General features: G+C 37.6%; 1 protein-coding gene and 1 long non-coding RNA gene across 2 annotated transcripts; one reads left to right on the top strand and one right to left on the bottom strand.

Moving 5' to 3' along the window:
- The first annotated feature begins 46,320 nt into the window (after positions 1-46,320).
- On the top strand, positions 46,321-46,938 carry LOC127128721 (uncharacterized). Its single transcript, XM_051058096.1, has 2 exons — positions 46,321-46,410; positions 46,545-46,938. The coding sequence occupies exons 1-2, from the start codon at positions 46,353-46,355 to the stop codon at positions 46,832-46,834; spliced, it is 348 nt and encodes a 115-aa protein (XP_050914053.1). The 5' UTR covers positions 46,321-46,352; the 3' UTR covers positions 46,835-46,938.
- Positions 46,939-48,143: 1,205 nt separating this feature from the next.
- LOC127128720 (uncharacterized) lies at positions 48,144-48,922 on the bottom strand. The gene is made up of 2 exons (XR_007806008.1): positions 48,779-48,922; positions 48,144-48,537 (listed from the first exon to the last, which is right to left on the bottom strand). It is a non-coding gene; the product is annotated as an uncharacterized LOC127128720 (long non-coding RNA).
- Between the last annotated feature and the right edge of the window lie 23,167 nt (positions 48,923-72,089).

Raw genomic sequence — 72,089 nt, 5'->3', positions numbered from 1 at the left:
CTTTGTACTGATTTGTTTGATGTTTCCACAGGTACATAAGTTGCTTTAAGTTCATTTTGAACTTTTCTTTGCTTGGTTGCTTAACCACTTAGGTATAACCTTTAATCTTCATGTAGTTTGGAAGACCTGCCCTGTTATGTGGGCAGGCACCTGTCTGAAGTCCTCCTTAAGAGGCAATGCTTGTGTTTGTTTATCTTTGTGCCAAGCAGGAAAAGTCCTCTTATGAGGCAATTGGCAGATAAAAGAGATGTGTAATCCATCTCCTGCTATTCAGTGTGTCATTCACTTTTCTCACACAATGTGTTGATGCATTGTGAATACTAACCCAAGATCTTATAGAGTCAATCACTTGTGGAGAAGAGTTCCAATTTTCTGAACTCCCACACATTCTATTGCTTAAAGCTCTCCCAGGCCAGGGGTAAGAGCTATGAGGCACACCCCTCATCTCCATTTCATCTGCTTCACCCTAACTCTCAATGTTAGGGTTAAGAGATCAAATTACCCCATTCCAGTTTGTTGTAAAGCCTAACCTTGCTTGAGCCTAATTGCTTGTATATAGTGTGTGCTAATTGACTTGCTTGATTGCTTACTTGATTCATCTGTGCATATCTGCTTATCTGTGCCTTTGTGCATTTTATACCATTAATTGTACATCATTGCATGATCATTGTTCATATCTTTGTGACACTTTGTTTGTCCATTGAGGAATTAATTGTAAGTCCATTTATTGGCCATTGTTCCTATGATCTGGAAGGAGTTGGGACTAAGACCATTTATTGGCATCCTATTTCCTTGGAGGCGAGTGTAAGACCATTTATTGGCAACTTGTTTCCTCTTGCTTTTTGCATTTGTTTTGCTTGTTGTATGTGAGGAGTCAATTGTAAGTCCATTTATTGGCAGTTGTTTCCCATGATCATCCCTTGGAGATTGGTATAAGTCCAGTGATTGGCATCCGGTATCCACTTTTTGTTTGGCTTCAGGAGATTGGTATAAGTCCAGTGATTGGCATCCGGTATCCATATTTTATTTTGTTTTAGGAGATTGGTATAAGTCCAGTGATTGGCATCCGGTATCCATGTTTGTTTTAGGAGATTGGTATAAGTCCAGTGATTGGCATCTGATATCCATGTTTGGTTTTGCTTTGTGAGATTGGTGTAAGTCCATTGAGTGGCATCCGGTATCCATCTGCTTTGTTCATATGTTATTTGCTTATTGCCTATTTCAAAGGAATCACTTGAATCATCTACATATGGTCTCAAGAGGTGAACATCTAAGAAGTTTTACACTCCCTCACCCTCCCACCTTTTGTTCTAAACCTCCATTTGCATGCTAACCCCAAACTTGAAAAATATTGTGCAAACATTTTCATCCCTTTTTTCAAATTAGAAACCTAGGCCTTAAGCCTTAGATTTTCAAACTTCATTTTCATAATACTTCTTTGAATTGAATTCTAATCATACTCTGACACTTTTTGTGAATAAGTCCTAATTGGTTAATCCAACTCATTCAATTGTTTTGTGGCTTTGTCCATTCTTGATAAGTTTTCATACATTAGCCATAAGTTTGATTTATCCTAGTTGGTTGATGTTAATCTCACCTTTTTGTCCTTAGTGATTGAATTGTAAGACTTCCTTGCCTATTATAGGGTTTACCCCTCACTAGCAAGTGGAAGCTTTTCTCACGTGGTGGACTTGTTGTTTGTATAAGGTTGAGTTTTCTCCCGTGGATAACGAAAGACCTTAGGGCTTTTGTTTTAAAATGAACCCACTCATATTTTGGAAATCTTTTAGCCGAACTACGAGGTTTTGATCCTGTAAAGGTACGTAGGCAATGGTTATCCATCCAAACACAAAAATAATAACTTGTATATTCTTTTCTCATCCCTTCATTCATGTTTGCACAATAAATATTTCATAAACAAATAACATTTCATTCAACAAGCGTGAAAAGGGCTCCCTAGGAGTACCTAGGACGTTTTGGGTGCTTAACACCTTCCCATTGCGTAATTTACCCCTTACCCAGATCTCTGATCTTTTCATTGGTTTTCTATGTGTAAAACTTCTTAGGCTTTTGTTCGCTTTTTAGCCATTCCTTTGGATAAATAAAAGTGCGGTGGCGACTCGATTTCTTTGTATACTTTGCTTTTGGTTTAGTCAATAAATCATAAAGTGACGAATACACCGCTACAGAAAAGTGGCGACTCTGCTGGGGACGAACTCCTTGGTGGTATTGCCTACTTTTCACCCTTGTTGTGTGATATTGTTTATATGTTATATGACATATTTTTGTACAATTTGGGATAACTGTATTGATTGTAATGTTTGAATTGCTTGATATACAATTGCTGTTTGCTTGGTGATCTCTGTGAGATGAGTTCTATACCCGAACTCGAGTGCACCTTAGGATAGGAGAATGGCATAGTCTTGTCGACTTGTGTGGAGTATTCCTTAGCAAGTTGACTTGCGAGTCCATTCACTTGGTGGAGGTCATGTTGGATTAATAATGTCACATAAGTTATTTGTGGTTAGGCATTATTCTTTCAATCATGTGCCGTAGAAGCCAAGGACCTTAGTCTACCAAGCCCATCTTGGCCTATTTTTAGGACGTAGTGCGGATGTCGTTCAGATGTCAGATCTGATGCGATTGTTACGCGATACTACACTCATAAGAGTCTCTCTTGAGAATATTTTTGGAATACGAGTATTCGTTCCTCCGATAATATCCGAAAGATGGGATGATGACTATGGGAACCTCTGGTAGAACATGTTCGGCAGGTTTAAACCCTAGTACACTCCCATTGGGTGGTTCTTAACCGAGACTCCATGCTCGTGACTCTCAGCAAACCCGTGATTCATGGTTGAGTCGTTCAGACAACCTTAATATCAATGGAACCTGGGTGTCGATAAGGTGAAAACCCTAATCCACCAAAACGGATGATTGATATTAAGGATGATTGAGCCGGTTCATGTACCGTTAATATCAATGGAACTTGGGTGTTGATAAGGTGTAAACCATAATCCACCAAAATGGATGATTGATATTAAGGATACTATGAGCTTTCCCATGACCTTTGTCTAGTGTGACTTGCTTGATCCTTGAGTGTGATTGTTGCATTCATGCATTCATGCATTCATCTGCATTCATGTCATCAGAAAAAGAAAATTTTCGAGGAACTTAAAGGGTTTATTTGCGAAATTTTCAGACATGGAAAGACCAAAAAGGCATACAAAGAAGTACAACTTTAGACAGCCTGATGTGAAAGAGTTAAGGAATCTGACATCTTATGTACTAGATCCCTTGGGTTTCAAAGCTCGTTATGGGAAGCTTCTGCCTTTGTTGACTACTCAGGTAGATGAGGGACTGATGAGTACTTTGGCGCAGTTCTATGATCCTCTGTATCACTGCTTCTCTTTCCCGGACTTCCATATGTTGCCTACCTTGGAGGAGTATGCTCATCTTGTGGGTATTCCTATTCTGGATCAGGTGCCGTTCAGTGGCTTAGAGAGTATTCCGACTGCTCGAGAGATTGCAAACTTGTTGCACATAGATGAATCCCTGATTAAAGCTCATATGACTACCAAAGGTGGAATTCAGGGTCTTCCTTCTGAGTTCCTCATTGCTCAAGCTACCGTGTATGGGAAGGCCATGAGTGAGGATGCCTTTGAGGCTTTATTTGTGCTGCTCATCTATGGGTTGGTATTGTTCCCCAACATCGACAAATTTGTGGATGTGAACGCTATTAGGATCTTCTCTGTTCTTAATCCCGTTCCGACTCTGTTGGGTGATGCCTATGTCTCCTTGCATCTGAGGAATGCAAAGGGTGGAGGAGTTATTGTGTGCTGTTTGCCTCTGTTGTATAAGTGGTTTATTTCTCACTTACCGCAGACAGTTGCTTTCAAGGAGAACAAGGGATGTCTACGGTGGTCTACGAGACTTATGTCTCTCACTAATGATGATATCTCTTGGTATGATCACGTGTATGATACTGTTCAGATCATTGATTATTGTGGTGAATTCCCTAATGTGCCTCTTCTTGGTACATGTGGTGGGATCAGCTACAATCCTACCTTAGCACGTCGTCAACTTTGGTTCCCCCTAAAGGATAAACCTCATAACATTCTGTTAGAAGGTGTGTTATTTCAGGAGGGTAAAGATCCCCAAGGCCTGAAAGCCAGGATGGTCCGCGCTTGGCGCCATATTCATAAGAAGGGTAGAAATGAGTTGGGTCCGAAGAACTGCATTGCTTTGGAGCCATATACTTCTTGGGTCAGACAGAGAGCTTCTGAGTATCTTATGCCGTACGACTATCCGAGACCTACACCGTTGGATGTGGCTGGGCCTTCAAACCTCCCTAACCAAGGCGTAGAGGAGTTGAGAGAAGAAGACCTTTCACGTGCTCGGATCCATGAAAGAGAAGAGTTACTTCATCAGCTTAAGGAGAAGGATGCTCTGATCGAATTTCTCGAGCACCAGGTGATAGATGATCCGAATGATACTTGGACATCTCTGCTTCCTCAGTCTTCCAAGTTCTGGAAGAGGAAGTATGATCGACTTGCTAAAGAGAAAGCGGATATGGAAGCAGCATATGAGAGAGAGATCAAGAAGCTTCGTGTATCTCGTCTTCCAGCATCTCGAGCTTCTAGGGATCCATAGGATGTTTATTTTCCTTTTCCCTTGTAATAATCAAAAATGCTGTACTTCTTTGTTTCAAATATATTTGATGAGATATTTTCCATATGCGATTAAAATGATTAATATTCAAAAATTGCAAATAATACCCTAAAAGTTCCTTGAAAATAAAACAAAGCATATGCACAAGCATTGCACGCATCATTTTGCATAAGTAGGTTGTTCTGGTCTTCTTGTCTGTGGCCTAACTCTGTGCTCTTCATCTATTTTGAAGACAAGCTGACTCACCGGTACTACACTAGAGCCAATTCTGCAAGAGTGATGGATCAGTTAGAACAAGAGAATCGTGAGCTGAAGGAAGAGGTTGCCAGACTGAGTGCTCTGATGGAACAGTTCTTGGCTGCTCAGAATTAACCTTCTCCACCTCCTGCAACTCCTCCCCAGAGGACGGTTATATCTGAAGTGGTTGCTCCAACTGTGCCAGCTGCCAGTGCCCATTTCATGCCGAATGCCATGCCAGCCGAATTTCCGTGGGGTATGCCTCATGGTTTCATGCCAGATATTCCAGCTCCTACCTTTGCTTCCATGCCGGCATCTAGCCCGGTCCTTGCTGCTCCTCCTCATGTCGTGCATACCATTCCCAGGATAGACGACACCATCTATCATTCTGAGTCGTCTGAGGGCCCAGATGTCAATGAGAAGATGGATGCGATGAATGATCAATTCCTTGAGCTCCGAAAGGAATTGAAGACCCTCCGAGGGAAAGATTTGTTCGGCAAGTCTGCTGCCGAGTTATGCCTGGTTCCCGGTGTGAAGATTCTGGTCAAATTCAAAGTCCCTGACTTTGAAAAATATAAGGGGAACACCTGCCCTCTCGCTCACCTGGTTATGTACGCCAGGAAGATGTCTACGCAGACTGATAATGATCAACTTCTGATTCATTACTTTCAGGATAGTTTGTCCGGTGCGGCTCTTCGTTGGTATATGAACCTTGATAGTGCAAACATTCGATCCTTCAACGATCTTGGCGAAGCCTTCGTCAAGCAGTACAAATATAATGTTGATATGGCTCCTGACCGTGATCAACTCAGGGCCATGTCTCAGAAGGATAAAGAGACATTTAAAGAGTACGCCCAGAGGTGGCGAGAGTTAGCAGCTCAGATTACTCCTCCGTTGGAAGAGAAGGAGATGACTAAGATCTTTTTGAAGACTCTTAGTTCATTTTATTATGAGCGGATGGTTGCGAGTGCTCCCTCTAATTTCACCGAAATGGTGAACATGGGGATGCGTCTGGAGGAAGGAGTCCGTGAAGGACGTCTGTCTAAAGATGAGAGCTCTTCTAAACGATAGGGGGCGTTTAAGAAGAAAGATGGGGAGGCACATGCTGTGCAATCTCATGCTAAACCAAGAAGACCCTCTGCTAAGGGGAAGCCTATGCGTCATGCCAGCGGTCAGCATCAGGTGACTCATATAGCACCTGTTTTTAGAGATAATCATCAGCATCAGCAACAACCTCAGTGTCAACAGCAACATCGTCCACAGCAACAGGCTTACCAGCCTCGTGGCAGCACCAGTAATCAGGCCAATCTGAATTATGATAGGAAGAAGATCTCTTTCGATCTTATTCCTATGTCATATGCTGAATTATATCCCTCTTTGATAGAGCGGAAACTGGTTACTCCCAGGGATCCTCCGGCTGTGCCTGCTAACCCATAGTGGTGGTACAAGCCAAATCAACATTGTGTTTATCATTCCGGTGCTCCGGGTCACAACATTGAGAATTGCTATCCGTTGAAAACCAAGGTACAAGACCTTATGCGATGCGGCATTCTGAGCTTTGAGGACTCAGGCCCGAATGTTACAAAGAACCTATTGCCCGAGCATGGGAAGTCAGTGAACATGGTCCAGGGGTGCCCTGGTAAGTATAAAGTTAAATATGTCAGCCATATTCGACAGTCATTGGTCGAGTTGCATCGTTTGCTGTGTCAATACAATTATATGGAGCATGACCATGACAAATGCCGCATCTGTTCCGTCAACAAATTGGGTTGCCGTCAGGTACGAAGAGAGCTGCAAGAATTGTTGGATAAAGGTACTATAGAGATTCTTCATAACCGAAATGTTGATGAAGATGAACCAGAAGTGAATGTTATTTCTCATGTGTTCAAATTTTCTGAGCCTGTTGTCATCCGTTATGATGGTAGCAAGCCGAAGATCTCTCATTCTCTGATAATCAAGCCTGCAGGCCCTGTGCCCTATTCTTCAGATCGAGCAATTCCTTTCAGATACAGTCCCGTTGCTGTGGAAGATGGGAAAGAAGTGTCGTTGCCTTCAACTTCCGTTGTTAATATTGCTGACGTGAGCGGGTTGACCCGGAGTGGTCGCGTGTTTTCTGCACCCCCGAAGCCTCACGTTGCTTCTGATTCTGCTGAGTGTCCGGTTGGAACTGCTGTGAATGTTTAGAATCCGGCACTTGCTGTCGCCAAACCCTCCTCTGTACAAAAGACTCCTGCTTCTTCTGTTGGCCCGAGTGGCACTGTGAATGAAGAATGTGATGAGATGCTGAGGCTCATCAAGAAGAGTGAGTACAATGTTGTAGACCAGCTTCTACAAACGCCGTCCAAGATCTCCGTACTATCTTTGCTACTGAATTCAGAACCCCACAGGGGGGCTCTGCAGAAAGTTTTGGACCTGGCTTATGTCGATCATGATGTCACCATTGAACAATTTGATAGTATTGTTGCAAACATCACTGCTTGCAACACTTTGAGTTTCAGTGACGCTGATCTCCCTGAGGAGGGAAGAGACCACAACATGGCTCTACATATTTCCATGAACTGCAAGAGCGACGTCATATCCAATGTGTTGGTGGACACTGGGTCATCTTTGAATGTATTTCCAAAAACCACGCTCTCGAGATTGTCATATCAGGGGCCTCCCATGAGGCGGAGTGGTGTTGTTGTGAAAGCTTTTGATGGGTCACGTAAGACCGTGATTAGGGAAGTTGATCTCCCAATCAAGATTGGACCAAGTGATTTCCAAGTTACCTTCCAGGTTATGGATATCCACCCATCTTATAGCTGTCTCCTTGGTAGACCATGGATTCATGAGGCTGGCGCCGTGACATCCACCCTACACCAGAAGCTGAAATTTGTTAAGAATAAGAAACTGGTTGTGGTAGGGGGAGAAAAGTCTCTCCTGGTTAGCCACCTGTCTTCTTTCTCATATATCGATGTTGAGGATGAAATTGGAACTCTTTTCCAAGCTTTATCTATTGCTGAGCCGATTGAGAAGAAGTCTCCTTCATTTGCTTCCTATCGTGATGCGAAACTGGCCATTGAATATGGTGCAGTTGCTGGTTTGGGGAAGATGATCGAGCTTGAAGACAACAAATCCCGGGCTGGCATTGGCTATTCTTCTGGGGCGTTCAACAAGCAAGGGCTGTTCAAGAGTGGAGGTTTCATCCATGCTGATCAATCTGAAGAAGCTGCTGCTATCTTGGAAGAGGATGCAGAGGACTTGAGCAACTTTGTCATACCTGGTGGTGTCTGCCATAATTGGGTCGCTGTGGATGTTCCTACGGTCATTCATAAGTCAGCGTAATTTGTTCACTTTGTTCAAAACCCTTCTCCCATGCCAAAAGGAGAAGTGATGACATTGTTGGCAGCATTTATACAATGATATTTCATTCAATTAATACATTGTTAAACATTTGTTTTTCCATTTGTTTTCACTTTTTGCTTTTGCATGAAATCAGTGATCACAAAAAACCCATAAAAACAAGAATAAAAGCAATCTTTTTCATCTGCATAATGGTTTGCTTGTTTAAATTCTAAAGTTTTTATTATCCAAAATCATTATGCAGGTTGATTCTAAAACCCATTGAACATAATGATCCAACGCCATCTCCCAATTTTGAATTCCCTGTATTCGAGGCAGAGGAAGATGATGTTGAAGATATTCCTGATGAGATTACCCGTCTCCTTGAACACGAGAAGAAGATCATTCAACCGCATCTCGAAGATCTGGAAACAATCAACTTGGGGTCTGAAGATTGTGTTCGTATGGTGAAGATTGGGGCACTCCTTGAAGAGTCTGTCAAGAAGGAGTTGATCAGTATTGTAAGACCCCAATTTTGGGCCCTAAGATCCCTCATGGCCCATATCATTCATATCATAACCTCAAGGATCATTGCATGCCTTTGCTTCCCTCCTAGTGGATAGATTGCCTTGTGGGTTTGTTTCTTGATCACCAAGCATACTTTGCATTTGTATATCTTTGCTTTCATATGTTTATCATTTAAAAAAGTACAAAAATATTGTCAGTCTAACCTTGTTGCTTGCAGTTGAAGCAATCATCAGCAATTAGGTCAAAGTCAGTCATTGATCAGTCAAAGCAATGGTTGGTGGCCATTCTTGCAGAATTTGGGCACCATGATTAATAATCAAAGGTTCAAACAACTTGAGACATCATTTGAAGTCAAGGTCTCAAGGAATTAGGGTTTGGAATTCATCAGAAGAGGATCAATCAGTCCAAAACCCTAGAAAAGTCAACAGACAGTCAACCTTGGTCAACTGTGGATTTAATCAGGATGTGATGGATAGAATTGATCTGAAGGAGTCCATTCATGCTTGTACTAGCCTCATATGTCATGTTCAACCTCATCATGGAAGAAAATCAAGTCAAATCAGAAATTTTCCAGAAATAGAAAGTGGACCTGTAATTTCAACTGCCAAAAATGGAAACTTCTTGATCTTAAACTTACATCATGATACAAGCTTCAAATGAATTTTTGCCCAACATGAAAGTTGAAGATCTTGTTCTCCCATTTTCAAAAAGTCCAAGAACATCAAAATCCCATGTGTGGTTGTCAAGATATGATCAAATCATTTTCACCAATTTTTGAACTTCAACAAGCCATATCTCCCAAACCATAAGGCCAAATTGGGTGGGGTTTTTTCCTACAAACCACATTTTTCATCCTCTTTCCAAAAATATAAATTTCATGACCTAAAACCTTACCATTCAAAATGGCATTTTTGGACCTTTTTCATTTAAATTCAAAGTTTGACCAAACTTTGACTTTTTGAGTTTTTGACTTTTTCTTGATTTGGTCATTTGGGAAAGGTTTAAAATCACATTTGAAACTTGCCTCAAGTCCTAATTCATGGTCATACCACCATCCTACCACTATTTTGGACCAAAATGCAAATATGGTTTTTTTGCAATTACCTCATATGACCAAAGCAAAGTACAGCAGTACATGTACCATTATAAAAACAGCAAAGCATGATGGTCTGTATGCAGCCTGTAGCAGGCCCAAAAACGTGCAAGATACACCCTCCATCACTCACTTATGCATAATTAGCAATATGCAAATGATGCATTTTAAGCAAAACAAAGTTGGCAATTAAAGAGCAGACTTCAAAACAGCATTTGGATGGTCTGTTTACAGCATTTCCAAGCCCAACTCGTGTACAGCTTTGCACCTCCAATTCCACATTCTTCCACTTAGCAAAAATGCATTTGGTCTTCATTAAGCTAAACCAATTTACCACATGATTAAGTGATGATTAACAGATGATATTTAAAGCCATTCTTCTGCATTTCCAACCCTAGTCTTTAGCAGCCACCAACAGAAAAACACATACTCTCTCATTTGCATTTTGGCTCGAGTGAATTTTTCTGCCAAACCCTTGGAAACCCTTGAACCACCTTCATCCCTTCGTCATCCAAACCACATTTTGAAGCTTTCCCAACCTCAATTCCCTTGCTGTAACAGCTTTCCCACTCTGTTTTCTCAAAGCTCAACAAATGGCAAATCGAGCTGTGAGATCTTCCAAGCATTCTTGAGCTTGTCTACACCAAGTATCCTTCATTGCCAAGCACGAGGAGGGACTGTTCGAGCACAACAGCTTCAAAACACCACTGCATCACCATTGTGCTTCAAGTTTGGTAATATTTCGAACTTCATCATTCATTAAGCCATGCCATGTTCCATGTAGGTCTCACTTGGTAGTTTGATTTAAGCTTTGAATCACATTAAACAGATGACTATGCTGTGAGATATCTTGATTTTCATTTTGGTGAACAAATGCATATTCCCTCGATTTGGCTTGGTTATAATGATTTGATGAAAAGCAATGCCATGTTTGTAATACTGAACGTTTGGTGATGCTATTTGTATGCTTGATTGGTGATTCTGGGATTTTTGTTCTTGGTTGAATGCATGATAATTGAATGTTTACATGCTACTGTTAACCTTGCCCTGCCCAGAAAAATTGCATGAATGTGCTTATGCTGTTTTTGATTGATGTTAGTTGACGTTAGTTATTGCATGAGCATTGAGGCTGGTTAGGTTTATTTTGTTCATGGTTGATAAATGTTGCTGAATGATGTTGCTTTACCATTACCATGCTGATGTATGTTTGGTCGAGTCATGTTTGTTTTGATGTTGGTAACTACACAATGAACCATGCTTAAAAATCCATGAAACATGTTGTGTGCTGTTGTTTGTTTTGTTTGAATGTTGATGAACAACCATTGGCCATACTTTTCCTTGTGTCTGTTTGAAGTTGCCTGCATGATGGTGAAGCATGATAAATTGATACTACTGTTGTCCAAATTTATGCCCTGTCCAGAAATTTGCCATACTCGTGTTTATTAGTTGCTGGATGATATTACCTGAACCAATGCCATTTTATTGTGGGATGTTGCTTATGAACTGAACATGTTAGCCATGCTGTTGTTTGTTTGCTTGTTGGTTGGAACTTCAATTAATGATGGATTTTGATGAACACATTATGCTATTGCTGAACCATGGCTGCTGTTTGAACCTTAGAACTTGCCCAGGATTTTTGCATTGAATGTGTAGGGTTTGTGTTGTTTAGGTGCATGAGTATGGTTGCATCATTGCCATATTGTTTTTTTTTCCTGCTGTTGGAATTTTGCTGTTAGTTGAGCAACATAAGCTTGACTTGCTGTTTTGCTGTCTTAAGCTGACCAGAAAATCCACATAATTGATGTTTGATTGTGTTGGTCATGGATGTTTGACTTGTGTGTTGTTACATGTTGCTGTTCAATTGTTGTTGTTTTTTGATCGATTGATTGAAGCTATCAACCATGCTGCAAATTGATGATGAACTTGATACCATGCTCATTGCTGTTATGAAACCTTACTGCAGTTTAGAAAAACCTCATGAATTGCATTTGAATGCTGAATGCTATGCTGCTATGTGCTTTTGCTCATGTGTTGGGTGATTTAAATAATGAACATGATGCTGCATGAATTTCCAGAAAATCTATGTGAATGATGATTACATGATCTTGATTGTTTGCTGCTGTTGTTGCCAATGCCATGTGGTATGCTGTTGATTGCTTGATGAGTAAACATTGCCAAATGCTATGCTGATTGCGTGTTTGCTGTTTGATGCTGTTTGGATGTTGGCTGAATTTGTTTGAAGTTTAACATGAGCCATGCTGTGTTAGAAACCCTAAGGGTTTTATGTGAAAAAAACAGAAAATATGAACATGGATTGGCCGAGCTACTGTTCTATTGATTAGTGGCCAATCAGAACATTTCATCACCTTTGCCTTATGCTGTGTCGTTTCATTTAAGTTGGCAGAAATTACAAGTCTGCCATCGGTTGACTCCTAGTTGACCAATTTGCCATGCTTTCATGTTCAATATTTCATCAATTATTCATCAAACTTCCATAATTCATTTTCAATTCAATTTTTATCCAAAAATCTTGAAATTTTTCCCTCATACTCATGAATGTGTCTAGAATTTTATTATGAATTTTAATCATTTTTCCATTGGCTGGATTTTTAATGATAATTATTTTCTTGACATGTATGCCAAAATGATACATTGTGCCATTTCAATTGTGAAATACTCATGTTATATCCAATGCCTTTGAGATTTTTTGTGGTGAAACTAGACACATTGACCTTCATTTCCATATAAGGTTTGTGCATTTATCATTTGTGGTTTGAGAGTTATGAATTTTTGAAGTTGTGTATTGCATTGGGTGTCATACCATGATCATGTATTTTCACAAATTTTGTTCACACACTTCCCCACATCCAAATCACTTGAAATTTTGCATGAATGTTCTTTCACATGTCTAGTTTGTGTATGAATTTTCTTGGAATTAATCTTGCTGTTTTCCATTTGATTGAGAATTTTCTTCCATATTTGGTCATTTGTTGACTTTTTGTGCTATGCATTGCCAAATCTTTTGTGAAATTCTCACATCATATTGTATGATCATGAAATTTCATATGTGATAACTAGACATCTCAAGCTTTGCATTGGTGTTAATCTCATTCATTTCTCTTCTGTTTTCAAATTGATATGATTTTTTGAAGTTGACCCATGCTTGTTGACTTTCACCATGCTTACTTGAATTTGGTTTGCCTTCATGATTTTATTTGACTGCCTTCCTCTCATCCAAATGCCATGAAATTTTACATGTCTACCATGCTAGATGTTAGGATTGAGTGTGATTTATTTCATAATTTTTGAGATTGTTTGAGTTGACTTTTGAATGAAGTCTTTGCTGTTGACTTTTGTATGCTTCTCTTGCCATGCTTTGCATCCTTTTGCATATGAAATGACCATGATGCATGATATAATTATGAATCCAATTGAGAATGCTTCTTGAATGTTTAGACTTGGTTTGGGTTGACTTTTTCTTGCTGCCTTGACTTTTTCTTTCATCTTTGACCCTAGGCTAGTCCTAGTGGTCTTCTAAGCTTATGTTGAGTTCATCTGTTTCAGGTTAAGCACCAATGCCTTGAGGATCATTCTAATGTGCTTGAGTTTGATTGTTTAAAGTGCTAACCTTTGTTTTGTAGGTGACTCATATGCTTGAGTCTTTGTGCCTTGCACAATTGGTCCCTCTGTGGTTGACTTTTGGTTCATTTCTCTTTGTTATTAATTGTTGAACTGTTTACTAATTGGTTTGACTTTTTCAGGTACTTTAGTTGCCTAAGTTCTTTGAACTTGCTTGCTTGCTTTGCTTTTTAGCATTTGCTTTGAGGTATAAATACTTCTTCTTCATGTAGTCTGGAGACCCGGTCTGTTATTTGACCGGGCAAACTGTCTGAAGTCCTCCTTAAGAGGCAATGCCTGTGTTTGTTTATATTTGTCCCAAGCAGGAAAAGTCCTTCAAGTAAGGCAATTGGTGGAAGGTAGGGATAAGCAATCTATCCCCCACTATTCAGTGTGTCCTCTCTTTGCTCCCATTACATGGTTGAAGCATTGAGATAAATACCCAAGATCTAATCGAGTCAATAATGTGGAGAGAGTTCCTACTTTCTGAACTCCCACACTTTCTTTTATGCTCTCTCTGATCTGGGATAGAAGCAATGAGGCACACCCCTCATCTCCTATTCATCTGCTTCACCTGAGCCCCTCAATGGCCAGGTTAAGAGCGACCTTCACCCATTACAGTGGACTTTCAAAGTCAAACCCTCTTGTGTGAGCCCCCCATTGTTTGGCTATAGAGTGTGCTGTTTGCTATTCATTGATTGATTGATTGCTTCATGTGCACTTGCTTGCTTGTATGCTGTGCATTTATCATCATCATCAATTGCCATTAGTGCATGATCATCTCATTTGTTTTGTGATGTTATCATTATTGTTTGCCCATTGAGGACAATTGTAAGTCCATTACTTTGGCGTTTGCTCCTGTGATATGGAAGGATAGAGTGTAAGACCTCATTGGTCACTCATATCTTCTGTTGCTTGATTTGTATGTGAGGATACAGTTGTAAGTCCCGGTAAGTTGGCATCTGTTATCCTGTGATCATAATTTGATCTGTTTGATTTGTATGTGAGGTTGCAGTTATAAGTCCCTGTAAGTTGGCATCTGCTTTCCTGTTTGTTTATCCGTTTGTGTGAGAGGTTGCAATTATAAGTCCCTGTAAGTTGGCATTTGCATACCTGTGATCATATTGTTGCTTTTGTTCTTATATGTGAGGATCCATTGTAAGTCCCTGTAACGTGGCATTGGATTTCCTAGGACCATACTGTGGAGTTAACCTAAGTCCAGATAGATTGGCAGTTGACTTCCACATCTCATCTTTGTTTTCTTCTGAGGAGATTAGTGTAAGTCCATTGAGTGGCATCTGATATCCTGTTCTGTTTTAGGAGACTGGTGTAAATCCATCTATTGGTATCCGGTATCCGCTTTTTATTTCTTTGCCTGTGGAGATTAGTGTAAGACCATTGAGTGGCTTCTGACATCCCGTTTTGTTTTAGGAGATTGGTATAAGACCATTGATTGGCATCCGATATCCGCCTTTCTTGTTTGTTTGTTATTATCCATTGCTATTCCAAAGGACACACTTGAATCATCTGCTATATGATTTCAAGAAGTGAACCTTTTAAGAAGTTTTACTATCCATTCTCCATCCATTCATCACTCATTGTGTCCTAGACTTTTCACACTTTACCTTTTCAATGTTGACATAAGTGTTGTGCAAACATCTTCATGTTTTCTAACTAAAAAAACCTGGACTCAAGTCCTTGACTTTTTTCAAACTCCATTTCACAATACTTCTTTCAAATCAATCTTAATCATACTTTGACTTCACTTTTCATAATCACAATCAATTAACTTCACCCATTCACTTGTTTTGGCTTTGTCCATTAATCTTTTCCTGCATTAGCCATAGGCTTCAATTATCTTTGTGGTTGATGTAAATCTTGCCTATCCTTAGTGAGTCGACAGTAAGACTTCCGTACTTCAAACAGGGCTAACCCCTCTAGTACGTCGAAGCTATCCTCGCGTGGTGGATGTTGTTTTTGGTCGAGTGTTCTCCCATTGATAATGAAAAGCCTCAGTGCTTGTGTTTAAAACTGAATCCACCAACTTTTGGAAATCTTTTAGCCGAACTACGGCGTTCTGATCCTTACCTTTGATGGAAGGTACGTAGGCAACGGGTTCATCCGTTCGAACCCAATAATAATAAAAATTGTATATTCTTTTCCCATCATCCCAATCATGTTTGCACAATATTTTTGTCATAACAAATAACAATTTAGCATAACAAGTGTGAAAAGGGCTCCCTAGGAGTACCTAGGACGTAGTGGGTGCCTAACACCTTCCCATTGCGTAATTTACCCCTTACCCAGAATCTCTGATCTTTTTATTAGTTTTCTACGTGTAAAACTTCTTAGGCTTTTGTTCGCTTTTTAGCCAATCCTTTGGATAAATAAAAGTGCGGTGGCGACTCGAAATTTTCAATGTATCTCTTAGCTTATGATTTAATCGATAGATCATATAGCGACGAATACACCGCTACAGAAAAGTGGCGACTCTGCTGGGGAGATCAGATCGAATCCCTTGGTGGTATTGCCTACTTTTCACCCTTGTTGTGCTATATTGTTATTCTTTATCTGACATATTTTTGTACAATTTGGGATGAATGTATTGATTGTAATGTGTGAATTGCTTGATATACATTTGCTGTTTGCTTTGGTGATCTGTGAGATGAGTTCTATACCCGAACTCGAGTGCACTCTAGGATAGGAGAATGGCATAGTCTTGTCGATTGGTGTGGAGTAGTCCTTAGCCAATTGACTTGCGAGCCCATTCACTTGGTGGAGGTCATGTTGAACTAATAATGTCACACAAGTTATTTGTGGTTAGGCATTATTCTTTCAATCATGTTCCGCAGAAGCCAAGGACCTTAGTTTACCAAACCCATCTTGGCCTATTTTTAGGACCGTAGTGCGGAGGTCGTTCAGATGTCAGTTCTGATACGATTGTCACGCGATACTACACTCATAAGAGTTTCTCTTGAGAATATTCTTGGAATACGAGTATTCGTTCCTCCGATAATATTCGAAAGATGGAACGATGATTATGGGAACCTCTGATAGAACATGTCTGGCAGGTTTAAACCCTAGTACACTCCCTTTGGGTGGTTCTTAACCGAGACTCCATGCTCGTGACTCTCAGCAAACCCGTGATTCGTGGTTGAGTCGTTCAAACATTGTTAATATCAATGGATCCCGGATCAGGTGTAAAACCTAAAATCCACCAAAGCGGCTGGTTGATATTAAGAATGTCTGAACCGGTTCATGTACCGTTAATATCAATGGAACTTGGGTGTCGATAAGGTGAAAACCTAAATCCACCAAAATGGATGATTGATATTAGGGATACATAGAGCTTTCCCACGACCTTTGTTTGGTGTGCTTTGCTTGATCCTTGAGTGTGTTTGTTGCATTCATACATTCACGCATTCATATACATCCATATCATCAGAAAAAGAAAATTTTCAAGGAACTCAAAGGAGTTTATTTGCAAAAATTTTCAAAACATGAAAAACCGGGAAATTTTTTCACCTGATATATCTGATGAGATATTCTCATGTATGATCAAAATGCTTACAATTTCAAAGTTTGCAAATAAAACCCTCGGGTTCCTTTGATATAAAAACAAGCATATGCACAAACACTTCATGCATCATTTGCATAAACAGGTGTTTTGTTCCGGTCTCCCGTCCTGTGGTCTGACCCTGCGATCTTCATTTATTTTGAAGACGCACTTTGCCGGTACTATACCAGAGTCATCTCTGCCAGAGTGATGGATCAGGCTGAGCAAGAGGATTGTGAACTCAAGGAGGATTTTGCCAGCCTTAGTGCTCTTAATGGATTTATTCCTGTTGATGGATTTATTCCTGGTTAACCAATCCCGGGCTGGCATTGGCTACTGTTCTGGGGCACTTAAGGAGCAAGGTTTGTTCGCAAGTGGAGGTTTCATCCATAATGATCAACCTGAAGAAGAGGCTGCTGTTATCTTTGAAGAATATGCAGAAGATTTGAACAATTTCATCATTCCTGGTGGTGTCTGCCACAATTGGGTCGCTGTGGATGTTCCTATGGTCATTCATAAGTCAGCGTGATTTGTTCCCTTTGTTTGAAGCCCTTCTCCCATGCCAAAAGGAGAAGTGATGACATTGTTGGCAGCATTTAATACAATGATGTTTTCATTCAATTAATGCATTGTCAAACATTTGTTTTTCCATTTGTTTTCACTTTTTGCTTTTTGCATGAAATCAGTGATCACAAAAAACCATGAAAAACAAAAACAACATTTTTCATCTGCATAAATGATTTGCTTGTTTAAATTCAAAAGCTTTTCATTATCCAGAATCATTATGCAGGGATTTCTAAACCCATTGAACATAATGATCCAACGCCATCTCCCAATCTTGAAGTCCTTGTATCTGAGGCAGAGGAAGATGATGTTAAAGGGGATTCCTGATGAGATTGCCCGCCTTCTTGAGCACCAAAGAGAAGCTCATTCAGCTGTATCATGAGAATCAGCAAAACAGTTAAACTGGGGCAGTAAAAAAAAAAAAAAAAAAAAAAAAAAAAAAAAAAAAGAGGGTAAAAAAAAAAAAAAAATAAGAAAAAATCAGGAAAAATTTTCCAAATATTTTTTCCAAAAGAAAAAAGAAAATTATACCCTCAAGTCCCTAGTTGACTGATGCTGAATGGATTCAGAGTCGTTACGACCAGTTGAATTTGATCGAAGAGAAAAGATTAACTGCCATGTGCCATGGTCAGTTATATCAGCAAAGAATGAAGAAAGCATTCGACAAGAAGGTCAAGCCTCGCGTGTTCCGAGAAGGTGACCTTGTGCTCAAGAAAGTTTTGTCTTTCGCGCCCGATTCCAGGGGCAAGTGGACTTCAAACTACGAGGGTCCATATGTTGTTAAGAGAGCCTTTTCAGGCGGTGCTTTGATGCTTACAACAATGGATGGGGAGGATTTCACTCGTCCTGTGAATTCAGATGCAGTTAAGAGATACTTTGCCTAGAAAAAAAAGTATATGCAAATGAAAAAAGAATGAAAAAACAGAATAGCTCGCTAAGTTGAAAACCCGAAAGGGCGGCTTAGGCAAAAATGAGCGTCTCGCTGGAGAACCCGCAAGGGTAATTCAGGCAAAAATTAGAGACTTGAAAAAAAGAGATATATTTGCATACCCGCTAGATTGAGTACCTCACTCTGGGGCAATCTAGGCAAAAATTAGGGATTTGGCAAGTAACTGCATCCTGACAAGACTTTCTGTTCGTCAGTCGTCATTTCGTCAGAAGATTCTCTATTCGTCGTCAACTGAAGCTTCGGATACATCGAGATTCAAATTGGTAGAGAAAGGATCATTATGTTCAATGTAGCCCTCTTCCAATATATATCACTGATTTCAAATTTGTACAGATCTATGGAGTCTTGCCATTTGCAGACTACCATTCCATCAAATCAATTTGAGCTTTTTATCCAATTATTTGCACTCTTATTTGTTTCAATTCAACAAATGTTTTGCATGTTTTCAAATTGATAAAATGTCATTGTTTTAAAAACAAATTTTTCAAAATTTTTGTCTTAAACAAAGAGAACATTCACAACGTGAAAGGATACTCAAGAATATCTCAGTGCTCTCCCGAGGGTGGCATGATTCCCAACAGGTAAGACATTGGTTCATTTTCCTGGTTTGGTGGTATCTTCTTTCTTCAGATCTTTGTTGAGATTGTTCCTCGAACAGAGTTGTTGTTGGGGCTGTTCCCCAGTACAGTCGCAAGTGATGTGTTGTTGAAGACTTCGTTTTCTCCAGCAGCAGTTTCCCCAGCATGGATGTTTTCTTGTAGAAGTTTCGGTGATTGATGGTCTGTCATCTTGGTGCCCGGTCACTTTCTCCAGTGGGTCGTCTGCCCCAGACTTTATCTGTCTCCTCAGCACAGTCATGAGTATAGCCATTGATTGATACTCCCCTTGGAGTCGCGAGTAGAGCTGTCATTAATATCCCCACCAGGGTTGCAAGTGGAGTTGTTACCGCTGTTCCCCATGCAGTGTGCCAGCAGGAGTTGTCTGTTTCCTCAGCATGTTCACTTTCTTTTTGAAGACTCGGTAAGTCAGTGGTTTGATACCCGGTACTTTACCCTTTTCCCCGGCGAAGTCGTCTGTGGAATTGTTGCTATCTCTCCATCAGAGTTTTTCTCTTCAGCAGAGCAGGATTTATTTTCCTACTCAGTGGTTGTTTGGGTTGACATCCCAGTATTGCATCCATCTTTTCCTCAGCGTAGTCTGCAGATTGTTTGTTGTGGCAGCTTTGCCTGTTGAATACTCCTTCAATCCCCGATATGGTCGGATGATGGCTTTTGCCTCCAGTGAACGGATCGATTTCCTGACTGTTTGTGATCCCCAGTAGAGTGGCTTGTATTGCAGAATCTACTTGTTGTGATCAGTTTGCTATGTATATTCTCCCCAAGTGGAGTTGGTTCGTTGCAGAATCTACTTGTTTGATCTGTCCTCCCTCAGTGGCTTGTTCCCAAGAGAGTAGCCGACAGTTTTCCCCAGTAGAGTTGCTCATGCAGTTAGATTCTTTTTGGATGACATCATTCTCCCTCAGTGGGTTTTTCCCCAGTGGAGTTGTGTGGATTTGCTTCTACAGCAGTTCGTGCTTATGCATTTTTTGTTTCTCAGTTAACACTGGGATCCCCTGCAGATATCTTTGAGACTTCTCTTGTTCCCCTACAGATTCGTCTTGGTGGCTGTTTCGCCCGTTGTGACTTCCTGTACCCTGATTGGGTTGTCTCCTGATATCTCTGACTCTCTGCTTCTTCAGCAGTACCTGCAGATCTTTGCCTTTACAGTATGTGGATCTCCGCAGATTGGCTCTCCAGCTGGTTTTTCCCCTGGAAGTATAATACCGGACGTTTGGTTCCTGAACCTGTTTGTGTTAGAATTGTCTGTTTTGTCAGCATTCATCAAACGTAAATCACGCATATTCATGCATATTCATAAACATTCAGATATTCATGTTGCATTTCTTGCCATATATCTTTTGTTTGTCGTGTCTCCTGCTATGGTGATATAGATCTCTTTATAGATCTCCCCAAGCAGATGTCGGGTGTTTTAAATCTCTCCATATAGAATCAACCCCATAAGCAGAAATTGTTGTCTTTCCTTCTGCAGTTCCCCACTGAGATATATCCTCGTGGATGACGGTTTCTTCCGTTTCCTCCCAACACATATATTGGGATGGATTTTCCTATTTGAGTTACATCCTCATTAGGACGTGTCTTGATTCAGTCTGTCTTTTCGGATCGTTCCCGAATTGGCTATTTGTCAAATATCTTGTATTTCCCAGTGGGTTGTTCCCCAGCGGAATGTTTTTGGGCCTCTACCCTCATACCGGTAGTTATAAGTCCTACTTTTCCTGGCTTTCTTGACAGAATTTGTGGGTATACACCTTTTATTCTCCAGCCAGAATTTTGGTTTTCTACCCGTACCCCGGTAGTCGTAAATCCTATTTTCCTGCTCTTCAGCAGTTTGTGGTTTGTTATAACCCTATTTTGGTTTCCCGTGCGGATTTGTGATTTGTTCTGTCCCCACGCGGAGTTGTTGGTCTTCTACCCCGTATTCGGTAGATGTAAACCCTAATTTTGTGGTTATCTTCATTCAATATTTGATGATGATTTTCCTTTGCTTGTATAAGTTGCTCAGATCAGCACTTATATCCTCAGCAAGTCTTTTGTAGATAATTGCCGTATGCTAGCAATTTTATCCCCAGTGGGTCTTTTCACCGTATGCTAGTGATTTGTTCCCCGGATCATTGGTTGTTTACCAGTACATCCCCAGCTAGTCCCTGTCGATAATTGCCGGATGCTTACAATTTATCCTCAGCAGATCGCCTTTCATTTACCCTTTTGTTGGTAATGTCTGTTGCTCCCTTTTGATTGGTTATCATTATATACCTATTCTGGTATCCCGATGCCTTTCTTTTTCGGATTTTTATCCTTAAACAACCCAGTAACCGGTTCAGGATAATTTTCCATGCGAGGTAATTATTCACGTTTTGACGGCTATGAATAATATATCTCATGCGCTCTTTAGTTGGAATCCTTTGTTGATTTTCCCCAACTGAGCAAGATTCGTATTCTTTGTAGAATCGAATATCCATCCTTTAACCAGTTTGTGTTTAGGGTGATGAGTGTTTTGGAACACACACCAATTCACGCCTTTTAGCCATCCTTTAACCAGTTTGTGTTTTGGATGATGAGTGTTTTGGAAGTGGAGTCCAATTCACGCTTCGGTAGATCACCTATTATATACCCAGTAACCGGTATCTCTGGTGTTTCTTACCATGCGAGTTTATTATCTACGTTCTGACGGTAATAGATAATATATCTCATGCGAGTATCTTATCCACGGTCTGCCGGTAATGGATATTATATCTCATGCACTCTTTGGGTTTGTGTCCCCAGTTGAGTAAGATTCGTTTTCCCGTTGTGGATTCGAATGTCCATCCTGTAAGTCGATTTGCTTTTTCAAGCCCTCCTTCCGGATGATGAGTGTTTTGGAAGTGAAAACCAATTCACGATTTCGGATTTTATCCTTAAACAACCCAGTAACCGGTTCAGGATAATCTTCCATGCGAGTATATTATTCACGGTCTGCCGGTAATGAATAATATGTCTCATGCGCTCTTTAGTTGGAATCCTTGTTGATTTTCCCCAACTGAGCAAGATTCGTATTCTTTGTAGAATCGAATAGCCATCCTTTAACCAGTTTGTGTTTTGGATGATGAGTGTTTTGGAAGTGGAATCCAATTCACGCTTCGGTAGATCACCTATTATATACCCAGTAACCGGTATCTCTGGTGTTTCTTACCATGCGAGTTTATTATCTACGTTCTGACGGTAATAGATAATATATCTCATGCGAGTATCTTATCCACGGTCTGCCGGTAATGGATATTATATCTCATGCACTCTTTGGGTTTGTGTCCCCAGTTGAGTAAGATTCGTTTTCCCGTTGTGGATTCGAATGTCCATCCTGTAAGTCGATTTGCTTTTTCAAGCCCTCCTTCCGGATGATGAGTGTTTTGGAAGTGAAAACCAATTCACGATTTCGGATTTTATCCTTAAACAACCCAGTAACCGGTTCAGGATAATCTTCCATGCGAGTATATTGTTCACGGTCTGCCGGTAATGAATAATATGTCTCATGCGCTCTTTAGTTGGAATCCTTGTTGATTTTCCCCAGCTGAGCAAGATTCGCATTCTTTGTAGAATCGAATATCCATCCTTTAACCAGTTTGCGTTTTGGATGATGAGTGTTTTGGAACACACACCAATTCACGTTTTTTGACCATCCTTTAAACAAGTCTGCTGTTCTAGCTTTCTTTCGGATGATGAGTGTCTTGGAACACACACCAATTCACGTTTTTTGCCCATCCTTTAACCAGTTTGCGTTTTGGATGATGAGTGTTTTGGAACACACACCAATTCACGTTTTTTTACCATCCTTTAAACAAGTCTGCTGTTCTAGCTTTCTTTCGGATGATGAGTGTCTTGGAACACACACCAATTCACGTCTTTGGTCGGTCACCTGTTACATACCCACAAACCGGTATCCTTGGTGTTCCTTCCTGTTTTTGTTACCCTTATACCGGTAACATCTCATTTGTTTGTTGCTTCCCTCAGTGGAACTTTTTGTTGCTTCTCCTCAGGAGTCAGCTTGTGTCTCTCCAATGGATTTATTTTCCATTTGGAATTCTTCTCCCAGTATGAGTTCTTCACTCTCCAGTGAGTTCTCCAGTCTGTTTTTCTGTTTTCCTTAATCAGAGTCGTGGCTTGTTCACGTTATGTCAGTTTTGTTTTTTCCCAGTTTAGAGTCGTGTCTTGTCCACGCATTTCTTTTTCTTTTATTATCCCCATAGAGTCTTGTCAGAGTCTCTGTTCCTGGCGAGTGTATTACTCCGATGGATCGTCTTTTTTCTGTGTGAATCATATTCCCCACAGAATTTGTGTCTTTTGCATACATACATTTGCATCATGAGGTCTCTTAGGGACCAAAATTTGTCTCATTACTGTATTTAAGTCCATTCTACCGCGTCGAGATGAAGATTTCTAAAATTCACTTCTCCGGTTAGAATGACCTTAAATAGGGGCATCTGTAAGACCCCAATTTTGGGCCCTAAGATCCCTCATGGCCCATATCATTCATATCATAACCTCAAGGATCATTGCATGCCTTTGCTTCCCTCCTAGTGGATAGATTGCCTTGTGGGTTTGTTTCTTGATCACCAAGCATACTTTGCATTTGTATATCTTTGCTTTCATATGTTTATCATTTAAAAAAGTACAAAAATATTGTCAGTCTAACCTTGTTGCTTGCAGTTGAAGCAATCATCAGCAATTAGGTCAAAGTCAGTCATTGATCAGTCAAAGCAATGGTTGGTGGCCATTCTTGCAGAATTTGGGCACCATGATTAATAATCAAAGGTTCAAACAACTTGAGACATCATTTGAAGTCAAGGTCTCAAGGAATTAGGGTTTGGAATTCATCAGAAGAGGATCAATCAGTCCAAAACCCTAGAAAAGTCAACAGACAGTCAACCTTGGTCAACTGTGGATTTAATCAGGATGTGATGGATAGAATTGATCTGAAGGAGTCCATTCATGCTTGTACTAGCCTCATATGTCATGTTCAACCTCATCATGGAAGAAAATCAAGTCAAATCAGAAATTTTCCAGAAATAGAAAGTGGACCTGTAATTTCAACTGCCAAAAATGGAAACTTCTTGATCTTAAACTTACATCATGATACAAGCTTCAAATGAATTTTTGCCCAACATGAAAGTTGAAGATCTTGTTCTCCCATTTTCAAAAAGTCCAAGAACATCAAAATCCCATGTGTGGTTGTCAAGATATGATCAAATCATTTTCACCAATTTTTGAACTTCAACAAGCCATATCTCCCAAACCATAAGGCCAAATTGGGTGGGGTTTTTTCCTACAAACCACATTTTTCATCCTCTTTCCAAAAATATAAATTTCATGACCTAAAACCTTACCATTCAAAATGGCATTTTTGGACCTTTTTCATTTAAATTCAAAGTTTGACCAAACTTTGACTTTTTGAGTTTTTGACTTTTTCTTGATTTGGTCATTTGGGAAAGGTTTAAAATCACATTTGAAACTTGCCTCAAGTCCTAATTCATGGTCATACCACCATCCTACCACTATTTTGGACCAAAATGCAAATATGGTTTTTTTGCAATTACCTCATATGACCAAAGCAAAGTACAGCAGTACATGTACCATTATAAAAACAGCAAAGCATGATGGTCTGTATGCAGCCTGTAGCAGGCCCAAAAACGTGCAAGATACACCCTCCATCACTCACTTATGCATAATTAGCAATATGCAAATGATGCATTTTAAGCAAAACAAAGTTGGCAATTAAAGAGCAGACTTCAAAACAGCATTTGGATGGTCTGTTTACAGCATTTCCAAGCCCAACTCGTGTACAGCTTTGCACCTCCAATTCCACATTCTTCCACTTAGCAAAAATGCATTTGGTCTTCATTAAGCTAAACCAATTTACCACATGATTAAGTGATGATTAACAGATGATATTTAAAGCCATTCTTCTGCATTTCCAACCCTAGTCTTTAGCAGCCACCAACAGAAAAACACATACTCTCTCATTTGCATTTTGGCTCGAGTGAATTTTTCTGCCAAACCCTTGGAAACCCTTGAACCACCTTCATCCCTTCGTCATCCAAACCACATTTTGAAGCTTTCCCAACCTCAATTCCCTTGCTGTAACAGCTTTCCCACTCTGTTTTCTCAAAGCTCAACAAATGGCAAATCGAGCTGTGAGATCTTCCAAGCATTCTTGAGCTTGTCTACACCAAGTATCCTTCATTGCCAAGCACGAGGAGGGACTGTTCGAGCACAACAGCTTCAAAACACCACTGCATCACCATTGTGCTTCAAGTTTGGTAATATTTCGAACTTCATCATTCATTAAGCCATGCCATGTTCCATGTAGGTCTCACTTGGTAGTTTGATTTAAGCTTTGAATCACATTAAACAGATGACTATGCTGTGAGATATCTTGATTTTCATTTTGGTGAACAAATGCATATTCCCTCGATTTGGCTTGGTTATAATGATTTGATGAAAAGCAATGCCATGTTTGTAATACTGAACGTTTGGTGATGCTATTTGTATGCTTGATTGGTGATTCTGGGATTTTTGTTCTTGGTTGAATGCATGATAATTGAATGTTTACATGCTACTGTTAACCTTGCCCTGCCCAGAAAAATTGCATGAATGTGCTTATGCTGTTTTTGATTGATGTTAGTTGACGTTAGTTATTGCATGAGCATTGAGGCTGGTTAGGTTTATTTTGTTCATGGTTGATAAATGTTGCTGAATGATGTTGCTTTACCATTACCATGCTGATGTATGTTTGGTCGAGTCATGTTTGTTTTGATGTTGGTAACTACACAATGAACCATGCTTAAAAATCCATGAAACATGTTGTGTGCTGTTGTTTGTTTTGTTTGAATGTTGATGAACAACCATTGGCCATACTTTTCCTTGTGTCTGTTTGAAGTTGCCTGCATGATGGTGAAGCATGATAAATTGATACTACTGCTGTCCAAATTTATGCCCTGTCCAGAAATTTGCCATACTCGTGTTTATTAGTTGCTGGATGATATTACCTGAACCAATGCCATTTTATTGTGGGATGTTGCTTATGAACTGAACATGTTAGCCATGCTGTTGTTTGTTTGCTTGTTGGTTGGAACTTCAATTAATGATGGATTTTGATGAACACATTATGCTATTGCTGAACCATGGCTGCTGTTTGAACCTTAGAACTTGCCCAGGATTTTTGCATTGAATGTGTAGGGTTTGTGTTGTTTAGGTGCATGAGTATGGTTGCATCATTGCCATATTGTTTTTTTTTCCTGCTGTTGGAATTTTGCTGTTAGTTGAGCAACATAAGCTTGACTTGCTGTTTTGCTGTCTTAAGCTGACCAGAAAATCCACATAATTGATGTTTGATTGTGTTGGTCATGGATGTTTGACTTGTGTGTTGTTACATGTTGCTGTTCAATTGTTGTTGTTTTTTGATCGATTGATTGAAGCTATCAACCATGCTGCAAATTGATGATGAACTTGATACCATGCTCATTGCTGTTATGAAACCTTACTGCAGTTTAGAAAAACCTCATGAATTGCATTTGAATGCTGAATGCTATGCTGCTATGTGCTTTTGCTCATGTGTTGGGTGATTTAAATAATGAACATGATGCTGCATGAATTTCCAGAAAATCTATGTGAATGATGATTACATGATCTTGATTGTTTGCTGCTGTTGTTGCCAATGCCATGTGGTATGCTGTTGATTGCTTGATGAGTAAACATTGCCAAATGCTATGCTGATTGCGTGTTTGCTGTTTGATGCTGTTTGGATGTTGGCTGAATTTGTTTGAAGTTTAACATGAGCCATGCTGTGTTAGAAACCCTAAGGGTTTTATGTGAAAAAAACAGAAAATATGAACATGGATTGGCCGAGCTACTGTTCTATTGATTAGTGGCCAATCAGAACATTTCATCACCTTTGCCTTATGCTGTGTCGTTTCATTTAAGTTGGCAGAAATTACAAGTCTGCCATCGGTTGACTCCTAGTTGACCAATTTGCCATGCTTTCATGTTCAATATTTCATCAATTATTCATCAAACTTCCATAATTCATTTTCAATTCAATTTTTATCCAAAAATCTTGAAATTTTTCCCTCATACTCATGAATGTGTCTAGAATTTTATTATGAATTTTAATCATTTTTCCATTGGCTGGATTTTTAATGATAATTATTTTCTTGACATGTATGCCAAAATGATACATTGTGCCATTTCAATTGTGAAATACTCATGTTATATCCAATGCCTTTGAGATTTTTTGTGGTGAAACTAGACACATTGACCTTCATTTCCATATAAGGTTTGTGCATTTATCATTTGTGGTTTGAGAGTTATGAATTTTTGAAGTTGTGTATTGCATTGGGTGTCATACCATGATCATGTATTTTCACAAATTTTGTTCACACACTTCCCCACATCCAAATCACTTGAAATTTTGCATGAATGTTCTTTCACATGTCTAGTTTGTGTATGAATTTTCTTGGAATTAATCTTGCTGTTTTCCATTTGATTGAGAATTTTCTTCCATATTTGGTCATTTGTTGACTTTTTGTGCTATGCATTGCCAAATCTTTTGTGAAATTCTCACATCATATTGTATGATCATGAAATTTCATATGTGATAACTAGACATCTCAAGATTTGCATTGGTGTTAATCTCATTCATTTCTCTTCTGTTTTCAAATTGATATGATTTTTTGAAGTTGACCCATGCTTGTTGACTTTCACCATGCTTACTTGAATTTGGTTTGCCTTCATGATTTTATTTGACTGCCTTCCTCTCATCCAAATGCCATGAAATTTTACATGTCTACCATGCTAGATGTTAGGATTGAGTGTGATTTATTTCATAATTTTTGAGATTGTTTGAGTTGACTTTTGAATGAAGTCTTTGCTGTTGACTTTTGTATGCTTCTCTTGCCATGCTTTGCATCCTTTTGCATATGAAATGACCATGATGCATGATATAATTATGAATCCAATTGAGAATGCTTCTTGAATGTTTAGACTTGGTTTGGGTTGACTTTTTCTTGCTGCCTTGACTTTTTCTTTCATCTTTGACCCTAGGCTAGTCCTAGTGGTCTTCTAAGCTTATGTTGAGTTCATCTGTTTCAGGTTAAGCACCAATGCCTTGAGGATCATTCTAATGTGCTTGAGTTTGATTGTTTAAAGTGCTAACCTTTGTTTTGTAGGTGACTCATATGCTTGAGTCTTTGTGCCTTGCACAATTGGTCCCTCTATGGTTGACTTTTGGTTCATTTCTCTTTGTTATTAATTGTTGAACTGTTTACTAATTGGTTTGACTTTTTCAGGTACTTTAGTTGCCTAAGTTCTTTGAACTTGCTTGCTTGCTTTGCTTTTTAGCATTTGCTTTGAGGTATAAATACTTCTTCTTCATGTAGTCTGGAGACCCGGTCTGTTATTTGACCGGGCAAACTGTCTGAAGTCCTCCTTAAGAGGCAATGCCTGTGTTTGTTTATATTTGTCCCAAGCAGGAAAAGTCCTTCAAGTAAGGCAATTGGTGGAAGGTAGGGATAAGCAATCTATCCCCCACTATTCAGTGTGTCCTCTCTTTGCTCCCATTACATGGTTGAAGCATTGAGATAAATACCCAAGATCTAATCGAGTCAATAATGTGGAGAGAGTTCCTACTTTCTGAACTCCCACACTTTCTTTTATGCTCTCTCTGATCTGGGATAGAAGCAATGAGGCACACCCCTCATCTCCTATTCATCTGCTTCACCTGAGCCCCTCAATGGCCAGGTTAAGAGCGACCTTCACCCATTACAGTGGACTTTCAAAGTCAAACCCTCTTGTGTGAGCCCCCCATTGTTTGGCTATAGAGTGTGCTGTTTGCTATTCATTGATTGATTGATTGCTTCATGTGCACTTGCTTGCTTGTATGCTGTGCATTTATCATCATCATCAATTGCCATTAGTGCATGATCATCTCATTTGTTTTGTGATGTTATCATTATTGTTTGCCCATTGAGGACAATTGTAAGTCCATTACTTTGGCGTTTGCTCCTGTGATATGGAAGGATAGAGTGTAAGACCTCATTGGTCACTCATATCTTCTGTTGCTTGATTTGTATGTGAGGATACAGCTGTAAGTCCCGGTAAGTTGGCATCTGTTATCCTGTGATCATAATTTGATCTGTTTGATTTGTATGTGAGGTTGCAGTTATAAGTCCCTGTAAGTTGGCATCTGCTTTCCTGTTTGTTTATCCGTTTGTGTGAGAGGTTGCAATTATAAGTCCCTGTAAGTTGGCATTTGCATACCTGTGATCATATTGTTGCTTTTGTTCTTATATGTGAGGATCCATTGTAAGTCCCTGTAACGTGGCATTGGATTTCCTAGGACCATACTGTGGAGTTAACCTAAGTCCAGATAGATTGGCAGTTGACTTCCACATCTCATCTTTGTTTTCTTCTGAGGAGATTAGTGTAAGTCCATTGAGTGGCATCTGATATCCTGTTCTGTTTTAGGAGACTGGTGTAAATCCATCTATTGGTATCCGGTATCCGCTTTTTATTTCTTTGCCTGTGGAGATTAGTGTAAGACCATTGAGTGGCTTCTGACATCCCGTTTTGTTTTAGGAGATTGGTATAAGACCATTGATTGGCATCCGATATCCGCCTTTCTTGTTTGTTTGTTATTATCCATTGCTATTCCAAAGGACACACTTGAATCATCTGCTATATGATTTCAAGAAGTGAACCTTTTAAGAAGTTTTACTATCCATTCTCCATCCATTCATCACTCATTGTGTCCTAGACTTTTCACACTTTACCTTTTCAATGTTGACATAAGTGTTGTGCAAACATCTTCATGTTTTCTAACTAAAAAAACCTGGACTCAAGTCCTTGACTTTTTTCAAACTCCATTTCACAATACTTCTTTCAAATCAATCTTAATCATACTTTGACTTCACTTTTCATAATCACAATCAATTAACTTCACCCATTCACTTGTTTTGGCTTTGTCCATTAATCTTTTCCTGCATTAGCCATAGGCTTCAATTATCTTTGTGGTTGATGTAAATCTTGCCTATCCTTAGTGAGTCGACAGTAAGACTTCCGTACTTCAAACAGGGCTAACCCCTCTAGTACGTCGAAGCTATCCTCGCGTGGTGGATGTTGTTTTTGGTCGAGTGTTCTCCCATTGATAATGAAAAGCCTCAGTGCTTGTGTTTAAAACTGAATCCACCAACTTTTGGAAATCTTTTAGCCGAACTACGGCGTTCTGATCCTTACCTTTGATGGAAGGTACGTAGGCAACGGGTTCATCCGTTCGAACCCAATAATAATAAAAATTGTATATTCTTTTCCCATCATCCCAATCATGTTTGCACAATATTTTTGTCATAACAAATAACAATTTAGCATAACAAGTGTGAAAAGGGCTCCCTAGGAGTACCTAGGACGTAGTGGGTGCCTAACACCTTCCCATTGCGTAATTTACCCCTTACCCAGAATCTCTGATCTTTTTATTAGTTTTCTACGTGTAAAACTTCTTAGGCTTTTGTTCGCTTTTTAGCCAATCCTTTGGATAAATAAAAGTGCGGTGGCGACTCGAAATTTTCAATGTATCTCTTAGCTTATGATTTAATCGATAGATCATATAGCGACGAATACACCGCTACAAGTATGCTACGAGAATATTCCGATATCTTCGCTTGGTCGTATGAAGACATGCCGGGTCTAGATACAGATATTGTGCAACATTTCCTGCCTTTGAAGCCTGAGTGCGTGCCTGTGAAGCAGAAGCTCAGAAGAACTCATCCAGATATGGCAGTGAAGATCAAAGAGGAAGTTCAGAAGCAAATTGATGCGGGGTTTCTGGTGACTTCTACATATCCTCAATGGGTGGCCAATATTGTGCCTGTGCCTAAGAAGGACGGAAAAGTCCGTATGTGTGTTGATTACAGAGATTTGAATAAGGCTAGTCCTAAAGATGATTTTCCTCTACCACACATTGATATGTTGGTAGACAATACAGGTAAATTCAAAGTCTTTTCCTTTATGGACGGCTTTTCCGGATATAATCAAATCAAGATGGCACCCGAAGATATGGAGAAGACAACATTCATCACACCTTGGGGAACATTCTGTTATCGAGTGATGCCCTTCGGTTTGAAGAACGCCGGAGCCACGTATCAACGAGCTATGACTACCTTGTTTCATGATATGATGCACAAGGAGATAGAGGTCTATGTTGATGATATGATTGCTAAGTCCCGAACGAAAGTTGAGCATATTGAGCATTTGTTGAAGCTTTTTCAGCGTTTGAGGAAGTTTAGACTTCGCTTGAATCCGAACAAATGTACATTTGGAGTCCGTTCCGGAAAGTTATTGGGTTTTGTTGTCAGCGAGAGAGGTATTGAGGTTGATCCTGCAAAGGTCAAAGCAATACAAGAGATGCCTGCGCCCAAAACCGAGAAGCAAGTCCGAGGTTTTCTTGGCCGCTTGAACTACATTTCCAGATTTATATCCCACATGACTGCCACATGTGTGCCGATATTCAAGCTCCTCCGGAAAGATCAGTCTCATGATTGGACCGAGGATTGCCAGAAAGCTTTCGACAGTATCAAAGAGTATCTGTCTGAACCTCTAATCTTGTCTCCGCCTGTAGAAGGAAGACCTCTGATTATGTATTTGACTGTTCTTGAAGACTCGATGGGTTGTATGCTCGGTCAACAAGATGAATCAGGGAAGAAAGAATCTGCTATCTACTACCTCAGTAAGAAGTTTACTGATTGTGAGTCTCGGTACTCAATGCTTGAGAAGACGTGTTGTGCTTTGGCTTGGGCTGCTAAGCGTTTGCGCCAGTACATGATAAATCATACAACTTGGTTGATATCCAGAATGGATCCAATCAAGTATATCTTCGAGAAGCTTGCTTTAACCGGGAGGATTGCCCGTTGGCAGATGTTGTTGTCTGAGTATGATATCGAGTATCGAGCTCAGAAAGCTATCAAAGGGAGTATCTTGGCTGACCATTTAGCGCACCAGCCAATTGAAGATCGTCAGTCTGTTCAGTACGACTTCCCAGACGAGGAGATTCTGTATTTGAAAATGAAAGATTGTGATGAGCCTACACTTGATGAAGGTCTGGAACCTGGTTCCAGATGGACGATGTTGTTTGATGGCGCTGTGAATCAGTATGGAAATGGAATTGGGGCAATAATCATTACTCCTCAGGGTACACATATTCCGTTTACAGCAAGGCTAACTTTCAAATGCACGAATAATATGGCTGAGTACGAAGCTTATATTATGGGATTGGAAGAATGTATTGATTTGAGAATCAAACATCTTGATGTGTATGGTGATTCGGCCCTAGTTGTTAATCAGATCAAGGGTGAATGGGAGACGAATCAGCCAGGTCTCATCCCGTATAGAGATTCTGCGAGGAGGATTTCAACATTCTTTACAGAAGTTGACTTTCATCATATTCCTCGAGAGGATAATCGGATGGCAGATTCTCTTGCTACGCTCGCTTCAATGATTGTGGTCAAGTATTGGAATGAAGTTCCCAATATTGCTGTGATGCGCTTGGATAGACCAGCTCACATATTTGCAGTTGAAGAAGTGAAAGATGACAAGCCTTGGTACTTTGATATCAAGAATTTCCTCCAGAACCAGGTCTACCCGCCTGAGGCATCTGTGAAAGATAGGAAAACTTTGAGAAGGTTGTCAAGCAGTTTCTACCTCAGTGGTGAAGTGCTTTATAAGAGGAATTTTGACATGGTTTTGCTCAGATGCGTGGGTAGACACGAAGCAAACCTGTTGATGACTGAGGTCCATGAGGGTTCATTTGGTACTCATTCCAATGGACATGCCATGGCTAGAAAGATGTTGAGAGCAGGCTACTATTGGCTGACAATGGAGTCTGATTGCTGCAAGTATGTGAAGAAATGCCACAAGTGTCAGATTTACGCGGATAAGATTCATATTCCTCTGACACTTCTGAATGTGATTTCATCACCATGGCCTTTCTCCATGTGGGGAATTGACATGATTGGCATGATTGAGCCGAAAGCGTCCAACGGACACAGGTTTATTCTCGTAGCAATTGACTACTTCACCAAATGGGTTGAGGCCGCGTCATATGCGAATGTGACCAGGCAGGTGGTCGTGAAGTTCATCAAGAACCAGCTGATTTGCCGTTATGGTGTGCCAGATAAGATCATTACTGATAATGGATCTAATCTGAATAATAAGATGATGGATGAGTTGTGCGCTGAGTTTAAGATTGCACACCATAATTCCTCTCCTTACAGACCTAAGATGAATGGGGCTGTTGAAGCTGCTAATAAGAATATCAAGAAGATTATCCAGAAGATGACAGTCACGTACAAAGATTGGCATGAGATGCTGCCATTTGCTTTGCATGGTTATCGTACATCTGTACGCACTTCAACAGGGGCAACCCCTTTCTCTCTTGTTTACGGCATGGAAGTTGTTCTCCCAGTAGAGGTGGAGATCCCATCAATACGAGTCTTGATGGAAGCCAAGTTAACTGATGCTGAATGGATTCAGAGTCGTTACGACCAGTTGAATTTGATTGAAGAGAAGCGATTAACTGCCATGTGTCATGGTCAGTTATATCATCAGAGAATGAAGAAAGCATTCGATAAGAAGGTCAAGCCTCATGTGTTCCGAGAAGGTGACCTCGTGCTCAAGAAAGTCTTGTCTTTCGCGCCCGATTCCAGGGGCAAGTGGACTCCAAACTATGAGGGTCCATATGTTGTTAAGAGAGCCTTTTCAGGAGGTGCTTTGATGCTTACAACAATGGATGGGGAGGATTTCACTCGTCCTGTGAATTCAGATGCAGTCAAGAAATACTTTGCCTAAAAAAAAAGGTATATAAAAACAGAATAGCTCGCTAAGTTGAAAACCCGAAAGGGCGGCTTAGGCAAAAATGAGCGTCTCGGTGGAGAACCCGCAAGGGCGATCCAGGCAAAAGTTAGAGACTTGAAAAAAAAATATTTACATCCCGCTAGATTGAATACCTCACCCTGGGGAAATCTAGGCAAAAATTAGGGATTTGGCAAGTAACTGCATCCTGACAAGACTTTCTGTTCACCAGCTGGCTTTTCGTCAGAGATTCTCGATTCATCGTCAACCGAAGCTTCGAATACATCGAGATTCAAATTGGTAGAGAAAGGATCATTATGTTCAATGTAGCCCTCTTCCAATATATATCACTGATTTCAAATTTGTACAGATCTATGGAGTCTTGCCATTTGCAGGCTACCATTCCATCAATAAATTTGAGCTTTTATCCAATTATTTGCACTCTTATTTGTTTCAATTCAACGAATGTTTTGCATGTTTTAATTGATAAAATGTCATTGTTTTAAGCAAATAAATTTTTTCAAATTGTTGTTTTAAACAAAGTGAACATTCACAATGATGAAAGGATACTTAAGAATTTCTCAGTGCTCTCCCAAGGGTGGCATGATTTCCAACAGGTAAGACATTTGTTCATATTCCTGGCATGGTTGTATCCTTTTTCTCCAGATTTGTTGTTGGGGTTGTTCCCCAAGCAGAGCTTTTGTTGGGGTGGTTCCCCAAGCAGAGTGTTGTTAGAGACTTCACAGTCCTCTCCAACAGTATTCTCTCCTCAGCATGGATGTTTTCCTTTGGAAGATTCAGTGATTTGGGTTGACATCCCGGTACTTTATTTGTTTCCTCAGCACAGTCGCTGGTAGAGTTGTTGATATAATATACTGCATTTATGCTATATCTCTCCATCAGAGTTGAGGTGTTCACCTATTATTCCTTCAGCAGAGCAGTGAGTATTTCCTCCTCAGCAGTTGTTGGTTTTCCTTTTGGGAGGTTCGGTATTTGGTGGTTAATCCCCAGTCTCCTCCTCATCCCCAGTAAGCCGCCAGTAGATTTGTGGTATGGTGGATTGTATCTATGTGATTCCCCTCCAGAGTCCCCGCCAGGGTTGGTTTCCTCAGCAGAGTTGGTTTGGGGTTGATTTCCTGATACCTTTGATCCTTAGTAGAGTGGCTTGATGCAGAATCTACTTATGTGATCTATTTTGCCTCAGTGGGTTTATCCCCAATGGAGTGGCCGACAGTGTTCCTAGTAGAGTTGCTTGTGCGGCTAGATTCTACTTGTGTGTTTTGTTCTCTTCAGCAGGTTCTTGCTGGTGCAGTGAACTCTTATTTCCCAGTTGATACTGAGGATTCCCTGCAGAAACCTCGGGATTTCTCCTTTTCCCCAACAGATTTGTCTTTGTGGCGGTTTCTTGCCTGTTGTGACTTTCTGTGCCCCAGTTGGGTTGATTGTTGATCCATCACTCAGAGATTTTGTGATTTCCCTGACATCTCTTCTCTTTTGCTCCCCGCAGATCTTTGCTTGTTAGCATGTGGATCTCCAGCAGATTGGCTCTCCAGTTGGATTTCTTGGTTTGTTCCTCTGGAAGTGTAGTACCGGGCGTTTGATTCCTGGGCCTGTTTGTGTTAGATATGTCTGTTTTGTCAGCATTCATCAAACATAAATTACACATATTCATGCATACCCATTGAACATTCAGATATTCATGTTGCATTTTTTGCCATATATCTTTTGTTTGTTGTTCCCTGCTATGGTGATATAGATCTCTCCAGTAGATCTTCCCAAGCAGATGTCGGGTGTCTAATCTCTCCATATAGAGTCAGCCCCATAAGCAGAAAGTGTTTGTCTTTCCTTCTGCAGTTCCCCACTGAGATGTATCCTCGTGGATGATGGTTTCTTCCGTTTCCTCCCAACACATATATTGGGATGGATCTTCCTATTGAGTTATATCCTCATAGGACGAGTCTTGATTCAGTCTGCCTTTTCGGTTCGATCTCGAATTGGCTATTCGTCAATTGTTTCTTGTACTTCCCTGTGGAATAAATGAATGAACTACCCAGTAACCGGCAATAATTCTTTTTATCCCCAGCGGAATCTCTTGGGCCTCTACCCTTATACCGGTAGTTGTAAGTCCTATGTTTCTTTTTCCTCTTGGCGGAATTTGTGGTTATATACCTTTTATTCCTCAGCAAGAGTCGATGGTTGTCTACCCAGTTTTCGGTAGTCGTAAACCCTATTTTTGTTCCCCGTGCGGAGTTGTGATTCTTTCATTCCCCACGCGGAGTTGATAGCTACTACCCAGTATTCGGTAGTTGTAAGTCCTATCTCTTTTCCCCTAGCAGAGGTAACCTTTGTGGTTCGTTCTGGTTGATGGTGGATTTTGTGGTCTTCTACCCCGTATTCGGTAGTTGTAAATCCTATGTTGTTGATTATATCCCTAGCGGAGTCTATGCTTTCTTGTGGATAATTGCCGTATGCTAGCAATTTTATCCTCAGCCAGAGTTTTTGGTCTTCTACCCCGTATTCGGTAGTTGTAAACCCTAATTTCTCCCCTTTGCAGAGTTAACCTTGTTGTTCATCCTAACCGATGATGGTTACTCTTGGTGGTTATCTTCATTCGATATTCGATGTTGATATTCCCTCATTGCTTCTGGGTAATTTCCGTTTTCTAGCAATGCATCCCCAGCAAGTCTTCTGGATAATTGTCGGATGCTAGCAATTTTATCCTCAGTGGGTCCTTTCACTGTTTGCCAGTGATTTGTTCCCCGGATCATTGATGTTTATCAATTTATCCCCTAGCGGGTCATCTTTCATTTACCCTTTTGTTGGTAATGTTGTTGCTCCCTTCGATCGGTCATCTTTATATACCTAGTTTTGGTATCCCGATGCCTTTCTTTTCGGTTGATTTATCCTTTATTAACCCAGTAACCGGTTGTGGATAATCTTCCATGCGAGTATGTTATCCATGTTCTGACGGTAATGGATAATATATCTCATGCACTCTTCAGTCGAAGCCTGTTGTGTTTCCCCAGTCGAGTAAGATTCGTTTTTCCTTTACGGAATCGAATATTCTTTATTTCTTGGGTAATTGCCGGATGCTTGCAATTTATCCCCTGTGAGTTGTCTTTCGTTTACCCTGTTGTTGTTGGTAACGATTGTCTCCTTTTTCGGTAGGTCACCTATTATATACCCAGTAACCGGTATCTCTGGTGTTTCCTTCCGTGCAAGTATATTATCTACGTTCTGACGGTAATAGATAATATATCTCATGCGAGTATACTATCCATGTTCTGACGGTAATGGATATTATATCTCATGCACTCTTTGGGTTTGTTTTTCCCAGCTGAGTAAGATTCGTATTCCCGTTGTGGAGTCGAATGTCCATCCTGTAAGTCGATTTGCTTTTCCAAGCCCTCCTTTCGGATGATGAGTGTTTTGGCATATATACCAATTCACGCTTTGGTCGGTCACCTATTATATACCAAGTAACCGGTATCTCTGGTGTTCCTTCTTTTATGCTCCCTATTATGACCTTGGTCCCCTGTGGAGTCAGATTTTCCTGAGTTGATGTACCTTTTTCAGGTCTTTCTCAGATGTTTGGTTGATTGATATCTCTCACCCTTATACCGGTCGTAGATATTCATTCTTCTTGAGTTTGTTACCCTTATACCGGTAACACCTCATCCGTTGTTGTTTCCCCAGGAGAGTCTCTTTGTTAGACATTCTCCAGTGGAGTTTCCTGTTGTGATTTTTACCCTCTTGCTGTATTGGTGTTTTCCCCAATATATGCATTTTCCCCGGCAGGGAGGTTCTTTGTGAATCTTTTCCCGGTCCGAGTCCGGATTTTCATCCGAAGTATCCTTTGTGGATAGTTTTGAGTCAGCTTGAGTCTTTCCAATGGATGTGTCTTCCTTTGGAATTTTCTTTTCCCCATTTTGAGTCCTTCACTCCCCAGTGAGGTCTCCAGTCCAGTCGTGTTTTGTTCGCGCAGTGTCTATTCTTGTTTTTCCTAATTCAGAGTCGTGTCCTGCTCACGCATTCATTTTCTTTTTCTTATCCCCATAAGAGTCTTGTTAGAGTCTCTGTTCCTGGTGAGTGTATCACTCCGATGGATCGTCTTTTCTTCTTTTGTGGACCATATTCCCCACAGAGGTTGTTTCTTTTGCATATATACATTTGCATCATGAGGTCTCTTAGGGACCAAAATTTGTCTCATTACTGTTATTTAAGCCCATTCTACTGCGTCGAGCTGAAGATTTCTAAACTTCACTTCTCCGGATAGAATGACCTTAAATAGGGGCATCTGTAAGACCCCAATTTTGTCCCTAAGATCCCTCATGGCATCATACCATAACATTGCATTGCCTCAAGGATCATTGTGCACCTTGCTCCTTCCCTAGGGGTGGTTTATTCTTTTGAGAGTGAATCTTGATCACCAAGCATTGTGTTGCATTTGTATATCATTGCTTTTCTTTTTATCACTAACCAAAAGTACAAAAATATGTCATCTAACCTTTGCCTTGCAGATGAAGCAATCACAAGTCAAAGGCAGTCATTGAGCAATAGATGGTGGTCATTCTTGAGATTTTGGACCCCACAATCATTATCAAGAGTTCATATGAGCTATGATGTCATTTTGAAGCAAAATCCCAAGTGGTAGAGGCTTGAATTTCATCTGAACATGGCCAGGTCATCTGAAGACCTAGAAAGGTCAACTACAAAGTCAACTGTGGATTTGGAGGTGGAAAGTGATTAGAAATACTTCATTCATGTTCAAACAAGTCTCATTTGACATTTCAAACATCAACATTGAAGAATTTGAGGTCCAGTCAAAACTTTCCAAAAATAGAAAGTGACCTATAATTTGAACTTGCCAAAAATGGAAAGGTTTTAGCCTAACTTCAACTTCAAATTACATCATCAATAAAGCTTCAAATGAAATTTTATTGAACATGAAAGTTATAGATCTTTCTCTCCCATTTCCAAAAAGTCCAAGATCATCAATTTCTCATGTGTGGTTAAGGAGATATGATCAAAACTTGGCAAAGTATGCATGGAACTTCAAATGGGCATAACTTCTCAACCAAAACTCCAAATTGGATGGCTCTTTTTGCATTGTTCTTATTTTGACCTCTAGTTTCCAAACCATGCATTGCATTGCACAAATTATATTCATATGGTCATTTGGTAATTCATTGGATTTTTAGAGGGAAAACTTAAAATTCAAATTTGGTGCATTGTTTAAACATTCTACCATTGCCATTAGCTCCAAAATTGAATTTTAAGTGAAATTAAATCAGATTTCGTGCACTGTTCATGCATGCACTTCATGCATAGAGTGAAAAAGCAAATTTGCACTTACACCTCATTCTTGTTAATTACCATTAGCATTGGCTTAAACATGATTAAAGAGTGATTAGCATGACATATATAAACCAAAACCCTAACTGTTTTTCAGATTAGCTTTCGTAATTTCAGATCTAGATCTCAAATTCACAAAATTTTCTCTCAAAATTTTCTTCAAATTTCTTCACATTCAAGCACTTTCTCTTGCTTGATTCTTGCTCCTGAAGTATTATTGAGAAGATTCACACGTGGAATTGAAGCAAACAGAGCCACATTGAAGCATTCTTGAAGCTTGAAGCAACAATGGTGAATCAAGATTTTGGTGGATTCGTGCACAATTAAGCTCCATTTTCTTCTCCAATCACTTATACAAGCATCCTAGAGGAACATTGAAGCCATTACAAGCCTTGAATCAAGCTAATTCCAGATCTGCTCTTCAAGAGATTATGAATCGATTCTCTCATTTCTCAAAATTATCATGATGTTATTGTAGATCTCTTTATGCTGGTTATCCTGAGCTTTGAACCATGAATTTTGGTGTGAAATTGAGTGAGTTAGGTCGATTTAAAGTTCCATGCATGAATGATGATTGCTTCGTTTTGATCTTGTTGCTTTGATTCAAGCTTAGCTATGCATATATCTTTGATCTATGTTGAAAGACCTACACAATGATGTGTTTAATTTCAATTTCTGGAACATTTGTTCTTGGTGTTCTTGAGGAATTGTTACTGTTCATGCATGCGCGTTGAAGAAGATGATTCTCAGCTTTTGGCAACGGTTTCGATCCATAGAGAGCGCTTTTCTTGTGTTTGCATGTGTTTTCTTAGGGCTAGCTTTTGATTGGTTCGTGCGTTTTGCCATGCTAGCTTCTGATTGGCCCGTGCGTTTGACCATGCGCTTTGACCTCCACGTCATTAATGAAACGCAGAGTTTCATTCAGCGCGCCTTGCATGTTTAAAATTGCACCTAGTTCGATCCTCCGTGCAACCCATATTTCAATTGCTTCATTCATTTTTCTCCTTTGCCATATGCTTGCTTCACATATATATTTTTTAATTTTTCATCATCTTACAAAAATCATAAAAAATAGAAAAATGCATCAATTTCATCCCAATTTTTTGCATTATGATCCTTATTCTGTCTATTATTTTTTGATCATTAATTTCAAAGTTGTGCTTGGCTGGATAATTTTTTGTGCTAGAATGTTTGGACATGTATCTTATTTTGACCTTGCCATGGTTATCATGTTGTGAAATGCTGGTCTTTGATCTAATGATTCTGAAAATTTGCATGATAAAACTAGACACTTTGCTTGACATTTTGGTGTTGATTTGGTATTTTTATCACTTGTCATTTCTGTGTTATGGATGTGCTAAGTTGGTGAGACAATTTGTGTCACACCTTTGCTTGTTCAACTTATGTGATGTGTTTGACATGCCAAATGATCTCCAATTGTCCTGATTTTTTGTATGATGAATGATATGGATGCTGTGATTGAGCATGAATTTTGTTGGAATTATTTCAATCATTTCTGATTTAATTGAGATTTTTCATTCTGGTTGATCATATTTGAGCTTTAAAATTGCCTTGAACTTCAATTGATCATGAAATGCTTTTGGTATATGATATTGATGTGAGACCTTTTGGATTGTTTCAAGATGTGTTTGAAGTTGATTCATGTTAATTTTAAGCTTCTGTTTTGAATTTTTTCTCCATCTTTGACCCTAGGCTTTGACCTAGTGGTTTGTGACTCATCTTTGAGCTTTGATTTCAGGTTGATCATTCAAGTTCCATAGTTGTTGATGCTCCATCACTTGAGCATTGATGTTTGCCTTTGATTACTAACCTTTGTGTGTTTTGTAGGTTGATGTTAACTCATTTGAGTTTGAATTTTGGCTTACACCTCTTGTACATTGGGATTGTTTGTTGCTTATTGACTGTTTGTCTGATTGTCTGAACTTTGTACTGATTTGTTTGATGTTTCCACAGGTACATAAGTTGCTTTAAGTTCATTTTGAACTTTGCTTTGCTTGGTTGCTTAACCACTTAGGTATAACCTCTAATCTTCATGTAGTCTGGAAGACCTGCCCTGTTATGTGGGCAGGCACCTGTCTGAAGTCCTCCTTAAGAGGAAATGCTTGTGTTTGTTTATCTTTGTGCCAAGCAGGAAAAGTCCTCTTATGAGGCAATTGGCAGATAAAAGAGATGTGTAATCCATCTCCTGCTATTCAGTGTGTCATTCACTTTGCTCACACAATGTGTTGATGCATTGTGAATACTAACCCAAGATCTTATAGAGTCAATCACTTGTGGAGAAGAGTTCCAATTTTCTGAACCCCCACACATTCTATTGCTTAAAGCTCTCCCAGGCCAGGGATAAGAGCTATGAGGCACACCCCTCGTCTCCATTTCATCTGCTTCACCCTAACTCTCAATGTTATGGTTAAGAGATCAAATTACCCCATTCCAGTTGGTTGTAAAGCCTAACCTTGCTTGAGCCTAATTGCTTGTATATAGTGTGTGCTAATTGACTTGCTTGATTGCTTACTTGATTCATCTGTGCATATCTGCTTATCTGTGCCTTTGTGCATTTATCACCATTAATTGTACATCATTGCATGATCATTGTTCATATCTTTGTGACACTTTGTTTGTCCATTGAGGAATTAATTGTAAGTCCATTTATTGGCCATTGTTCCTATGATCTGGAAGGAGTTGGACTAAGACCATTTATTGGCATCCTATTTCCTTGGAGGCGAGTGTAAGACCATTTATTGGCAACTTGTTTCCTCTTGCTTTTTGCATTTGTTTTGCCTGTTGTATGTGAGGAGTCAATTGTAAGTCCATTTATTGGCAGTTGTTTCCCATGATCATCCCTTTGAGATTGGTATAAGTCCAGTGATTGGCATCCGGTATCCACTTTTTGTTTGGCTTCAGGAGATTGGTATAAGTCCAGTGATTGGCATCCGGTATCCATATTTTGTTTTGTTTTAGGAGATTGGTATAAGTCCAGTGATTGGCATCCGGTATCCATGTTTGTTTTAGGAGATTGGTATAAGTCCAGTGATTGGCATCTGATATCCATGTTTGGTTTTGCTTTGTGAGATTGGTGTAAGTCCATTGAGTGGCATCCGGTATCCATCTGCTTTGTTCATCTGTTATTTGCTTATTGCCTATTTCAAAGGAATCACTTGAATCATCTACATATGGTCTCAAGAGGTGAACATCTAAGAAGTTTTACACTCCTTGACCCCACCTTTTGTTCTAAACCTCCATTTGCATGCTAACCCCAAACTTGAAAAATATTGTGCAAAAATTTTCATCCCTTTTTTCAAATTAGAAACCTAGGCCTTAAGCCTTTGATTTTCAAACTTCATTTTCATAATACTTCTTTGAATTGAATTCTAATCATACTCTGACACTTTTTGTGAATAAATCCTAATTGGTTAATCCAACTCATTCAATTATTTTATGGCTTTGTCCATTCTTGTTAAGTTTTCATACATTAGCCATAGGTTTGATTTATCCTAGTTGGTTGATGTTAATCTCACCTTTTTGTCCTTAGTGATTGAACTGTAAGACTTCCTTGCCTATTATAGGGTTAACCCCTCACTAGCAAGTTGAAGCTTTTCTCACATGGTGGACTTATTGTTTGTATAAGGTTGAGTTTTCTCCCGTGGATAACGAAAGACCTTAGGGCTTTTGTTTTAAAATGAACCCACTCATATTTTGGAAATCTTTTAGCCGAACTACGAGGTTTTGATCCTGTAAAGGTACGTAGGCAATGGTTATCCATCCAAACACAAAAATAATAACTTGTATATTCTTTTCTCATCCCTTCATTCATGTTTGCACAATAAATATTTCATAAACAAATAACATTTCATTTAACAAGCGTGAAAAGGGCTCCCTAGGAGTACCTAGGATGTTTTGGGTGCCTAACACCTTCCCATTGCGTAATTTACCCCTTACCTAGATCTCTGATCTTTTCATTGGTTTTCTATGTGTAAAACTTCTTAGGCTTTTGTTCGCTTTTTAGCCATTCCTTTGGATAAATAAAAGTGCGGTGGCGACTCGATTTCTTTGTATACTTTGCTTTTGGTTTAGTCAATAAATCATAAAGTGACGAATACACCGCTATAGAAAGGATATAGTCAAACAAAAGTCTTCCTTGCTCAACACGCAAAAAAGATACTTCCTCCACTTTAAACAAAATTTTAGTAGAAAAGATAACTACTATGCTATGATACAAAATCAGAAGTATAACAGTTGTGTAACAATCGCAACAATTTTCAACCTTTCTAAGATTTATAAGATAATCTAAGATATGAAATCTTAAGATCTTTAGGCAATAACAATTACAAGAAATAACAGCTCAAAGTTATGCTTAAGATCTTTCAAATGCATTGTCATGTTGTAACCTCCCTTTGAGTCTTCAGCTTCCTTTTATAGAGACTGAGAAATAGTCGTTGGATGGTTTGAAGATAGCGAGCAAACTTAGTGAATAAATATGCCAAGAGAGACGTTGGAGACTAGCATCTGGTTTGAATCTTTGTCCACTAAATAATAGCATTACTCTTAGCATATTTCAAAGTACTAGGTATCTACCAAAAGGTAGAACAGATTGAAGATGCCACATCTCTATTTCTTGAACCTTGCAAAACTAAAACCTAGTTGACTTTACCTAGAAATTTAGGCCTTTTATAAGACAATACTGCTTTTGGTACAGTATACGAAACATATGCCCTTCAACCTTTCAGATTCTAAGCTGTCATCAGAAGTTGAGTCTTGAAACTAGAGTCTGAACCTTCAGAGCCTGATGCCTTCAGATGTTGATGAACCACTTCAGATTCTGATCAAATCAGAATAAGGCAAATATTCCTTCTTCGCATATGCTACCAATCAAAATTAATTCTATGTTTGTGATCCTGCATACTTACACAAAATATTAGCAAACCCTATTATTCTTTAAATACATTGTTATCATCAAAACCTATTAAGGATATAAACAAATCTTGTTTCAACACATCTTCGAAGAAAATATGAAAGAAGTAAATGTGAAAGATGTGTGGCTCATGTTAGTTTTACCGGGGCCCCACGATAGGCGTCACTGTACTGGTTAAAAAGTAGAGATGTACATGTTACCTCTGCAAGGGCTTGGACACTCAAAGGTCATAGTAAATATATTATATTGTATGATGGTTAGGGATTTCCCACAACAGCGAGAAACATTGTATGATGTTATTTTGTGGGGGTTTAGAGGATCTATTCACATGAGGTAAAAGGCTTTGTATGTGAGGGTGTGCTTAGGTATAAGTGTGTGTAAGGTGTGATTTGTATAAGTTAGGATATGAAAAGAGGTACTTATAGAGGCTTTAGACTTAAGATTTTTTTCAGAAAGGTCACTGCCCACCTTAATCTGGTCTCACGATCTTCTTAGTTGTACTAATTCAGACCAGTAGCCCTAAGCATGAGACTTAATATAGGTGAGTTGTTTGAAGATATTAGTGTACTCTCCGAAATTTTTAGTCTAAACTTATGACCCTCCGCAAAATTATCTTCTTTAAATTAATCGCGCAAAACATTTAATTTCTTTTATTATTTTTTTAAAACTGATTAAATAGTTGTGAGTTTTAATATTAAATTAAATTAAGAAAAATAAAATATGTGTCATCGCACAACACATCTTTTGATTAATATTGTTTCACATCTATATATTATATATGAAATTGGTCCAACACAAAAATTAATTTGCATCTAAGCAAAATTTGAACATGAAACTGAAGGAGAAACACACTATAAACACCCAAATTTCCACCCCTAGGCCAAACAGAAAAAGATTTATTAAAAATTCACAATTAATCTGATAGATGATAATCATGATATCTTCATTTTACTCGTAGGTTAAATAATAATATTATTTTTTGAGAAGGGATATTCATAATAATTTATTTTGGAAATCCTAATCTATTGTAATATAATTAAAGTTTTAAATAGAAAGTTTTTTCATAATGGAATTTATTTTATATTACTTATTTATGTTATTATTATTTATTTTATATATATATATATATATATATATATATATATATATATTCTTACTCCAAGAGTAAGTCACTCATTATTATTCCTAATCTTCTCCATTAGTTTTTTTAATTCAATGGCTTAAAATAATAAATAATTAAATACGAATAGAGAAAAGTATATTCATCACATAACTAGTTATTGTTAATTATTTTGAACCAACCGATTAAAAGGAATTAATGGATATATACCCATAGCTTAAATAATAATTTTATTTTTTAAGATGGATACTCATAATAGTTTGTTTTGGAAATTCTAATTTAGTGTAATATAATTAACATTTTAAATAGAAAGTTTTTTCATAATGGAAATATTTTTATATTCCTTATTTATGTTATTATTATTTATTTAATCGCAAAAAATTATTTATATATATAAGAAAATATATTTTTAATCCAAGAGTAAGTCACTCATTGTTATTCCAAATCTTCTCCATTAATTTTTTTTAATTCAATGGCTTAAAATAATAAGTAATTAAATACGAATAGAGAAAAGTATATTCATCACATAACTATTATAACTATTATTGATTGTTAATTATTTTGAACTAACAGATTTAAAAGGAATTAATGGATATATACCCATAGCTTAAATAATAATATTATTTTTTAAGATGGGATATTCATACTAGTTTGTTTTGGAAATTCTAATTTATTGTAATATAATTAAAATTTTAAATAGAAAGTTTTTTCATAATGGAAATTTTTTATATTCCTTATTTATGTTATTATAGAAAGTTTTTTCATAATGGAAAGTTTTTTCATAATAGAAAGTTTATTTTTCATAGCAAATACAAAATTAGTAATTGCATTTAATTTATTTTTCCATTTGATACTATAAATAGTGTGACAATGGTCACTCTTTTCTCACACAAAAATAATTTACACTTTTACTCTCATATCTCAAATGGCCTCTATATGCAACATTCTCTCCATCACTCTCTTCCTTGCCCTAGTTTACAAAGGTATCATATCTTTCATATTTTGTAGCATGAATAATCTCTTTGGGTTATAGTTTTTATTTTATTTTTTAAAGTAGCTAATTATTTGATTTATTATTTTGATTAGTTTGATATTTAATTTATGGTTGATATTGCAGTTTATGGAGAATGTTGTAATTTGAGTAACATTGAGGTTAAACAAACCAAAACATCAGGCTCAATGTGGAATGTTACTGTGACCAACAACTGTATTTGCACTCAAACAGAAGTGAAGTTCAATACCAAAGGATTTAAGTCAAGCACACCTGTTGATCCAACAATCTTTAGCCAAGATGGTCTTCTCATCCAAGGAGCAGCATTTTATGGATTTCAATTTGCCACCTTCACTTATACTTCTGCTTCTCAGTTTAAGTTTACACCAATTTCATCCCTAACTCAATGTTCTTAGGAATTAGAATTATGTTAGGATTATTTTTTATTGTTAACCAAAAATAGAATAGTTACACATTGTATCAAGTTTTGAAACCACTTTGAAAATATCAAATATATTATATATGACTCTCTTCCTTTTTAAATTGTTATATCAATTCAGTTTTTATTTTTTATGAATATTATTTAGTTATGAATATAAATTATGGATGTTTAAAGTCCATGAAATGTGTGTGCTTTAACCTATGATCTTGATTAGGTTAAAATGTTAGAAAGATAACTTAGGGTAACATGATTTTGATGGTGATACTTGGACGTGAAGGTACCTCGGCGTGTATCGCAGATGAGTGGTAACTTGATTTGTGAATCAATAGGTTTTGTATGAACATGTTGTAATGGTATGAAAATTTTGGTGAATTATTTTTCCCTATTTTTGGTGAATTATATATATATATATATATATATATATATATATATATATATCGTGATTTGAATTATAATAGAAAATTAATATGTTATTGAAAATATTTCATGACATTATATATATATATATATATATTTGATCCCACAAATCAATAATGTCGGCAGGGACGATGTTAAACATGTGTTTCATTACATAGTACCCACACTCGGATCCCTCAACTTGTTTCTTAGTCTACAAGCACTACGCCAAATAAGGGAAAAGAGGGCGCTTTTTTTGGCCTATAACAGCGCTTTAAAGCGCCGTCTAATCTGGCGCTGACATAGGTAAAGACAATGCTTTTTTCCTGGTGAAAGCGCTCTCTAAAGTGGCTCTTTAAGCCCTTTAAGGGCCACTTTAGAGGGCGCTTTTTAAAGAAAGTGCCCTCTAAATTGGAAACTTTTAAGGGTTTAGAGGGCGCTTTTACTGGAAAGAGCTCTCTAAAGTGGAAACTTTTAAGGGTTTAGAGGGCGCTTTTACTGGAAAGCGCCCTCTAAAGTGGAAATTTAAAGGGTTTAGAGGGCACTTATTTTGGAAAGCGCCATCTAAAGTGGGTGGTTATTTAAATTTTTTTTTTAAAAAGCGCTATATTTATTTATTTATTTTAGACAACCTGTATATTGAAGCAGTACACCTAAAACTGTATATTCTTATCATTTTTCAACACACAAAATATTATAAAATAACAATGGGAATGACCAAAGCAAAAACATCAAAATATATTCTTATCATTTTTCAACACACAAAATATAAAACAATTCGAGGTATATGTTTTAAATCATAAACTAATGATTGAATATCTATTTTAGACAGTTTGCATCAGTGATTTACAGTACAAATTCATCTGGCATTGAAGTTTCTGTAGTACTTGTTAAATGATAATTCATCTAGAAGTACAAAATATACAGAAAAAATTACTATGATAGTTGAAATTTAGAAGTTTCAAGTCTTAAAATCAAACTATAAGTGGGGGCATTTCAATTCAAGAACATTTCTCTCTTTCACAAGACTGTTATCAGAAATTGAATGGAAACCTATTTGGAACGTAAACCAGGGATATTTTTAAGACCCATCTTGCCAAGGACAAGCTTAGGAATAGCTGGAGGGCTATCAAGCCCCATGCATCGACTGAACTCATTTGCAAGCTCCACTAACCTATACTTATCTTTCCCCACTTTCTTGTTAGAGTTGTAGTAACCAAGCCATGCCTGATATGCTGCTTCTTTATTTTTCATCTCCACATTGGATAGAGCCCTTTCCACCTGTTAACAATTTAAAATGTAAGTGCATCGTTGGAATCACAGTGAGTTTAATGAACTCGAGGTGGCATTGTAATTTTGCTAAAGCTTTAAAATTTAGCTTTTGCCAAAATCATGGTGACACACCGCGATCCTGCCAAACTCGTAGCTAATCGTTGCTCCACATATTGGTTTGTTTGTCTAAAAACTAGCTAAAGTATTAGAAGAAAATCCATAATTGTCTCCCTTGTATATCCAAGTATACCTTTTTCTTAGTGTCAGGATCAACTGAAGGGACCGGAGCTTTCCCAATAGGTAAATCTTTTGCAATAGCTAAAAAGAACTCTTCCCAAGGAGCTAGTAGCAGTATGCCCTGACCTTCTTTTCCTCTTCGCCCCGTTCTACCTAGTCGATGTATATATTGTTCTCTATCAGCCGGTAGACCAACCTGTTCATTGTAGAAATGGAAGAAACATGACAATTTGAAATCAATAAAAGCGTTAAATAATTTGGCAAATCATAATCAAAAAGGCTTGCACTTTTAGCAAATGTATGTATTGAGTGTCCTTACGAGTATGCGTTAAACAGGACAGAAATTCATATGGACACGAGCATGCTGGTAATATAGTCACAAGTGAAACAAGGAAGGAGATCCAAATATACCTGTACAACAAGAGTAACATCTGGATAATCAACTTCACGTGCAGATACATCCGAAGTAACCAAGATGAGACCCTTTGACTTCCGGAATTCATCAGAATACTCAATAAATGTATGAACCAAGAAAAATGAAACCAAAAATGAACAATAGCGAACGTTAGAAGAGAAACCAAGTAATATGAAGATTATAAAAATACCTATGGTGTCAAAATCGAACAGCTAACAACGAATTAATAGAAGGAGGAAACGTCGTAGATCTAACAGAGGTGGAAGGAGAACGCCTTAGAAGTAGCGAAAATCGTAGCAGTGAGAACCCTAACGTGAAAAAGAACGAAAATAACAGAGAGTGAAATAACAAAACGCGCAGTATGTTATAATTTTAATGTTTACTAAATGGGACCTTAGAGGGCGCTTGTGGAAAAAAAGCGCCCTCTAAAGGGGGCCTAAGAGGGCGCTTATGAAAGCGCTCTCTAAGGCTTTCCAAAAGCGCTTTATAAACTGGAAATGCACATGGACTTATAGAGCGCTTTTTTAAAAGCGCCCTCTAAGGGTAACCTTAGAGGGCGCTTTCTAAAAAGCGCCCTGTATTGTTGTCCCTCTATCTCCTCCTTATTTTTTCGCTTCACCTTAGAGGGCGCTTTATTACAAAAGCGCCCTCTAAAGTGCGTTGTCTATTCCAGTTGTTCGCTCCTTATTTTTTCGCTTCACTTTAGAGTGCGCTTTTGTAATAAAGCGTCCTCTAAGGTGCGCTGTCTATTCCAGTTTTTGGCGTAGTGAAGTTTAAATATTTCATGAAAATATAATCACATATTTCATGAATATATATATATATATATATATATATATATATATATATATATATATATATAAGTGAAGGTTACAAACTTACCTTGGGCTCACAAAATGCGAGCTTTTTTTCTAGAGTTGTTCAACCTATAATGAAAGTGATTTAAAAATATTACACGCTAAGATAATTACAAAGTCAAAGAAAATATTACTAAATGTCATATGACCAAATTCATAGTGTAACGAACACAATGTAATTATCATATCCGTCTGAAGAGATATGATGATCAATTGATAATGTTATCTAAATGAACAATATAAGTATATATAATTAGTATTTGGTAAAACATGAAAACTAACTATAATAGAGAAACCATAATTTTAAAATGACTCACTTATTGAGTAATAGGGCTAATATATATCTAGAATACATATTATACATAGTGTAAAACTGGTACTGAAATACATAAGCGTCTAGCAGCACAATATACATATACATACATGCCCAAAAGAAACATAACATGACACAAAATGTACACAAAAGTGCCCAAAATAAAACTACTAGGAGCTAGATCATTAAACAATGATCCCAAAAATATCTACACAGCGGAATAGCCATCCAGTCGACAGGTAAGCAAAACATCACTCTATTTTGCCCTTACCCTTCACCTGCTCAGAACCACCTGAAAAATAATCAACAACATCGGGTGAGATAATAATCTCAGTGGGTTCTCTATCTTATGGGCCCACTCGGCTCTACAGGGTTTTCTAATCAATATTCAACTCATAATCAACTCAAGTCAACAAGGGAACGAAGACTTGAGCGATGGGAAAACTAACTCGTAATGTACGGAAACATGCACCTGAGTTCTCAAAACTCAACCACGATCATTATTCAGATCATGACACATCAACTCCCGAACGAACTTATGTCTAATCCATGCCCGGTTCATGCATGCTCGTATGATTCGACTTTCACGGTGGATATTGGGTCCTCTATGAGGCTTAATCCCCAGTTCAAGCGACCGTCACCCATATGGGTCTCAAACCCACTTAGGGTCTCTTTCATCGTATGGGCTTCTAACCAACTTAGGTGTCCACCTTTCCCCCACGTCCGCCGTGGTTGGGATCAAACCCAATTGAGGCTCGAATCATCGGTCTCACATCCCAATGCTTACTCATTTAAGCATACCAAATAGAGATGTGCACCATCACAGAAAAACACACATTCTGAATACATGATCGGTTCCAAAAATCATCGGTTCCACGAACCATAACAAAATCCATCAATCACATGCGACTTCATTCACCACAATACACAAACAATAAACTGGCATGTTCCATACAATGCGTCTCATTCTCAATCAAGGCAACAATTCGTCCACGACCTCCACATAAGCGTCGTACAAATGAATACCTTCATTCAATGTTATCTAAGTTATAAACCTAGCCTATGGCCTAATACCAATCCTATATTAACTTACTAGATTCATCATGTAATTTTCACCATTAACATGTATTCAACATAAGCATAGCATCGCAAATGATTAATGGTTGGAAGAATGCATTTAGAAACACTTAAGAAATGGATTTTGAAGTTTTTAACATAAGTCAATCGATTGGCTGGGGAGGCCAATCGATTGGTTCCTCTCACATTTCTGTTTTTCAAAGTTTGTTGAGGATCAATCGATTGATCCCGAGTGTATATCGATTGGCTCACTAAATTTTTTCCATTGTTCATATACAGAAAGTTTATGCAATCGATTGTAATGCACTATCAATCGATTGATCCTGTAAAAATCACATTTTCTGTAGAACAAAAGGGTTGTGCAATCGATTGGTTGCAGGGACCAATTGATTGGTCCACTCACATTTTCACATTTCCAATTCACAAAATACCATATCCTCTGTTATTCCATTTCTAACAAAACACCACTTCTTCTTCCAACAAAACCCATCATACTACATGTTCTTATACACATATAAATCAAGGATTCCAAGCTCATAATCACAAGGATTTCAAGGTCATAACCACAACTACAACAAATCATGTAATCACAACAATCATGAAAAATATATCAAGGACATGTTCATAAAAACAACACCATCAAGAGAAATATTCATCACATAGCATGGATTATTCATGATTTATCTATGATTCTACAATCCTAACTTCTAGAAATCTAAGGTTTCTAACTAGAACCCACCTCAAGAAATTGAAGAGGAGAAGTTGTTGAAGATGAGTTGAGGATGAAGATGATGGTGTAGGTTCCAAGCTTTTGATTCCTCCAAGTTCTTCTTCTTCTTCACTAACCTTGTTTTCTCTTCTTCTCTTGAGCGCTTTCTTTCTTTCTATTCTTTCTGATACCAAGAGAAGACAATTGGTATGTGGTAGGTAACATGAGGTAGTAACATGTGGTGGTGAATGATTCAAAGACTAGTTGCATGTGGCCAAGAGAATCTGTGGTAAGAAAGTGGTTACATGTAGTAACAAATATCTCAAGTGGCACCATACTTGTAATATTTGTTCTGCCAGAGCTCTTGACCCATTATTAGTGTTATTAAAATGTCTCAATTAATAAAAGGTCAGTCCCAATTAATATTAATTAAGTCAACCTGAACTCACTATTTACTTTATTTATCCTAATCGGCAACTTTTAGAGCACATAAGAACTCAATTGATCTCAATTAATAAGAATTTAGGTATTTAAGGAAATACGGGGTATTACAACATCTTCTTTGCGTATAACGTAATATAACATGTTGAAATATGATTCTTCAGTGGGAGCCAATAACCTATTTTGGATCTCTCTATCGGTGGGGGCGGTTGAACAAATGTCTTTCGTGCTTGCACCACGTAAAACATTTCTATCAAGTAATTGATCATCAATATCATCATCTTCATTTGTACACTATCACTACACCAAAGAAGACTTTAGATAACGCTTATTTTTATGTTAGACAACGCTTTAAGGCACTGCCTATTCTGGCGTTGCTGTAGGTATAGACAACACTTATTTTTTTATGAAAAAACGCTGGCTCAAGTGCTTTTTAAGCAGCACTTTCAGTTAAAAGTGCTGGTGTAAGTTCTATTTAGATAGCAACTTCTAGTTAAAGCGCTGGCATATTGTACCATTAGGAAGCGCTTTTTGAGAAAATCGTAGTCATATGTCAACTTAAGGCTGCGTTTTTTGAGAAAAGCGTTGGCTGAAGGCTTGCATAAGGTATCATTAGACAACATCTTTTAAATAAAAGCGTTGGTGTAAGTTCACTTTAGGCAGCATTTTCTAACAAAAACGCTGGTGTAAGTCATTATTAGGCAACACTTTTTGTTAAAAGCACTGACACAAGTCATCATTTCGTAATGCTTTTGGCTAATAAAAGTCGTCTTGTAGTCTTATATGCTTAACACAACAATGCTATAAAAACTAAAAATATAAATAAAAAATAAATAAAATTCAAAGTTAAATAATTCAACCTTTTAACTTATTATTTTGCAGTGATATATCGATAACTAGTAGTACTTCTATTAGTTAGAATATATATATATATATATATATATATATATATATATATATATATATATATATATATATATATATATATATATATATATATATATATATTAATGATTTTATATTATATTAATGATTTTATTTTATATAATAATTTTTTCTTATAAAATAACAAAAAATATTTATATATTAATGGTAAAATAATACCGGTATATCAGCGCAATATCGATATATCATAAAAAGTGCAATTAGTTTAACCATAGATGTGTCAAAATGCAGAATCAACTTTCACATCAAATAGCCAGAATTTCGATGCGCAATACCTATATACCAAATATCTAACAACACTAGTGTAAATCATGGTACAAAATATGTATCACATATATGGGTGATAAAGAAATTTGAAAACTATAGATCAATATCATGTTTATAATGTGAAAGAAACCCTCATTTCTTGAAATTCCTCTAAGCTTCTCCATGTGTCACATACTACTAAGAAAATTGAATGTTATTATAAAACAAAACACTTCTTATAATACAAATTTCTTTAGTAAAAATATGAAGAAAACAAGTTATAGAATAAAACTTAAAAATAGATTTATAAATCAAACCGTTAAACATAAGGAAAATGAGCTATAAAACAGAACTGAAGAGGCGGTTTATCACTATGTCATGCAAAGTGATTCACACTTTATTTCCCTTTTGATGGCAACCTATAGATTGACAGCTTGGAGGTTATAATGAAAACAATTAAAATAAGTTACACTCCCTTTCCTAATAGAATAGCCTAAATTAATTTCATTTCCCTCCCTTATTTAATAACTGCATTTCTCTCCCCAGATAGATGGATATGTCCAAGACTTAATCATGTTTATGTTGAAATATTAAATTTGATTTGGGCCTAATTTTATTATTTTATTTAGGGCTTAGTTTATTTTGGGTAATATTTCTAGAAAAATCGTGTAGTATTTGGAGTGTCTAGATATTTCTTATGATTGTAATATTTTCTAGAATACACTTTGAATGTCTAGAGTTGAGAACTCTCTAGAATTAGTGTGTCTAGAGTTCTTCTTAGAGTACTATAAATAGAGATGTAATCATACACTTTTGCTTCAAGCAAAAAAAATACAAAGAATAATTTGGACATGGCATAAAACCAAACTCTCTGATTTAGAAAAACAAAATTTCTTATGTCAGTGAACAAAGAATAATTTGGACATGGCATAAACAGTTTGTCCATGTGAGCGCGATAAGAATCTCTAATCCCAACAAGCTTGATTCAGTCAAAGGCCTTCCAAATCTAAAGTTTACTTCAGATGCTCTTTGTGAGGCATGTTAGAAAGATAAGTTTTCTAAAACTTCTTTTAAATCTAAGAATGTTGTTTCCACCTCTAGGCATTTGGAACTCTTGCACATTGATTTGTTCGGGTCAATTAAAACAAGTTCAATAATGGACAAGAAGTATGGATTAGTCATTGTAGACGACAACAACAGATAGACATGGGTAAAGTTCTTAAGACACAAGGATGAGTCACATTCTGTGTTTACTACCTTCTGTTCACAAGTGAAGAATGAAAAGTCTTAACAATTGTTAGAGTTTGAAGTGATCATGGTGGTGAATTTAAAAATAAAAAATTTGAAAAACTTTTTGATGACAATGTCATCTCTCATGATTTCTTATGTCCTAGAACTCCTCAACGGAATGGAGTTGTAGAGAGGAAACATCGTACCTTACAAGAAATGGCCAAAACCATGATCAATGAGACAAATATTGCAAAGCACCTCTTAGAAGAAGCAATGAATATTGCATGTTACATTCAGAACAAGATCTCTATAAGACCTATTTTTAATAAACTTCTTTGTGGAAGAATATAAATCCCAACAATTCTTATTTTCATCCATTTGGCTGTATCTGTTTTATTCTTAATACGAAAGATGATTTGAATAATTTTAATTTTAAATGTCAAAAGTGTATCATGTTAGGATAATTTAAACCCTCAAAAAGCTACAGAGTGTATAACACTAAAACCCATATTGTTGAGGAATTAATTTATGTTAAGTTTGATGATAAGCTTGACTCTGAAAAGTCAAAGCAAATTGAAAATTTCGCAGATCTAGAAATCATCTATTCAAACTCTGAAGGCAAGGACTCTGAGGTTAAAGACTCTGGAAATGCTCAACATGAAACTGACCAGTCATAGCCAGAACTTGCTAATACACCAGAACCTCTGAAGAAGTACAAGAAAAGATTGTATCATTTTGAAGATCTAATTATGCGTGATAAGACAAAAACTATCAGAAACATATCATCATTCAGACAAGATGAAAAGATGCTTATGGGTCTGGTGTCTATCTCAGAACCAACATCCATTGATGAAGCTATAATAGACTTGAAATGGATATTAGCTATGCAGGCAGAAATGAATCAGTTCACAAGAAATGATGTGTGGGATCTAGTTCCAAGACCCAAAGGGAAACACATCATTGAAACTGAGTGGGTTTTCAGAAACAAGCTAAATAAGGAAGAGAAATGGTAAGAAACAGAGTCAGGATGGTTGCACAAGGTTATGGTCAATAAGAAAGAATTGACTATACTGAAATATGTGCACCAGTGCCTCAACAAGAAGGAATTGACTATACTGAAACCTGGTTCCTCTCCTCAATTGAGAGTAGTCCAGTCCCCTTGCCTCAACAAAAGCTTTTCACTATAAACAAACAAGTTACAAATTTACCAAGCACACTTACAAGAGACTTCAATGCTCAATCAACCTAGAAAGATACTTTTGCTCAAGTCCTCAGACAAGAGTCTTCCTTGCTCAAGCACGCAGGCAAGAGACTTCCTCTACTTTAAACAAAAGTTTAGTAGAAAAGATAACTATTATACTTTGATACACAATCATAATTATAACAGTTGTGCAACAATCACTAAGGTTTTCAACCTTTCTAAGATTTATAAGATAATCTAAGATAGGAAATCTTAAGATCTTTAGGCAATAACAGTTACAAGAAATAACAACTCAGAGTTATACTTAAGATCTTTCAAATGAATTGTGATGTTGTAACCTTCCTTTGAGTCTTCAGCTTCCTTTTATAGAAACTGAGAAACATTCGTTGGAGGGTTTGAACATAGCAAGCAAACATAGTGAATAAGTATGCCAAGAGAGACATTGGAGACTAGCATCTAGTCTGAATCTTTGTCCATTAAATAATAACATTACTCTTAGCATCTTTCAAAGTAATAGTTATATACCAAAAGGTAGAACATACTGAAGATGTCACATCTCTATTTCTTGAGCCTTGCAAAACCAAACTGTAGTTGACTTTATCTAGAAATATAGGGCTTTGATAAGACAATACTGCTTTTGGTACAGTGTACAAAACGGATGCCCTTCACCCTTTAAGATTCTAAGTTGTCATCAGAAGCTGAGTCTTGAAACTAGAGTCTGAACCTTCAGAGTCTGATGCCTTCAGATGTTGATGAACCACATCAGATTTTGATCAAATCAGAATAAGGCAAACATTCCTTCTTCACATATGCTAACAACCAGGATTAACTTTATGCTTGTGATTATGCACACTTAAACAAAATATTAGTGAACCCTATTATTCTTTAAATACATTGTTATCATCAAAACCTATTAAGGGTATAACCAAATCTTGTTTCAACACATCTTCGGGGAAAATATGAAAGAAGTTAAAGTGAAAGAGGTGTGACTCATGTTAGTTTTATCGGGGCGTCACTATACTGGTCAAAAAGTATAGATGTACATGTTACCTCTGCAATGACATGGACACTTAGAGGTCTTAAGAGATATATTACATTGTATGGTGGTTAGGGCTTTCCCACGATGACGAAAAACATTGTATGATATTATTTTGTGGTGGTTTAGAGAATCTACTTGCATGAGGTAAGAGGCTTTGTATATGAGGGTATGCTTAGGTATAAGCGTATGTAAGGTGTGATTTGTATAAGTTAAGATATGGAAAGAGGTACTTATAGAGGCTTTAGGCTTAAGATTTTTTTAGAAAGGTCACTGTCCACCTTAATCTGGTCTCACGTTCTTCTTAGTTGTACTAGTTCAGACCAGTAGTCCTAAGCATGAGACTTAATATAGGTGAATTGATTGAAAATATTACTGAACTCTCCCAAATTTTTAGTCTAAATGTATGACCCTATTAGATTTACTATGATCCATCATCTTAGGTTTCCTCTAATCTATTTATCAATAGAAAATCATAAAAATCAATAGAGTCCTTTCACTGAATTATTTATCTAACAACATTGATATCTTTCATTTCCGCAGGATTTTCTTCTATAAATTAATCACATAAAACATTTAATTTTTTTATTACTTTTTTTGAAAATGATTAAATATATTTGAATTTTAATATTAAATAAAATAAAATAAAATAAAATATGTGTCATCGCACGACACATCTTTCTATTAATATTGTTTCACACCTATATATTATATATGAAATTGGTCCAACACAAAAATTGATTTGCATATAGCAAAATCTGAACAAGAACCTGAAAGAAAAACACACTATAAACACCCAAATTTCCACCAGTAGGCCAAAGAGGGAGGGATTTCTTAAAAATTCACTTAATCTGATAGATGATAATCATCATATCTTCATTTTCCCCGTAGCTTAAATAATAGTATTATTTTTTGAGAAGGGATATTTGTAATAGATTGTTTTGGAAATCCTAATTTATTATAATTAAAGTTTTTATTCCAAATATATCCATATATATATATACTTTTCTCTGTATTTAATTACTTATTATTTTCCATATATATCCATAGCTTAAAAAGTAATATAATTTTTTGAGATGGGATATCCATAATAGTTTGTTTTGGAAATTCTAATTTATTGTAGTATAATTAAAATTTTAAATAGAAAGTTTTTTCATGATGGATTTTTTTTATATTCCTTAGTTATGTTTTAATAGCAAAACATAATATATATATATATATATATATATATATATATATATATATATATATATATATATATATATATATATATATATATATATATATATATATATATATATATATATATATATATATATATATATATATATATATATATATATATATATATATATATATATATATATATATATATATATAAACGACAAGAACAAGCAAAATTCAAAGAACACTTTAATATTTTATATTTTTATTATGGTTAGTTATAATTTATGCCTCTCTATTTTACATGATTTACGAAATTGACTTTCTATTTTAAATTTAAATAATTTTGATCTCCTCCTCTTATTTTACACTTAAAATTAATGATCTTTTTATTGTTTTAAATGACAATTTTTTATGAAATATGAAAAACTATTGTATAGATATTGAAAAAATTTATACATAAAAATATAAGTTAAAAGTGAACTATTAATGGATCTTAATATGAAAAATAGTCGGAGAAAGACCAAATCTACTTAAATTTAAAAATAGAGGAATTAATTTTTTAAATTAACTAAAATTGGAGGACAAAAGGTATAAATTAGCCTTTTTATAATTGAAAATATTATAAAAGTAAGATGTCCAATGTACAATAATTTTGAGTAAGAATTTCATGTGATAATATTTTAGTTGTAATATACATTATCGTTTTGCCAATCAATTAAAAAATAATATTACCTATATTGTATGGTAAATAGAGAAACTTATCACTTTTTTTTTTGTAATATAGTAAAATACTCTAAACATTATTAGACTGAAATAAGTAACAAATAAATATTTGAAATACAAAAGCATTAACCGTTAAACACAACCTTATTTAATACAATTTTTTAATTAAAAAAATTAAACATTCTTATAATAGATGGGATAAATATATATTTTGTTAAATGAAATATTGAACCGAATCAAATAGTGACTCTCCCCTTATACACAAAAAAGTGATTTTTTCATAAAAATTCATGGATTCAAGTACGGTTATTTTAACTTTAAATTTTTGTTTTCTATATTTTCAAAATAAAATGTTACGATTAAAAAAAAATATATTATAACTTTTAATTCTTTTTATAAATTAAAAAATTAATTTTGATATTCTATAACATAAACATACATTATTAAAGATCAAACAATAGTAAAAAAAATACATTTTTTAAAATATTTATTTAAAAAATACGTATCTCAAAAATAATTTTTATTAAAAAAACTATTTGAGATAGATTCAAATTTAAATAATTTTTAAATTTTGATTTCGAAAAGAAAAGTTATAGGAAAATAATCATAACATTTTATTTGAAGTTTTTTTAAAAAAATTCTCTATTAATATTTTTTCAACAGAAATATGTTACCTTATAAAAATTATTTAATAAAAAAAAACTTAAACAACCGGCCAAACAAAAGAAAGAAAAATTAGAAAACAAACACAAAATTAGTAATTACCTTTAATTTATTTTTTCATTTGATACTATAAATAGTGTGACAATTACCACTCTTTTCTCACACAAGAATAATTTACACGTTTACACTCATATCTCAAATGGCCTCTATTTTCAACATTCTCTCCATCACTCTCTTCCTTGCCCTAGCTTTCCAAGGTATCATATACCTTTCATATTTTATAGCATGAAAATAATCTCTTCAGTTAGGGTTTTTGTTTTATCAACCAATTCTTTTTTTTATTTTAATAATTTTGATGTTTAATTTATGGTTGATATTGCAGCTTATGGAGAGCGTTGTAATTTTGATGTTTAAACAAACCAAAACATCAGGCTCAGCGTGGAATGTTACTGTGACCAACAACTGTATTTGCACTCAAACAGAAGTGAAGTTCAATACCAAAGGATTTAAGTCAAGCACACCTGTTGATCCAACAATCTTTAGCCAAGATGGTCTTCTCATCCAAGGAACACCATTTTATGGATTTCAATCTGCCACCTTCACTTATACTTCTGCTTCTCAGTTCAAATTTACACCAATTTCATCCCTAACTGAATGTTCTTAGGAATTAGAATTATGTTAGGATTATTTTTTATTGTTAACCAAAAATAAAATAGTTACACATTATATCAAGTTTTGAAACCACTTTTTAAATATCAAATATATTATATACGATATTCTCTGTTCCTTTTTAAATTGTTATATCAATTCAGTTTTTATTTTTTATAAATATTATTTAGTTATGAATATAAATTATGGATGTTTAAAATCCATGAAATGTGTATGCTTTAACCTATGATTTTGATTAGGTTAAAATGTTAGAAAGATAACTTAGGGTAACATGATTTTGATGGTGATACTTGGACGTGAAGGTACCTCGGCGTGTATCGCAGATGAGTGGTAACTTGATTTGTGAATCAATAGGCTTTGTATGGAACATGTTGTAATGGTATGAAAATTTTGGTGAATGTGATCACCTTAGTGATTGATGAGTGCAATCAAAACCTAGTGATTGAATTATTTATATATATTTTTCCCTCTATCTATCACAAAGGTTGATATAAATAATCGTGATTAAATACTTTATTTTTTTCAATATTTTATTTTATTTTTCCATGTGAAAGTTATGCCACTTTGATTATAGGCATTTTTGGAAAATGAATGGACCATAACTTGTCAACCATACATGGGAATTTCAAGTTTTTGGAAAGGTGAGAACAAGATCTACAACTTTCATGTTGGACAAATTTTCATTTGAAGCTTTTTTGGACATGTAATTTTGTGGTGAAAAACTTTCCATTTTGGGAAACTTCCATTACAAGTCACTTTCCATTTTTGGAATTTTTTTGTCTGACTTTATTTTTTTCATTCTTGAGCTTTGACATGTCAAATGAAGCTTGTTTCAACATGAATGAAGTGTATCCAACTCTCTCCCACCTCCAAATCCACAAAATCAAGCACAGTTGACCACAGTTGACTTTTTCAATTGATAGATGAATTTGGCAATACACTGATCAAGCTGAGCCCCAATCTTCTGATGAAATGGCTCAAGGATGAAACCCTAGCCTCCATAAGCTCAATAAAACCATATGATGATCCCCATATCCATTGTAGACCCCATCTCCTTGCCATGCCCTGATTGGCCCAATGCAACTGATTAGGGTTGACTAGTGGTCAAAACCCTAATCCCAAGGTAACTGATCAAACACTTGAATCTCTTAGATGATAACAAAACCATGATGGTGATGATGTATCATTGAAACCAAGATCAAGACCAATCTCCTTGAGAAATCCTAAAACCCTAATTCATAGCTCAATCCTCAGATGGCTAATGATCAGTCAATAAAACCCTAGGCTTGCATCTCCACCTCTTATCTTCTGGCCAAGACTTAGGAGGATGACTTGCACAATGTAACCACATGATATGCAATATGCAATGCCTAATGACCTAAAAATGCAATGCAATATGTTATGCTAGTCCCAAGAAAGGAGGGCAAATTTTGAGGTGTTACAGCTGCCCCTATTCAATCCACTGTGAACCTGTCGATATGAATAGCCTCGGCTTTCAGATGATCAGGATGAAGAGTGATTGAATACCGAGAACAGACGAACAATTTGCACTCTGATGGGAAAATAATTAACAATGCCTGTCAGAATCGACAAAGGAACACAATCTTCTGAAAAATCCGTCTGGTACGGAAAAATCGGCCTAATCACCGAAACAACAACGTCGACCTGGATACCAAAATAAATGGTAACGCAGGGATAACCACGGCCTGAACACCACATATCCGCTGGAGATTATCATTCCTTTCTTTTTTATGCTTTTCTTGAACCCCGAAATTTTCTTTCTTTTTTATTTTCATTTTACATTTTGTTACATAACTTCAAAAAATCATAGAGAGCTCAAAACTTGTCCAATTTTGGTGAGGTTTTTTTCACCATTCTCCTGATGATGTGTAGAATTTTATTATGATTTTTGTGGATTTTTTTGCATGTGTAGAAAATTAATTGGCCTAGGGTTTGTTTCAATGTATACATTTGTGTATGTCTTACCATATCCTTCATGAAATGATGATGCCTTCAAATAAATGGATGAAAAGTTTTGTGCTTGTTCTGAACATCTTGATGGTGATTTTCATGTGGAGTTTGTGATTTTTGGATACTTGGTGAAGGAGATATGAATTTTTGAATTAAGGTGTGACAATTTGTGTCACACCAAGCTAGGTCAACTTCATGATTTTATTTAAAATGCTTAGGGATGTTGATTTGAGCTGAAATTTTGTGTGGATGAACACTGATATGTCAAGATTACATGTGAATTTTGCTGGATTTATTGGTTGCATTTTCTAATTGATTGAATATTTTCTTCCCTGTGTGCTCATTTGGTAACTTTGTGTGACACATGTTGGTAATTCATTTGTGAAATTCTCATGGTGTATTGGATGAAGATGAAATTTGACATGGGGATTCTAGACAAATTATAGGACATTGTGGTTTTGATCCCATTGATTTCTTAATTGTTGTCACTGTTTTATGATTTTTGGAAGTTGATGCTTGTGTTGATGCCTTGTGTTGGCTTGTTTGAAATTGTCTGAACTTCTTGATTTTCATTGACCTACTTCCTTTTGTCCAATTAAGCTGAAATTTGATATGCTATTCATTGAATGTGTCCTGTTTAGGTGTGAATTTTTGTGGAATTAATTGAATTGTTTTGGTATGCTTTTGATTGAGATAGTTCTGTTTGGTCATTTGAATTTGCAAATTGCATGTTTGATGCTATTTTGTGCATAAAATGATAATGGTGATTGATATGAGCATGGGACCAATTGCATTTGATTTTGATTTGTTTGAATGTGGTTTTGGATCATTTTCACTTGATGTTTTGATTTTTTCCATCCCCTTTGGACCCTAGGCTTGGCCTAGTGGTCTAGTTTCTCATTTTTGGTTTGGATTTTCAGGTTGAAATGCAAAAGGCTTAAGGAGGAAAATTCAAGTTAATTAAGTTGACTTGTGATGTTGTAAACTAACATTGACTTTGTGTTGTAGGGTTTGATGCTTGAGTTTGAGCTCATGGCTTGCACTTGTGTGCATTAACTTGTGTTTGACTGTACAGATTAACATTTGCTGTTTACTGTTGGTTTGTCTGAGTACTGATGATACTTGATTGATTTCAGGTACATTAAGTCGCTTTAGTTCTTTAAGAACTTGCTTGCTGCTGCTTGGTTGTATAAACCAGTTGAGGTAGACTCTCTTGTCTCCATGTAGTCTGGAAGACCTGGCTTGTTATTTAGCCAGGCAACTGTCTGAAGTCCTCCTTAAGAGGCGATGTTTGTGATTGTTTACTTTTGTGCCAAGCAGGTAAAGACCTCTATGAGGCAATTGGCGGAACCCAAGGGATATGCAATATATCCCCCGCTATTCTGTTGAGTCGTCCCTCTGCTCACACCACTGTGTTGATGCATTGGGACACAAACCCAAGATCTTGTACTTTGTACAGTTGTGTCAGAGTCTTGAGCGTAGAAGGGTCCCTCCATTCTGGACCCACGCTCCTTTGTCTGAAGCTCTCCCTGGCCAGGGATAAGAGCTGTGAAGTCTAATCTTCACTCACCTTTCATCAGCTTCACCTTAGCCTCTCAATGGCAAGGTTAAGAGCTAACACTACCCTTGCACAGATGACTTGCTTCGGCAGTCCACCCTTGTTTGAGCCTCACTTGACTGGATATAGTGTGTGCTATGTGAAATGTTTGTTTTATTTTGATTGATGCTTGCATGCTTGCTTTCTTCCTGGATAGGATTAGCTTGCTGTTGTGCAAGTAGGTAGAAACCACAACATAGGGCAATGATGCATGATAACACTAGGCTCGAGTACAACTCCCTGGTAGTGTGTCTCCCCTTGGTTTCTGGCTAGAATTTCTTTCCCTTTCAGGGGAACTACGTCGCCCTGATCCTCATACCAGATGAGGTACGTAGGCAGGAGACCGTGCGAGGTCTCTCCGGGCACTTTTTTTTCTTTTTGTGTGTGTTTGCTTGTTAATCCTCTTGTGTGTCAGGATATGGACGTAAGCCCAGCGATTGGCTGTACGTATCCTGATTGTGTTTGTTTGGTTCGGAAGCCGATGTAAGTCCAGCGATTGGCATTCGGGTTCCAGGTTTGCCTGTGGGTGTGTGTGTCTTGTTTGGCGTGCGTGAGCCGAACTACGGCAGCTCTGATTCTCGTTCCAGACGAGATACGTAGGCATAGGATGCGATGTCCTATCGAGCTCTCTTCCTCTTAACCCCACCTGTGTTGTCTTCGGTGTGTGTGTGTGTGGTGTTTTAGCAACCTTTTCTTTTCTTAGAGCGTGGATCCCGTCGAGTACGACGGACGTGAGGGGTGCTAATACCTTCCCCTTGCGTAACCGACTCCCTTACCCTTTCTCTTTGGTCGCGAGACCATGCTTTTTCCAGGTTTCTCTGAGCGTTTCCTTTCCCTATCTTGGGATAAATAACGCGCAGTGGCGGCTCTGTGTTGTTTTTTTGTTTCCGCCCGCCGGTTGTTTTTCGCGGATGCGACAGCTGGCGACTCTGCTGGGGACTATTGATAGATGTTGACCTGTGCTGGTCCATCTTCCCTAAGCGAGTCTCTCCTAGCGCTCTAGGATAGTTTAGGTTGCTTGTGCCGCTTTATTTATTGCATTTATTATTCTGATTGTGTATATATTTGCATAAATATTTGCATGCATCATACTATCATGTTGTTGCCGTCCTCTGTGCAGGTGGTTCCGTTGTTTGGGGTGGGTGTTCTGAGTGGGGCTAAAACCCAGGCCCGAGTATACACCTAGGATTAGTGTGGTCTCACGTTCCTCATTTGCTTTATCAGCATATTGTTGCAACGTGACATGCCACAAGCCAGACGAGGTTCATTTGATAGTGCTTTCCTCTGTGGGGTACCCCACTTTGGTTGAGTTACTTCATTTGAGCTGTTGACTCTGGTGACCGTTCATTTCCCGGATCTTTGGTTTAGACGATCTTAAGGGAGCTATAATGGCACACCCGAAAGGGCAAACCCATTGAGTATCTCCGCCCGATTGTCGAGACTATTATCCGCCTTAGGGTGACCTGATTAGAATTTACCTGTGAGGGGAGGGTGATTCTTTCAGATGCATGATCAGATGGTGACTTTGATGGTGACTAATGGTTCCGTGGATCAGAGTCGTATTTATAAGTCAGATTTATGGCCGTTTATTTCAGAGACGCCGAAATGCTGTCCGAGTTATTTATCAGTGGGGATCCGTTTATTTCAGGATTCCCCGGGCCGATTCAGAGGTTGTAGGTATCCGCTCAGAGTTTTGTCTGGTGATGATGAGATATATCTGTCTTCCGTTTATTTCGGAACCCTTGAGGCGGATTGGTGGTTACATTCTCCTTCAGATGGTTGTGATCAGTTCAGTGGTCCGGGCTGTGGTTCAGAGCAACAGATGATCAGATGGCTTGGAGGATGGCAATGCATTGTATTCATTCATCAGCATCATTACATTTTGCATTTACCCACATCTAACACATGTTTACCCATATGCAGGGACATTTTTGATCGAGATCCTGGTTGAGAGATTTCTGCTCAGAGATGAGGACCGGTTTGAAGCATGATGTTGCCTACAGTTTCTTCAACCCCGAGATTGATGAGTTGAGAGATATGATTGCATTAATTACACCCGACCATGTGGGGATGTTCAGTGAGTCACACGGTAGTATCCTGAAGATGGTTTTCAGACTCACAGACAGCGACAAGAGCGCCATTCATACTTTTCTCCAGTTTTATGACCCGGGGCTGAGATGCTTTGTATTTCCGGATTATTTGTTGGGACCTCTGATGGAGGATTATGCTAGCATCCTGGGTGTTCAGATCCGCGATCAGATTCCTTTCTGTGCTATTAGGAGAGAGCCTGACGTCCTTGGGATTTCCCGTGCTCTTTATTTGAGTCCGGAAATGACTAAGGAGGGTTTGAAGGAAAAGGGGAAATTACCGGGTTTTCATTTGAGTTTCTTGGAGGCTAAAGCCAAGGAACATGCTGCAGTGGGTAACTGAAAAGACGATTATATGTGACAGACCACTCTGATATTTGCATCCCCAGCAGAGTCGCCAGCTGTCGCATCCGCGAAAAACAACCGGCGGGCTAAAACAAAAATAGACAGAGCCGCCACCGTGCGTTATTTATCCCAAAGGAGGGAAAGGAAACGCTCAGAGTAAACCTAGGAAAAGCATGGTATCGCGACCAAAGAGAAAGGGTACGGGAGTCGGTTACGCAAGGGGAAGGTATTAGCACCCCTCACGTCCGTCGTACTCGACGGGATCCACGCTCTAAAAGAAAGAAAAGGTTGCTAAACAAACATCACACACACACACACCTAAGACAACACAGGTGGGGGAAAAGAGGAGAGGGCTCGCTAGGATATCGCATCCTATGCCTACATATCTCGTCTGGAACGAGAATCAGAGCTGCCGTAGTTCGGCTCACGCACGCCAAACAAGACACACACAAACACAGGCAAACCTGGAACCCGAATGCCAATCGCTGGACTTACATCGGCTTCCGAACCAAACAAACACAATCAGGATACGGACAGCCAATCGCTGGGCTTACATCCATATCCTGACACACAAGAGGATTAACAAGCAAACACACACAAAAAGAAAAAAAAGTGCCCGGAGAGACCTCGCACGGTCTCCTGCTTACGTACCTCATCTGGTATGAGGATCAGGGCGACGTAGTTCCCCTGAACGGGAAAGAAAATCTAGCCAGAAACCAAGGGGAGACACACTACCAGGGAGCTGTACTCGAGCCTAGTGTTATCATGCATCATTGCCCTATGTTGTGGTTTCTACCTACATGCACAACAGCAAGCTAATCCTATCCAGGAAGAAAGCAAGCATGCAAGCATCAATCAAAATAAAACAAACATTTTACATAGCACACACTATATCCAGTCAAGTGAGGCTCAAACAAGGGTGGACTGCCGAGGCAAGTCATCTGTACAAGGTAGTATTCGCTCTTAACCCTGACACTGAGAGTCAGGGTGAAGCAGATGAAAGGTGAGTGAAGATTAGACTTCACAGCTCTTATCCCTGGCCAGGGAGAGCTTCGGACAAAGGAGCGTGGGTCCAGAATGGAGGGACCCTTCTACGCTCAAGACTCTGACACAACTGTACAAAGTACAAGATCTTGGGTTTGTGCCCCAATGCATCTACACAGTGGTGTGAGCAGAGGGACGACTCAACAGAATAGCGGGGGATAGATTGCATATCCCTTGGGTTCCGCCAATTGCCTCATAGAGGTCTTTACCTGCTTGGCACAAAAGTAAACAATCACAAACATCGCCTCTTAAGGAGGACCTTCAGACAGTTGCCTGGCTAAATAACAAGCCAGGTCTTCCAGACTACATGGAGACAAGAGAGTCTACCTCAACTGGTTTATACAACCAAGCAGCAACAAGCAAGTTCTTAAAGAACTGTAAGCAACTTAATGTACCTGAAATCAATCAAGTATCATCAGTACTCAGACAAACCAACAGTAAACAGCAAATGTTAATCTGTACAGTCAAACACAAGTTAATGCACACAAGTGCAAGCCATGAGCTCAAACTCAAGCATCAAACCCTACAACACAAAGTCAATGTTAGTTTACAACATCACAAGTCAACTTAATTAACTTGAATTTTCCTCCTTAAGCCTTTTGCATTTCAACCTGAAAATCCAAACCAAATATGAGAAACTAGACCACTAGGCCAAGCCTAGGGTCCAAAGGGGATGGAAAAAATCAAAACAGCAAGTGAAAATGATCCAAAATCACATTCAAACAAATCAAAAGCAAATGCAATTGGTCCCATGCTCATATCAATCACCATTACCATTTTATGCATAAAATAGCATCAAACATGCAATTTGCAAATTCAAATGACCAAACAGAACTATCTCAATCAAAAGCATACCAAAACAATTCAATTAATTCCACAAAAATTCACACCTAAACAGGACACATTCAATGAATAACATATCAAATTTCAGCTTAATTGGACAAAAGGAAGTAGGTCAATGAAAATCAAGAAGTTCAGACAATTTCAAACAAGCCAACACAAGGCATCAACACAAGCATCAACTTCCAAAAATCATAAAACAGTGACAACAATTAAGAAATGAATGGGATCAAAACCACAATGTCCTATAATGTGTCTACAATCCCCATGTCAAATTTCATCTTCATCCAATACACCATGAGAATTTCACAAATGAATTACCAACATGTGTCACACAAAGTTACCAAATGAGCACACAGGGAAGAAAATATTCAATCAATTAGAAAATGCAACCAATAAATCCAGCAAAATTCACATGTAATCTTGACATATCAATGTTCATCCACACAAAATTTCAGCTCAAATCAACATCCCTAAGCATTTTAAATAAAATCAAGAATTTGACCTAGCTTGGTGTGACACAAATTGTCACACCTCTAATAAAAAAATCATATCTCCTTCACCAAGTATCCAAAAATCACAAACTCTACATGAAAATCACCATCAACATGTCCAGAACAAGCACAAAAAATTTCATCCATTTCTTTGAAAGCATCATCATTTCATGAAGGATTTGGCAAAACATATGCAAATGTGACACATACAATCAAACCTTAGGCCAATTAAATTTCCACACGTGCAAAAATTTCACAAAAATCATAATTAAATTCTTCACATCATCATGAGAACAATGCAAAAAATTTCACAAAATTTGGATGAAAAATGAAGCCTCTATGAATTTTCTAAGATCATGTAATCAAATGAAATAACCAAAGAAAATGAAAATGAAAATGAAATAATAATAAATAAATTCAGATAATGGCACGATGGTAATATTAAAGGTACTGCGCAAAACGGCGCCGTTTTGAATAGAAGCAGTGGAGCGCTCTGATTGGCTCATGCTGGCGCCAAACATGAATTCAAACAAGGCAAGGGGAAAAGAAGATCTGAGCGCGTTTTGGAAAGGTTCTTCATCAAGAACAAACAGAAATTTCCAGAAAATCATAATCTACAAATCTTAACCAAAACGCACAAACTTATAACCGTTGGAACCGTCTTTCCACAAGGATTCAAGATATGTAACTCATTTTCCCTAACTCTAACCATGGACACGGGATCGATCGAAAGAAGGAATGGTCACAAAACTTAAAATCGCGATTACTCTCTCCACACTCAATCATTTCACAAACCACAAGCATCATGTTCATCTACAATCAAAGATCTATAAAACGCCTATAATAATGCAAGCAATGGTGAGATTCGAAAAAATACCTAGTGATGATGGCAGTGCTTGATCTTGAGGTCTCAAGGTGTGCAAACCAAAAACAGATGTAGATGAAGGTTGAGGAAGTTGAATGCAATGGCTAGTTTAGCTCCAGCACGATCCAGATGCAAGAATTATCAAATCACCATTGATGAGCACAATATGAACAGTCACGATTTTGAAGATTTTGGCATGAATCTTGATGAAACAGATCAGCACCATCACATGTAGAGCACGAATCAAAAAGAATTATCCAATTTGATGAAGAATTGGTGAAGTTTGGATAAAAAATGCTTGATGAGATTTGAGAGGATTTTGAGAAAATGGAGGGAAAATCAGTTGCAAATCTTGGAGAGAGTGATTGTGATTAACAATTCTGTTACAATTAGAAACTTATACCAATGCCTTAATCACCTTGTTAATCCAAATTATCAAAATTGGAATGGATTAGTATTAATGAATTTCTTAATGCAAGGGCAAAAGTGACCTTTCCAAATTGTGCACTATGACAGTTCACACAACTTCTAAATGATATTTGGAGTGTGTTGGAATGGTTCTCATGTCCATTGGCCTTGTATTGCTCAAATTCACTATCTCACACCAAAAATGCACTTAAATCCACTTGAAATTTGACTTTTTGCATTGACCTTTTTTGATGAATTTAGACCATACACCATGAAAGTACATGTGAAATGGAGTTTGCTCATAAAAAGGTCAACCATTTTGGACATTCCATGTGAAAGTTATGCCACTTTGATTATAGGCATTTTTGGAAAATGAATGGACCATAACTTGTCAACCATACATGGGAATTTCAAGTTCTTGGACTTTTTGGAAAGGTGAGAACAAGATCTACAACTTTCATGTTGGACAAATTTTCATTTGAAGCTTTTTTGGACATGTAATTTTGTGGTGAAAAACTTTCCATTTTGGGAAACTTCCATTACAAGTCACTTTCCATTTTTGGAAATTTTTTTGTCTGACTTTATTTTTTTCATTCTTGAGCTTTGACATGTCAAATGAAGCTTGTTTCAACATGAATGAAGTGTATCCAACTCTCTCCCACCTCCAAATCCACAAAATCAAGCACAATTGACCACAGTTGACTTTTTCAATTGATAGATGAATTTGGCAATACACTGATCAAGCTGAGCCCCAATCTTCTGATGAAATGGCTCAAGGATGAAACCCTAGCCTCCATAAGCTCAATAAAACCATATGATGATCCCCATATCCATTGTAGACCCCATCTCCTTGCCATGCCCTGATTGGCCCAATGCAACTGATTAGGGTTGACCAGTGGTCAAAACCCTAATCCCAAGGTAACTGATCAAACACTTGAATCTCTTAGATGATAACAAAACCATGATGATGATGATGTATCATTGCAACCAAGATCAAGACCAATCTCCTTGAGAAATCCTGAAACCCTAATTCATAGCCCAATCCTCAGATGGCTAATGATCAGTCAATAAAACCCTAGGCTTGCATCTCCACCTCTTATCTTCTGACCAAGACTTAGGAGGATGACTTGCACAATGTAACCACATGATATGCAATATGCAATGCCTAATGACCTAAAAATGCAATGCAATATGTTATGCTAGTCCCAAGAAAGGAGGGCAAATTTTGAGGTGTTACAGCTGCCCCTATTCAATCCACTGTGAACCTGTCGATATGAATAGCCTCGACTTTCAGATGATCAGGATGAAGAGTGATTGAATACCAAGAACAGACGAACAATTTGCACTCTGACGGGAAATAATTAACAACGCCTGTCAGAATCGGCGAAGAACACAATCTTGAAAGAATCCGTCTGGAACGGAGAAAGTCGGCCTGATCACCGAAACAACAACGTCGACCTGGATACCAAAATAAATGGTAACGCAGGGATAACCATGGCTTGAACACCACTTATCCGCTGGGGATTATTATTTCTTTTTTATGCTTTTCTTGAACCCCAAAATTTTCTTTATTTTATTTTCTTGAACCCCAAAATTTCCTTCGCACAAATGATCCCGGATCACCGCATTTGAACCCCATTCTCCTGTTTGCCAAAATAATGAACCCCATTCTCCAGTTTGAACCCCAGTCGCCTGACGATAACTTGCGATCGCCATTGTGAACCCCGATCTCCAGAAAATGCCGCAACATTTCCCTTTCTCCGTTTGAACCCCGATCTCCAGAAAATGCCTCAACACTTCCCTTTCTCCATTTGAACCCCGATCTCCAGAAAATATCGCAACATTTCCTCTTCTCCAGTTGAACCCCGTTCTCCCATTTCTCGTGATAATTCCGCTGGCAACGTCGGAAATAACACCCAACACCACTCTGAGGGCGACATATCAGAGGGTAACCCTTCACAAAAGGAAGGTAACATGTGCA

The sequence above is a fragment of the Lathyrus oleraceus genome, chromosome 3, assembly GCF_024323335.1.
Source record: "Lathyrus oleraceus cultivar Zhongwan6 chromosome 3, CAAS_Psat_ZW6_1.0, whole genome shotgun sequence".
Lineage (NCBI taxonomy): Eukaryota > Viridiplantae > Streptophyta > Magnoliopsida > Fabales > Fabaceae > Lathyrus > Lathyrus oleraceus.
The sequence above is the reverse complement of the archived record's forward strand: the minus strand, read 5'-3'. Positions and strand labels throughout refer to the sequence as shown.

What these genes read in the sequence shown, in the direction of transcription:
- LOC127128721 (XM_051058096.1), top strand. Translation starts at nt 46,353, where the DNA reads ATGGCCTCTATATGCAACATTCTCTCCATCACTCTCTTCCTTGCCCTA. An exon ending in CCTTGCCCTAGTTTACAAAG is followed by an intron (nt 46,411 to 46,544) that starts GTATCATATCTT and finishes TTGATATTGCAG; the next exon opens with TTTATGGAGAATGTTGTAAT.